Here is a 70,998-nt window from a genome sequence, read left to right on the forward strand (position 1 = left end):
GGCAGAATGTGCACACCGTTCAGCTGACCGTTTCTCTCAAACTGAGTCAGTGCCACCTGGGGAAGTAGGATCTCAGGTGCTGCTCCCGGATCCGGTCAGCGTTTCGGCGCCGCCGAGCTCCTTTATCTCTCATCAGATGGCCGCTGGCCAGCTCTAGTTTCAATAGGGACCAGGATCCCCGAGTCGGCTGGAGGGAGCAAGGGTGGAGAGAAGGAAGAGGTGGAGGGCACTTCGGCACGTGAAGCCTGGGGACCTCACTTCCCTGGTCTGTCGCCTTTCTTTTTCCTCTCCAGGTCGCGTCTCTGTGGAAGATAAAAGTGGGGCCCGGATCTTCCATTCGGCTCTGGAAAGGCGGCCCAGGCCCCTACTCCACAAGCCATCACGAAGGGAGGGGAACCGAAGATTCCTCATCAGCTTGGGAAAACGTGCGGCTGCAGCGCTGGCCGGGGGCCCCAGAGCACAACCTGGTGTTCGTGGGAGGCGCGCAGCGTGGCTGCTGGAGACCCCGCCATCTGCTCATGCAGTCGCCGGGCCCGTCTTCCCCTTCTTTCTTAGGAATAGTTCTAAGCTGCGAGGCACTCCCATCACCTGCGTGTGTCTGCGGAGAAAGGGCCCCAAGCAAGTACCCTGGAAAGCCAGAGGCTGCTGCCTTGCAAAGTCAGTATCGCCGCGGCTTGAGCTCCGCTGCGACCCACATTTCAGATCACAGAGAGAGCAGCAGAATAAGGTCACAAACGCTCTCCCGTCACCACCGCAGACCCGTTCCACCGACAGGAGGGCATGACGCAGAAATTTTGAGGCCAAGAGCTAGAGGAGCCTCAGGTCTGCACAGACCTGAGACAGTAGCACAGAGGCTCCGCCGCGAAAGCAGGGCACGGGTTCGGATCCTGTTGGTCAACAGAGCCCAGCGGCCGCAAGCGCCAGAGATGCAGCAGAAGTTGCTCACAAGTCCACTCCAAAGGATCAAGTCAGGAAAAGTCCGTCGGGCTGGGGAGCGGGCATGGCCCTCACCTCTCTCCTGGAGTCCTTAAGTAGGAAAATGTAATGCTGGTGGGGCTGGGTCGAGGAAATTTAGTGGCTGAAGACGCAGGGCAAGTTGAGAAATGCAGGTCCGTGCCTCAGTTGGGCCTGGGGGTTGGGGAGCAGCCCCTGGCCGAGTAGCCCCATTCCAGCAAGGCCGGCCTGTTGGAAGTGGCCAGTGGACGGCCCCGCGGCCCCCTCCCTCGGGATTCCACAGGGCTCTGACCCGGCCTTTATCTTGGCGCGGTCAGCAGTCATGGGGGCTTCAGGAAAGAAGACAAAGGCCCGGTGTCACTGCGGGCGGGGGCTCGGTTTCCTGACTCTCTGCTCACACTCAGACTTTTAGGGCTTGTTGCGGGGAGACTTTTAAAAATATGTGTCGAATTTCCTTCTTTCTCCCTAGAAACAAACAAAAAAGCAAGAAGCACATTCCCCTTTCCTGTTCGTCCATTAATATTCCCGGGATCCTGTCCTTTTTTGTCTGCCTAAAGAAAACTTTCCGTGGAGAATTTGGGAAAGGTTTTATTTTATTCGGTTTGATAGGGCCATTATTAAGGACGAGGGGTCAGGTTGTGCTTCTAACGTGAAGAAGCGGAGTCGGTCTCCCGACGTGGTGGGGACTCTGGCGGCCAATGACGGGTGCGCTTCGCCACCTCCGGGGACCATCAGGGCCTTTTGGGCTTCCCCTGCCGGCTCTGCCGTCGGTAGCACCCTGAGATCGGACAGGCCTAGCCCTTCTCCCCGAATTTGGTTTAGAACTGCTAGGTGGAGCCGGATTCGCTCCTGACTATCCGCGCTTGCAGCGCCGCCACCAGGCCCGCAAACAGGAGGCTCCGGCGCCCGGGCGGGTGTGCGGAGCCGCGGCACCATGCGGTCCTCGCTGCCACCTGCGGGCAGCGTGTCTGCCTGCTGAAGCTCGACCAACCCGCTTCCTGCGTTTACCCTCAGGTTTCCCGTTTGTCCGCAAAGACCGAGGGCAGCCTCTCCCGCAAGCTGATCTTCGCCAGCTCCCGCCAGGTGGCTACCTATTGTTTTTCTGAAAAAAAGGAGAAAATTTCTAACAGCCTCGCGTTCTAGAGGGAGGTGCCTGAGGGCGGGAAGGGTCTGCCCCAGAGCTTGAGAGTCGCGGCTGTGTCCGGCCCCAAGCGCCTGAGTCAGTGTCATTTCGCAGGTTAGCGGGCCTTTCTCAGAGAAAACCTTATCGAAGAGAGCCTTAGGAGAAACGAGAGGGAGGTTGGGGAAGCCCTGAACTGGGCTCTCGGTCTGTGCCCTCAAGACTTGGGTATTTCTGTAACAGCACGCGGCTCAGCCCCAGGGCTGGGTCAGGGTGGAAGCAGTCGGCGGCGCACCGCCGCGGGAAGGTGATCGGTGGCCCGGGCTCTTGGGGCTCGTTTGGGTGGCCATAGCCGCTGCGTTTGAAGGTCAGACCCCACAGAGTTACTACCTAAGGTTTTTTCTTTCTTCCTCCCTTCCCCCTCCTCCCCTCCCCTTTTCTTCCTTTTCTCCATCCATTCTCTTTCTTTGTTACATTCCTCTTTGAGTAGGGGAAGGAAAACCATATTGACCATCTACTGTAAACTGGGCGTTTTGACAGTAGAACATTTAATTATTTTAATAACCCTGCAAGGTATATATATATTCTATTTTACAGATGAGAAAACTGAAATTCAGAATTATTATTATTTTTTTTTACCAACATCCCACAGTTATTAAAGGTCAGTGGCCTCCACACTAGTCCTTCCAGGCTGAACAGCCTCTGTCATTGCCCCATCCTGCACCTCCCTGGAGTGACCTGGTCCCAGGACAGGTTTGTGAGAGCTTACCACTGAGCTGGAGCCTGGGCAGCAAACAGCTGGCACAACAGAAGTTTCCAGAGTACAGTCAGTCCACGGCTCAGATCCAACCCTGTGCTTCCTTCTCCTCTGGCTGCCTTCCCCTTTACCCACTTAGCTCTCCAACACAGTCAGCAGGGCTGAACTGGGCTCGAAACTCTCAGGTCTCTCCTTAAAATTTCTGAGGCTGTTTGTCCCACAGACAGCTAGCTGGGTGACCTCTGGCTGGCCCCTTCTCTTCTCAGGACCCCAGATTCCTTAAATGTAAACAAGATTTGGGGGTTCTGGGGCCCAGACACTCTTGTGACACAGTGGAGCCCACTCTCCAGAAAGCAGAAAGCCAATCAGACCACTTGGTTTTAAGAATCCTTCACTTCTGGTACTCCCTAACACAGACTTGGGGCATGAAGACCATTTCCAACCACTCCAGGCCTCTGGTCCCCACCACAGAGGAGAGGTGAGGGCTCCTGGGCCCATCTCTTCCTACAGGTTCCACAGGCTACTCCCAGAAGTAGGGGCTGACCTGTGGAGGCAGCAAGACATAGTCACCATTGGCTTACAGAGTGGGAGCACTGCAGGACTCCTGAGCCTGACCAAGCCACTTCCTGGCCCCTGACCTGCTCCTGGAGACCACGAGCCTGGCTCAGCAGTTCCAGTGCTCCAAAGCTCCATTAAGGGAAGAGCTTATTCACAGGCAGATGGTGTTGGGTCTGACCCAATTTCCTGGCCCATCCTCTACTGCCCCTGTGGCTGCAAGAAGCCCTGGTCTGCCCCTGGTTTCCACCCACCACCAGGGGGCTCTTCCCAATCTGTAGCTCCAGCCTCGGAAGGTGAGAGGCCCAGACAAGGACCAGAGGGCACCTAACCCTAAGGTGAAAGGTGTTGGGCCTCCTGCCCACCTAAACCCAGGATGCACAGCAGTGAATGCTTTATTTAGGAAAGGAGGAAACAGGTCCAGAACAGCCTCTAGAGTAGGATGCAGGGCCATCTCAGGGAACCCCCTAGGTCCTCACCTTACAGTCCCTTGGTACATATACTGCACTGGGAAAGATTTCTCCCAGATCCCTCTGAGAACAGGACGCTCCCCACCAGAACCCAAGTACTCTGGCTGAGCAGTTCTAGGGTGTGGGGTTGACCAAGAATTTGTGTGTAAATGTGAGGGGGCGGGGCTCATCTTGTCAGTGCTGAGTGTGAGGATATTTACATGCATATAAGTACACACGTACTCCTCATTCAATGCCATGTGTAGCAACTCATTATCTAGGACATGCTGAAATTGGCAGTGTATTTGTATCAAACTATTTACGTAGTATTTACAATATACTCTGGCAGACATATACATATACCCACGTGGTCTGGCCATCTAGACCAGACTGTAAATGCTAAGGCATAATTGCTACGTACCAAGAACTCTCTTAAATACTTTTGTCCTTGCTTAGGGAATTCCTTAGATCATCTTCTGTAACAGAAACTCAAAAGTGCAAAGAGGGAGAGGAAAGAAAGGAAATGAGAGATGAAGAAAGTCAACCATTGCCCCGAACTTGTAACACTAGGGGGAAATGACCAAACTATAGAGTTTTGCAGAAACTCCTGGGGCTGGAATTAGAGACAGATGTCTTCCTGTGGGCATCCATGGGGAAGCGGGGTATGATTTGGCTTCCTTCTCTCAACTCCTCCAATCTCTGTGTAGACCAGGAATCCCTCCCAGATTCCTTCATCTCATCCTCCAAACTGGGAGAGGCTACTGCTCTTTCCCCAGTTGTGGGTGCCTCTCACCTTTCAGTTCTTGGGGAACAGAGAGAGGGTCTGTCCTCCAGTGCTGGCCTAGGACAACTTTCCCACCTCACCAGGGGCTCTACCCAGATTTCCCTCCTCTGTTTTCTCTGCTTGGAGTAGCAGTTGTGGGGTGCTGGGAGTCAGCCTTGGAACAGAGAGCCTCAACCAGCTGAAGCAAAGGCGCTGTGTGTACTCTGTTTTCATTCAGCAAACCAAGATTACATACCCAGAACATAACTGCACATGTCTGGTCCCAGGAAGCATTCCCTGAATTAGTGATACGATTAGTACAATGCCTAAAATACATGCCTTCTCCCAAGGTGAGTGACAGACATGGACACCGCCCTCCCTGTAACCAGGACACAACTTACACCGTACACACATTCATTTACAGGAGGTATAGACTATACAACTGCCCATGAGATAGTTGTTCACACCACAGAAAGCAAAGACAAGTATGCAGCAGTCCACTTTCTTTTCCGCTACTCACCTTAGTCAGCCAGACAAAATTGCAACAGGTTGCCAGAAACCCTCAGACGCCAAGCCTGATCAGCCTCTTGGGCTTCTTGCCTGCCCCAGCTGGCTGAGTCGTATTTGCAGTGTGCTCTGGTTCTCCTGGCCCTGGCAGGCTCCAGTCCTGGTTTCAGCGTGATGCCTTTCAGAAGCCCCACAGCTTCATCCTCCACCTTCCGGCCTCCCCAGGATGCCCAAGGAAGATGCCGGCAGCCCCTCCCAGGTTACTGGTTGGCCTAGATCTGTGGCCACTGCTATACAGGCTAAGTGAGGGGCAGAGAGCAACACGTGGCTGGGCACCCGGTCCTGCTCAAGCTGAACTGCAGAGGGGGCGAGAGCTGGATAATACTTGTCATCCCACCAGAGGACTCAACACTGACCACCTCTAATCCCCCTGCTGCTGCTAAGTCACTTCAGTCGTGTCCGACTCTGTGCGACCCCATAAATGGCAGCCCACCAGGCTCCCCTGTCCCTGGGATTCTCCAGGCAAGAACACTGGAGTGGGTTGCCATTTCCTTCTCCAATGCATAATACCCCTAGCAGCCTGCAATCCAGTCAAACGCCTGCCTGTGTGCCTGCACAAAAGCGCCAGTCTTAATTCGATGAAGAGTCTCAGTAAAGAAAAAGAGAGAGAAAAGATTAAATTTCTATAGCCACCTCTCTCTGATCCCCAAATCTCTCACACATATGTCAAGGTAAATGAATTCTGACTATTAAAAATAAGGCAACCAGTCACTCGTTACATTTGTACAGAGGTTTGCAGCTTATAGAGCATGACCACAACGAAGATTTTATCTATTTGGAATAAATTCTTCTGTTAGATATAGCTGGAAAAACTGAATAGCATAAAGACAATATAATACAAATATGACCCATACGCCTAGCATGGCTGTGTAAGAGGTAAAGTTCAAACTTGCATGGATGTAAAAATAGAACAAATCCTACCTACAGTGGGCCTTGTGAAAGAATCACGGCAGATAAAGTCTCTCCCATGACGTGAAACAGCCGCAACAAGCCAGCGATGACACACGAAACAAACTATTCCGGGAAAACAAAGCAGCAGCACAACCACAAAGGCCCCCCACTCTGGCCGTCCTCAACCCTCGTTTATCTGAGAAAGGATACATTTTTGCTGAAAATCTCCCTGTTTTAACGGAGCTTCGGAACAAACTTAGGCGCCATGTAAATAATGTAAGTCCGTGTTAAAAGAAAGAAACACAAAATTTATTCGAGAATTGACAAGACAAAACAACAACAAACAAACAACAAAACAACAAAAGTGCTCTAGTTCTTTCTAGGAAAATTTGGTCCTCCGAACGACACACTACAAAACAACCAGGTCTAGAGCTGTGGGCCGGCAGGCTCGGAGCCACAAGCCCGCCTGGTCCGACTGCTGCCGGGTTTCACATTTCTCTTGCCCAAAGTGGGAGAAGCAAGACGTTTGAAAAACAAAAATCAGGGAGGCGATGAGTCGACCCTGCAGCTTCCGCCAGGCGGACAGTGATCTCCCCGCGCTCAGGGCTGGCATCGGAAGATAGGGGGAAATTTGTTTTCGACTTTTTTAGAAAAGATAGGTTGAGGGGTGAAATACTCTAATTTGTAAAGGAAACCATCCGATACTGGGCATATACTCCTACCTCTCTGGACATAGCTTTTTGAAGGCCCGACAGGAATTCTTCAAATCTCCTGCAAAAGATTTTCATGTTTTGCTTTAGCAAACTCCAAGGCCACAATACTTCGCCGGTTTTCCGGTGAATTTTTTTCCTTTAAAAAATACTTTTTGATATTATCCAAAATAGCCCTCGTGATCTTTTTAGCAAAACATGAGCCAGCCGCCCGAGCCTGAAGGGGCCCCAAACGCCGGGATGGAGAGCGGAGGAAACGCAGTCTCTCTCCGAACCGGGATGCTGTGTAAACCCGGGCACAGGCCGCCAAGCGAGGCAGACCCGGCTCCCTGATCCAGCCCAACCCCCGCCCTGCCCAGTGGGCCCCAGGAAGGGGCTTCTGAATAGCTCCAAAAGCGTACGCGGAGCAAACACCCGTTTGTCCCTTTCTCGGGCGGCGCGGGTCTTGTTGCTGGCCTATGCCGGCGCTTCTAGCCAAGGATGGCGCGGCAGCCCGGCGGAGAGCCGAGTGCGAGTGCACCGACCTGTGAAAAAAGGCCAGGAGGCCTGCGTTGCCGAGGCCCGGTTGCACCTCGGCCCCGGGCACTTCCTCTCCGCCTTGAATTTTGGCGACGGGTGTCCAGCCCCGACGCTGGGGTACCCGGAGAAGGCTAGGCCTGCGGAAAACGCGTGGAGAGGCGGCCTGCAGGCCAGAGGAGCGAAAGGGCAAAGAGGGCAGGGAGGCGAACACAGAGGGAGAAGCGGAGACAAAGAGGAGCAAGAGGAGCCCAGGAGAGCGAGGAGGCGCAGAGGGGCGGTGGGCGCTGGCTCAGGGGGCCCCAGCCGGCGCGCGGTCTGGCCGGCTGCTGCGGCCAAGGCGGGCGTCGCGCGTCCCTGCATCCTCGCAGCCTTCGTGCGCTGGACTCTCAGAGATCGAGGCGCGAGTGCAGCGCGCCGGTCTTGCTGTCGTGGTCCCAGTAAGAGCAATGCATCATGGCGAGCTCGGGCTGCCGGGCGCAGGCGAACTGCAGGCCGGGTGCGTTGGTGGGCGCGGGCGCCGGGGGCGCGGCAGTGGCCGGACTGGCTGGGCTGAGCTGGCCCGGGGGTGGCGCGGCGGCCCCGTGGTGCGGCGGGGCCGGCGGGGGTGCGGCGGCCGCGTGCAGATGGTGTGCGTGCGGGTGTGAGTGGGGGTGCGGCGGCGGCGGAGGCGCGGCGGGAGGGCCTCCCAGACCGTTGTACGAGTTCACTACGCCGGGAGGCAGCGCCATGCTTTGCACGCGCGAGTACGGCCCGTACGAGGCGGCCGGGCCCGCCAGCCCCTTGACCACCGCGGCCGCGCCGGGGCTGCCCGGGCCCGCGGCCGCCGCGGCCGCTGCAGCCGCCGCGGCGGCCGCCGCCATCTGGCAGGAGGCGTAGGGCATGGGCGAAGGCGGCTGCGGTAGCGGCCACGAGTTGTTGAGGAAGCCGGACTGCAGGTACTTGGGGGGCGCCAGGTAGCCGTAGCCGTCTGCCCCTGCTCCCGCCACGCCGCAGCCACCCGCAGCGCCTCCGGCCCCAAAGAGCCCTTTGCCGGGCTGGAAGTGCGCGGGCGGCGGCCGGAAGGGCCGCTTCATGCGGCGGCGGCGCCGGTAGTTGCCCTTCTCGAACATGTCCTCGCAGGCCGGGTCCAGCGTCCAGTAGTTGCCCTTGCGCTCGCCGCCGCCCTCGCGCGGCACCTTGATGAAGCACTCGTTGAGGCTGAGGTTGTGGCGGATGCTATTCTGCCAGCCCTTCTTGTTCTTCTCGTAGAACGGGAACTTGGCTATAATGTACTGGTAGATGCCGGACAGCGTGAGCCTCTTCTCTGCGCTCTCGCGGATCGCCATGGCGATGAGCGCTACATAAGAGTATGGGGGCTTCTGCGCCGGGTCCGGCTTCTCCGGGGCTGTCCCCGTACCGCCGCCGCCGCCCTTGCTCGGGCTGGGCGGCGGCGGCGCCTCGGGCTCCTTGGCTGCGCGGCCGGTCTCCGGGGCCAGCAGGGCCCCCGAGGCGTTCTCGGGCTCGGGGTAGCTGGCCATCATGACAAAGCCGGCGCGCCGCGGCCGGGCAGACCCTGCTCTTTTCCGCTGGCGCTGGCGCGGCAAAGAATCCGGGCGCACAAGTCCGTTCACGGCCGAGTCTCAAACTTCTGCAGACTCGCGGATGCCGCCCGCGTTCTTGCTGGCGGCCTCTCGCTCCTCTCTCCTCGTCTTTCCCTTCCCCAAGGGAGCGGCCGGCGGGAGTGGAGCTTAGCCTCTGGCCATGGGGAGTCCGCCCAACAGAGAGGGGCTCCGGCTCCGCCGCCCCTCCCCGCCCAGGCCAGTCCCCGCCTCGGTGGGTTTTCTTTTCTGCGCTCTTCCCCTCCCCCCACCCTCCGGTTTCCCGAGACACGACCCGCGTCTCTGGCGGAGCTGCCTCCTGGAGTTTCCAGAGCGCCAGGAGCCTCGCTCTGTTCTGATTCGTATGGGCTCCGCGGAGTTCCGCTTGCGTCAGGCGCCTTCGCCCCTATAGCGGGGCGGCCAGTCGCGCACGGGAGAGTTCATCTCCAAGTCACTTTTTTGTAAACGCCCCGCACAGCCCGGACCGGTTTGCCCCCTCCCAGCGAGCTTAGGGAGCCCGGCGGACAGCCGCGCTCACGCTTTCACAAGCCCTTGAATCTGCCGGCGCTCGCTCTGCGGACTGGGCCGGGAGATGCCGAGGGCCCCGGCGAGGTCCGTCCGCCCTCGGCCCGCGCGCGCAAGGAACTTGGGCCCTAGCGCGGAGAGGCGCGCCAAGCCTCCTCGCAGCGTCCAGGTGAAAGAAAACGGCTCCTGGGCTCTGCCCTTAGCTGCTGGCTCGGGGCTAAACTAGCTCGGGCCCGGGGGAGGGGCGGGACGGCGAGGGGGCCGGACAGGGGTGGAGTGGAGAGGGCTGAGCGGTGGCTTTGGGAAAATCAGCCCAGAAACGCGTGTCACTGAACGAAGAAACCTTGGCCTGGCCTGTCTGGGCCGGGACGGAGCCGGAGAAGAGGATCGCTGGGAGGAGGCGCCCAGGGGCTCCGCCTGAAGCTCCCGCTCTTCCTCGCGCTGCTCCTGGACCTATGATACCTACTCAGTATCCGCGTCTTAATCCTGCGGGTTGGACGTACGCTTTAAAACACCAAGTAGACCCCACTCTGCTTCTGCTCCGACACAGGCGCGAACGTTGTCGTGGGGCTTTGGGGGATAGTTTACGTCTGTGCTTCGTATTACAAATAGAAATCATGGGCAGGGTCTGTCCTTGTGACACGTGAGATAGCTGTTCGGATGTGCGTGTGCAGAAACACAGGTATGCACAGATACAAGATGTGAGATTTATATTTATGGGGTAAAACACGTTTATACTTTATAGATGCATAATGACATTTGTATGTCATGTATCAGGGTAAATGTGACGCATGAATATTGCATCTTCTTTTTCATCTTCTCTTTTCTCCTCCCCTCCTTTATTTCTTCACTCCTTCTCTCTTCTCCTCCTTTTCTTTTCTTTCTCAATTCATCCTGCCCGCCTGCCTGCCAGTGTACATATTCTGTCACAGCCTAGGAAGAAAAACAACAGGCGGTGAGGGAGGCATTTGTTTAAATCTCTCTCCGGACAAGACCTTTGTTCTGATCTTTCTCCAGTGCTGAGGGGTGAGTTCTCACCTACGTTCAGCAGAAACTGATTGGGACCCAGTTGCATGCATGGAGGTCGTCTTGGGGGAAATCAGTGCTGGAAAAATACTCAAGTGTGCCTTTTAATGGTTAACTCGGCCTTAACAAAAAGTCTGCAGTCACATAAAGTGTGAGATAGATGGCCGGTGTTTTGAGTCCTCATGCCCCAAACTCCTGTCACTGTCGGAGCCAGGGTCCTTTGTGCAGGAAGGTGAACTGAATGGATGGCATGCAATTTCGTGTGTACTAGTTGGCATGTCTGGATTGACTGGCCCAATGCCTGTTGCTACCTCTTCCTCCCAAGCTGCCCAGTCTCTGGGGAAGAGCCACTGGTGGCCTCTGGGCCTTTTCCCCAGCATCCACAGGCCACCCTCAGGAGCTGCTTCTTCCCACTTAGGATCCTGATCTTCATTCTGCAATTAAAAGAACAGAGGACAGGGTGATCGGGCTCTCTGGAATTCAGCACCTTGAAGACGACTCCAGAGAGGTCAGCAGGGCAGTGTGGCCTGAGCACCACAGTAAGAGGAAGCAGGGCTCTCCTAAACTCACCTCACTAAATACTGAAAAGATCCCAAGGTGTCTTGTTTTTTTCACTGCTTCCAGCATACACGGGAGGCAAGTGGCTCTTCTTCAGAACTTTTGTTGTTGTTTCCTGAGCTGGAGTGAAGCTGTTTTTTCCTTCCTTACTCCCATTTGTGGCCAGGCTCTGGGTAGGAATGGTGTGAGTTGGGCTTAGAGCTGCTACAGATGGACCCCACTGCCCATCCTCCCCCAGGGCTTTGACAGAGGCAAAAACAGCTGGGTCTGTCCCTACCTGGGGGTGGGTGCTCTGTCCTCTATTTCTTTCTGACCACCCAGGCTGGTGTCCTCTTTCTCTGTCTCTCTCCCCCTTGCAGGCATTTCCGCTGCTGGCCTGCAGCAGCCAGGTGTGACAGCATTGTTGTGTGTGTCATCACTTCCCCGAATTCCAAACTCAGCTCCCTTTCAGCCTTTGAGGAGAGAGAGAGAGAGAGAGAGAGAGAGAGAGAGAGTGTGTGTGTGTGTGTGTGTAGGGGCTGGGGTTAAAGGAAGGGGTTCCTCTAAAGGATTTTCTGAGTGGCAGGAAGAGGAGTCCTGCCTGCAGGTATTGATCTCTCCAGGAAGCCGTGGGGCGCGCCTCGGTTCCCTTCTGACCCTCTTGGCCAGGCTGGGGAGGGCCCCGCTTCCGAGCGAGGTCGGGATCCCGCCGGCAGGGCGGACCGCGCCGAGGCTTGTGTGGGGCCCCAGGGCGTCGCAGCGACTCAGGGCTACGGCTCGGTGACCCTGGGGCGGTGCCCACGTCCAGGGGCTGGGCGGAGCTCCCAACCTCTCCTGTCCCGTTTTCCCAGGGGCCCGCCGCTGCGCCTCCGGTCTTCCCGCCCGAGCAGTGCTGTCGGAGCGGTGAAGAGACCGCTGACCGAACACGGCTGCGGGCCCAGCGCCCGTGCCGCGCGGTGGAGGCCCAGACAGCCGGCGCGAGCGGCGCCCTCGGCTTTCAAGGGGCGAGGCGCTCCTCTCCCCACGGCAGGGAATCCTGCCACAGTCGCGCGAGCGGCGCGGCGGCCCGAGGCGGCAGAGCTAACCCCGCGCGGCTCAGCGGGTCCCGCGCCACAACCAGCGGGGTTCTCCAACACCTTCCGCTCCCTACTACTGCGGGGCAAGAGGGAGCTCTGCTGTGCCTCGCCGGCGGGAAAAGAGAAGCCTGAATATCCGTATTGGTTAACACATCCCCACGCGACTCTACGCCTCAGCAGCTGTTAGAGCTACCCAGGTCCCTCCCGCCCCGGACTCCAGGGCCCTCAACCCAGCTCACATGCCCCTATCCATCTCTTTGTCAGCTTCTGTATCCTCCCTGCGCCCGCTCAGTTCCCCCTTTCCCCACTACTCTCTCACACTCACCTGTCACATATACTAGTTCGGATCTTGCACATTTTGGTGGAAAACCTGCTAATCTGAGGCAGGCACTCTAAGCCTCTTCACACACTCCCACACCCAGCTATCCCGTGGCTGATCTCTTGGCTCCGTGTCTGCAAGTCTGACATTCCCAGAAGCCTGCTGATTCTCTGATGTCCTTGGCCTATGTTTAACGTGACTGGGTTGCCACCTGGATGTTCCCATGGTGAGATCACTGTTTAGAGTTCTTTAGAGAAGCTCAGGTACAGAACAGACCCCTGACACACTTTAATACATGCAGACTCCTCACATAGGCTTCATCTCTGTTCTGTAGCTGAACTTACTGCGACAGGCTGCAGAGAAGGTTGCGTGGTTCTCTCTTGTGCATACATTCACCCAGCACCAGGCTCCAGGCCAGCTGGTATTATTCTGCCTGGTTAGGATTAGCAGAGTCACTTATCCAAATAAGTGCTTGGGAGAGTGAGCGAGAAAGAGTAAGGAGGGAGGGGGAGAGAGAGAGAGAGAAAGGGAGAGAGAAGAAGCCATTACCCATTCTGGGGAAGAACTTACAAACAGAGCTGAGAGTTGTTCCCAGTTGGTAAGTGTCTTGCTGAATCTCCCCCACCTCCACCCCCCTGCCCGCCCTACCCTACCCTGTGGATAGCTGAGCTGGGTGGCAGCAGGCCAGAGTTCTGGGTCCCTCCTTACCTTACTGATGTTGAGCCTCAAGTCCACCAGCCCCTCTTTGCCCCAAGGAGTGTATAGCCTCCCCTGTACCAGGCAGACTGCAGAGCAATTGTAGACCTTTTCCCTGGTTGAGCCTAGTTCAGGGTTGAAAAGGCAGAGGGGGTCTGGTTCCTGGGCCATGTCAGGACCTTTCTCTTCCAAAAACCTCTGGAATGCTCCCCAGAGAGAGAAGTCTAGGGAGGAGGGAGCTGATGTGTTGTTTAAAGTTGCTTTTGGTGGTGGTGGTGGTTTAGTCACTAAGTTATGTTCAACTCTTGAGACCCCATGGACTGTAGCCCACCAGGCTCCTCTGTTCATGGAATTCTCCAGGCAGGAATACTGGAGTGGGTTGCCATTTCCTTCTCCAGGGCATCTTCCTGACCCCAGGCATTGATCCTCATCTCCTGCATTGCAGGCAGATTCTTTACTGACTGAGCTTACCAGGGAAACCCAAAGTTGCTTTTGTCCATGTCCAAACTGTAAACCTCGATGGACAGAAACTCTGTCCTCTACTTCTCACTCAGTGTTTCCCACCAGCATGGGTTTAATGCATTAGAGTGGAATTGGAACATGGCTGTGCTCCACAGAGAATTGAGAAATGCCATTTCCCTAGTTATGAGGGAATAACTGGAATTTCTAAGAAAGGGACTACAGGTGAAGAAGAGTGGCTGGACCACACAGGGCCAGCTCAAGATCTGAGCCACTCTTCTTCACGTGTAGTCCCTTTCTTAGAAATTCCAGCCTCATCAATACGTACTCCCAAAGGTAACATGTATTCTGATTTCTACCATCATAAATTAACTTTCTGCTTCATAAGTGGGGTATATAATATGTACTCTTTGGGTCTGGTTTCTTTTGCATAAAATATTTTTGTGATTCACCCATCTTGTTGCATGTATCAGACATTCATTCTCTTTATTGCTGTGTAATATTCCATAATTTGCTTATCCATTCACCTATCGATGGTGTTGTTTCCAGTCTTGGGATGTCATAAATAAAGCGGCTGTCAATGTTTTTTTACATGTCTTTTTGTGAAGGACATTTCATAGTCACTCGAATGGCTATGTAGGACAGTGGGCATCTGTTTAGTTTTAGTAGAAATTGCCAGTTTTCCAAAGTGGAAGAACAAATTACAGTGTTACACAGACAGAGAGACATGCTGTAACAGGGCCTTCTAGAAAACATTTCCTTCTAGAAAGCATTCTCTGAAGACCTCTTTGTACCTCCAGCTATTGTTGTCCTCATAATAAAGAGTTAAAGTAGCTGTCTTTTATTAAACACTTATTTTGAACCAGGGACTTGACATGCATTTTCTCATTTAATTTTTTTTTCCCCCAGAGAAGGAAGGATTTATTACTTGCAGCAAGTAGGAGAACACCAGGGATCTTTCCCAAACCGTCTCTCTCTCTCATTTCATTTTTGTGACAAACTGAAATGTTGGTACTATTCGCATTTGATAGATGAAGAAACTGAGGCTCAGAGAAGTTAAGTAAGTTGCTGGAGGCCCCCAGTCACTAAGTGGCAGTTTGACGTGGGAGCTCTGTCCCTGCCAGGTCAGACAGTCCTTCCTTCCATCTGACCAAATCTAGCTATTATTTATGAGACCTATTTCCTGTAACCTCTGGTCCTCCCTAAATACAAAGTCACACTTAAGCTTGAGATCTACGTTTACACACATATGCACACATTCTCACAGCCATGCACAGCCACTGTGAAGAAGACAGGCATGGGGGCTAATTCATGAAAACCTCAAAGTTTGCCAAGCCCAGGGCTCTGCAACCTGATGGTGTTCCTCTCAGGGAACTGGCAGGAAAAAATTAGACCAGGGACAAGTTTGTTTCTGGATGCTTCCGAGAAGAATTCAGAGGCCATCCTTTCCTGGGAAGAGGTGGGCATTTGGTCCTCCTCCCAACACATTGAGCCAAATCCCTAACCATGGTGATTTAGAGGCATCAGCCCTGGGCATCCCTCTGTCTGCAGATTCATCCAGGGATGTTCATCTGGGGTTGATGAGGATGATAACCCGGAAATGTCACACGCTGCCTGGGATAGTGGGGAGTGGGAAGGATGTGAGCAGTCTGTGCAGGGAGGGGCTGCACTTTAGGACAGAGTGCTTGACTGAGCCCTGCAGGGAATGGTCACTCGGAGAAGAGCCAAATGCCTTCTCAGGATTATATCCTGAGGACTTGCTTACCAAGTAACCAAGGCCTTGGGCTTCACAGAGAGGAATGTGCTGCCCTGTGGGTGGAGGTGATACGTGGGCACTACACTGTGTGGCTGGCCCCTCCTCAGGCCCCTTTTTAGACTAATTGAGGCCTTGCTGGGCTCTGGGTTTGTAATTGGGGGTAATTGCTGGCAGGCTGCTGTGGTGGTGGTACAAGAGGCTTTTGTTGGGGGAAACCGTGGTCAGGATTTTGGGGCTTTGGGTGGGAACAGTCCAGGATTCTTGTGTGCTCTATCCAGGTACCTCTTGGCCTTAACCTTTCGCTAGGAAGCAGTACTTCTAAGGAATGGGAACTGGTAGCATGTCTGAACAAGAAAGGCCCCCCTCAAAAGGGTGATGGGAACAAAGATCTAGAAGTACACAATGTAGGCCCCAAAAGTAGTGTAGATGGAAGGAAGGTCCTGGTGCATGGTATTGTCGCCTATGCACACCCACTGCAGGCTGGGAGGTGCTGTAGTGGAGTGGTTAACACAGACCTCTGTACTAATTCTTTTTTTTAATTGTTATTTATTTATTTATTTGGCTGTACTGCGATATGTGGGATCTAGTTCCCTGACCAGGGATCGAACTGGGGTCCTGCATCGGGAGCGAGGAGTCTTAGCTACTGGACCACTAGGGAATTCCCCTCTGTCCTAATTCTTATTGACATCAGCCTCAGAGATTATGAAACCTTGCTTAGGTTCAGACTTTTCACATTTTTATCATTCTTTGAACAGGCAATATCTTTACATATACCAAAATTAAAAAAAAAATAGAAGGCTTACAATGAAAAGTCTCTCAATTCTGTCCCTGTCACCCATCTCACAGGCAGCAAGTGACCCTAGTTTAGGGTGTAGCCTTCTGGGACATATGCAACATACTACATACATTCTCTGGTCCTCCCTCACTGTTTTGCACATGGAAGCATTGAGTGCACAGTGTTCTGCACTTTAGAAATCTTTCCATATCAATGCATTCCCTAGTAATGCTCAAAATTCTCCAAGCCAGGCTTCAGCACTACACGAACTGTGAACTTCCTGATGTTCAAGCTGGTTTTAGAAAAGGCAGAGGAACCAGAGATCAAATTGCCAACATCTGCTGGATCATGGAAAAGAGAGTTCCAGAAAAACATCTATTTCTGCTTTGTTGACTATGCCAAAGACTTTGACTGTGTGGATCACAATAAACTGTGGAAAATTCTGAAAGAGATGGGAATACCAGACCACCTGACCTGCCTCTTGAGAAATCTGTATACAGGTCAGGAAGCAACAGTTAGAACTGGACATGGAACAACAGACTGGTTCCAAATAGGAAAAGGAGTACGTCAAGGCTGTAGATTGTCACCCTGCTTATTTAACTTATATGCAGAGTACATCCTGAGAAACGCTGGACTGGAAGAAACACAAGCTGGAATCAAGAATGCTGGTAGAAATGTCAATAACCTCAGATATGCAGATGACACCACCCTTATGGCAGAAAGTGAAGAGGAACTAAAAAGCCTCTTGATGAAAGTGAAAGTGGAGAGTGAAAAAGTTGGCTTAAAGCTCAACATTCAGAAAATGAAGATCATGGCATCTGGTCCCATCACTTCATGGGAAATAGATGGGGAAACAGTGGAAACAGTGTCAGACTTTATTTTTTTGGGTTCCAAAATCACTGCAGATGGTGACTGCAGCCATGAAATTAAAAGACGCTTACTCCTTGGAAGGAAAGTTATGACCAACCTAGATAGCATATTCAAAAGCAGAGACATTACTTTGCCAACAAAGGTCCGTCTAGTCAAGGCTATGGTTTTTCCAGTGGTCATGTATGGATGTGAGAGTTGGACTGTGAAGAAGGCTGAGCGCCGAAGAATTGATGCTTTTGAACTGTGGTGTTGGAGAAGACTCTTGAGAGTCCCTTGGACTGCAAGGAGATCCAACCAGTCCATTCTGAAGGAGATCAGTCCTGGGTGTTCTTTGGAAGGAATGATGCTAAAGCTGAAACTCCAATACTTTGGCCACCTGATGTGAAGAGTTGACTCATTGGAAAAGACTCTGATGCTGGGAGGGATTGGGAGCAGGAGGAGAAGGGGACGACAGAGGATGAGATGGCTGGATGGCATCACCGACTCGATGGACGTGAGTCTGAGTGAACTCCGGGAGTTGGTGATGGACAGGGAGGCCTGGCGTGCTGTGATTCATTGGGTTGCAAAGAGTCGGACATGACTGAGCGACTGAACTGAACTGAACTGAATATTAGCTTGTTTCAAATACTTTGCTTTTGTAAACCATACTGTTAAAGTCTGAAAAAATTGGTATAGACGATCTTATTTACAAAGCAGAAATAGAGACATAGATGTAGAGAACAAACATATAGATACCAAGGGGGAAAAGGGAGATGGGATGAATTGGGAGATTGGGATTGAATATATATATACACTACTGATACTGTGTATAAAATAGGTAGGGCTTCCCTGGTAGCTCAGCTGGTAAAGAATCTGCCTGCCATGTGGGAGACCTGGGTTTGATCCCTGGGTTGGAACGATCCCCTAGAGGAGGGCATGGCAACCCACTCCAGTATTCTTGCCTGGAGAATCCCCATGGACAGAGGAACCTGGCAGCCTGCATGGGGTCACAAAGAGCTGGACATGGCTGTGTGACTAAGCACAGCACAGCATAAAGTAGGTAACTAATAAGAACATACTGTATAGCTCAGGGAACTCTACTTAGTGCTCTGTGGTGATGTAAATGGGAAGGAAATCCAAAAAAAGAGGAGATATATGTAAATATGGGCTTCCTCTATGGCTCAGCAGGTAAAGAATTTGCCTGCCAATGCAGGAGACATGGTCTGATTGCTCAGTCGGGAAGATCCCCTACAGTAGAAAATGGCACCCCACTCCAGTATTCTTGCTTGGGAAATCCCACGGAGAGATTAGCCTGGTGGGCTACAGTCCATGGGATCACAGAGAGCCGGACAGAACTGAGCATGCACACACACATACAAACGCATATATAAAAGTATGATTGACTCAGTTGGCTGTACAATAGATACTAACACAACATTGTAAAGCAACTATATTCCCATAAAAATTAAAAACAAAATACCAAAAGCCTATGATGGTTCATTAAAGGAAAAAAATACTTTAATGTGCAATCTTATATATATCTAATTTGTAGGTGTGTGCATGTATCTGTACAAAAATTTCTAAATATGCAGAGTTGTATCTAAGAATATGTGCATTTGTAACCTTGATAGATGTTGCCAAATTACCCTCCTTATAGAATGAAGCAGTGTGCACTCCCAAATGGGATTCCTGCTTCTCCACAACCTTTTTCAAGAAATCTTGATGATATAGTCAAAGACTCCCCTGAATCCTCTCTGATCCTTCTCTGTCCCTCTCTCCTGAAGTGATTACAATAAATTTGGTGCTAAATATTCCCACAGCTATTTTAATACTTGTTTGACATGTATGCATTTCTAAGTGATACTTAGTATTGCTGTGTTTCCTAACTTTATTTAAATGGTATCCTGCTATTGCAGAAAGATGCCTGTTTGCTTTTTCATTCAACTTTATGTTTGAGAAAAGTTCCCGATTGAAACAAGACAAACTCCATTCATTTTCACTGGGTTGTACCATTCCATTGTACGGACACAGCACAGTTTATTTATCAATGTTCTTGTTGGGGGACATTGGGTTATTTCCTGTTCTTTAAGGTTACCAACTAGCCTGCTATGGATGTCCATGTATATGTCTGCCAGTGCTCATGTGCTACAGTTTACCAAGAAGTGAGACTGCTGGATCAAAGGATTCAAGTGTCTTCAACTTTGCTAGTTATTACTGAACAGAGCCTCAGCTTCTTCATCTGTCAAACAGAGAGAGTGATGCCTGGTCCCTGGGAAGCCAGTGTTGGTAAGTGAGATGGTGGAATGGGAGAGAGTGGGCTTGGATTTCAGTAGATTTATACTTAAATCCTGGCTCCACGATCTACTTGCTGTGTGACTTTGGGCTATTATCCAATCTCTCTGTGCTTCAGTTCCCTTATCTGCAAACAGAAATAATAGTATTCAGGTATAGTCTTCTTGAGAAGATTAAATAATATACTGTATGAAAAGTATTTAGCACAGGATCTGTTAAAGAAGAAACACTAAAAAACCCAGTAATAATAATAGTAGTAGTAGTCAGTCAGCCAGTTCAGTTGCTCAGTCGTGTCCGACTCTTAACAACCCCATGAATCCAATCACGCCAGGCCTCCCTGTCCATCACCAACTCCCAGAGTTCACTCAGACTCACGTCCATCGAGTCGGTGATGCCATCCAGCCATCTCATCCTCTGTTGTCCCCTTCTCCTCCTGCCCCCAATCCCTCCCAGCATCAGAGTCTTTTCCAATGAGTCAACTCTTTGCATGAGGTGGCCAAGGTACTGGAGTTTCAACTTTAGCATCATTCCTTCCAAAGAACACCCAGGACTGACCTCCTTTAGAATGGGCTGGTTGGATCTCCTTGCACTCCAAGGGACTTCTCCAACACCACAGTTCAAAAGTATCAATTCTTTGGTGCTCAGCTTTCTTCACAGCCCAACTCTCACATCCATACATGACCACTGGAAAAACCATAGCCTTGACTAGACGGACCTTTGTTGGCAAAGTAATGTCTCTGCTTTTGAATATGCTATCTAGGTTGGTCATAACTTTCCTTCCAAGGAGTAAGTGTCTTAATTTCGTGGCTGCAATCACCATCTGCAGTGATTTTGGAACCCAAAAAAATAAAGTCTAACATTGTTTCCGCTGTTTCCCCATCTATTTGCCATGAAGTGATGGGACCAGATGCCATGATCTTAGTTTTCTGAATGTTGAGCTTTAAGCCAACTTTTTCACTCTCCACTTTCACTTTCATCAAGAGGCTTTTTAGTTCCTCTTCACTTTCTGCCATAAGGGTGGTGTCATCTGCATATCTGAGGTTATTGATGTTTCTTCCGGCAATCTTGATTCCAGCTTGTGTTTCTTCCAGTCCAGCATTTCTCATGATGTACTCTGCATATAAGTTAAATAAGCAGAGTGACAATATACAGTAGTAATAGTAATAATACCGGTAATAACAATGTGTCTGATCTCTTTGTTTTTAGCCTGTTATTGTGGCACATTTCAAGTCTATAAAATAGAAGAGAGAATAGTACAGTGAACCTCCATCTGCTTTTCTCTATATCCCCACCCATTTCTTTACCCTTTCCCCACCATTCTTTTGAAACCAAATAGAGACATCGTATCTATTACTTTACTTGTATATATGAGAGTCAATATCCCTAAAATATTAGCACTTAAAAAAATAGCCATACTACCATCATCATATCTAAAAATTGAGGGTGATTTTTTTTTTAGTATATCAAATACACAGTTAATGTTCAGATTTTCTTAAATATCTCAAAAGGATTTTAAAGTTGATGTGAGCCAAGACCCAAATAAGATCCATATATCCATATTTTTTTGTGTGTGCTTAATCACTCAGTTGTATTCGACTCTGTGACATTTTGGACTGTAGGCCACCAGGCTCCTCTGTTCATGTGATATTTCAGGCAGGAATATTGGAGGAGGTCACCATTTTCCTCCTCCAGGGAATCTTCACGTCCCAGGGATCAAACCTGGGTCTCCTGTATTTCCTGCATTGGCAGGCAAATTTTTTACTTGCTGAGCCATCAGGGAAGCCCTATCCATATACTCAGTTCAGTTCAGTTGTGTCCGACTCTTTGCAACCCCATGGACTGCAGCATGCCAAACTTCCCTGTCTATTACCAACTCCCAAAGCTTACTCAAACTCATGTCCATCGAGTCAGTGATGCCATAAACCATCTCATCCTCTGTCATCCCCTTCTCCTCCCGCCTTCAATCTTTCCCAGCATCAGGGTCTTTTCCAGTTAGTTAGTTCTTCAAGTCAGCTGGCCAAAGTATTGGAGTTTCAGCTTCAGCCTCAGTCCTTCCAATGAATATTCAGGACTGATTTCCTTTAGGATGGAGTGGTTGGATCTCCTTGCAGTCCAAGGGACTCTCAAAAGTCTTTGTCAACACCACAGTTCAAACGCACCAATTCTTCAGCTCTCAGCTTTCTTTACAGTCCAACTCTCACATCCATACATGACTACTGAAAAAAACCATAGCTTTGACTAGACGAACTATTGCATTTGGTTAATATGTCTCTTAAGTCTTTTTGCCCAACATCTCTTTTCTTTCTCCATGCTTTATTTCTCTACAATAGTGGACCACTCGTCCTGTAGGACAGGGCTTCTCCCAGCCTGGATTTTGCTGATTGCATCCCTGTGGCATCCTTTAACATGCTCCTCTGTCCTCTGTATTTCCTGTGTGCAGGTAGATCTAGAGGCTTGGTTAGATCAGGTTTGATATTTTGGCAAGAACACTTCACCAATAGTGTTGCATAGTTCATAACCCTCCAGACTCCCCTCTCCATGAGATTTTCCAGACAAGAATACTGGAATGGGTTGCCATTTCCTCCTCCAGGGGATCTTTCTAACCCAGAAATCGAACCCAGGTTTCCCACATTACAGGCAGATTCTTTACTGTCTGAACTGCCAGGGAAGTCCATAGTTCAATCAGGACACACTAATGTTTAATTTTTCCTCTTTTGGATTTTAACAGCCATTGATGATCACTGTCTAGAGGCTTTATTCATTAGGATTCATTAGCAAAATGGTGATATTCTAATCTTGTCGTTCCTTCTTCATTAATTAACTGGACTCTTCCATAAAGAGAAACTCCTTATCAACCATTTGGTTGCCCTGAGGTAGTGTCTGTGAAGGACAGGCAGGATGAATAATGGATTTTTCTTATATTTAATGACAATGACAAGGGACGCTAAGTGATCATTTAGGAAACAGCTGCTTTTGTGCATCTTGAATGGTATCAGGAGTGTCTTCCATCCAAAAGAAGAAAGGAAGAAAAGAAAGAATGAACAAATTCACAAACTCCCCAATCACTTAATTTGCTTCTTCACACACGTGTTGGACCCTTTTCTGTGCAGTGGCTGTTCTAGGTGTGGGGATGCAAAGAGGAGCCACGTGTGATCTCTGCCCACAGGGAGTTCCAGGTGACAGGTACACAGCCTGTACACATCCCCCCAGTCCAAGATGCAAATGCCATAGGTGACAAGAGGAAGAAAGGGGAGATTTCTGGCTGGGTAATCTGAGCAGGCCTGGCAGGTAAAGGTCATGCCCCCAGGAGAGGCTGTGTTGCCCTCCCCACCCCCTGCCACTGCCGGTGCTGGGGGCCAGAAAACAGCATGTTACTGCCTTAATCAAGGGGTGCTTTTCAGCTTTGTGCCTGTCAGGTGCCAAAGTATGTGCCAAGTGGTATGGTGGACATGGAAAAGATCTAGTTTCTACGCATGAAGAGTTTTCTTCAGTCTGATTGGGAAGAAAGACAATGCACACTCACTCCACAGTAGATCAGCTTGTTGGTTGTGATTCAACAAACGTTTTTTAAGTGTTTATGTTATGCCAGAAAGAGGGCTCTGAAGGTGAGTTGGACATCCCCCCTGCCTTCAACCGGCTGTGGGGGCTTCTCAGCATGTCCACGTTTTGGGTGCTCTGTGTTCCTGTCCACCCCTCCTCTCACTCCAAATGAGGTGTGCATCCTTGGTCATGTGGGTCTTGGTAAAAGTGACTTGCTCATCCTCTCAGCTGCTTGCTCTTCATCCTTTAAGTGTGCTCAAGCATAGGCTTCTCTTGGGAGGTATTCCCTGGCTTAGTAATCCAGGGGTACCCAACCTCCAGGCCGCAAACTGGTACCTTCTGTCAGATCAGTGGAGGCATTAGATTAGAAGTGCAGTGCACAATAAATGTAACCTGCTTGAATTGTCCCGAAACCATCCCCACCACTTCCGGGCCATGCAAAAGCTGTCTTCCACAAAACTGGTCTCTGGTTCCAGAAAGGCTGGGAACCATTGCAATAATCTACATCTGCAGGCTGGGCTGGGTGTTTGGGCTCCTATGGCACTTTGTTGGTGCTTCCTTCTATCTCAGCAATTATTACCCTCTGCTGTCAATTATTTCTTAATTTGTTTATCTCCTCCTAGAGTGTGAACTCCCTGAGGGTGGTGACTGCGTTCTTATCTTTGTATTCTTAGTTACTGATGTCCCTGCAGTGCAGAAAATGTTTGTTGAATGAATGTCTGAGATTCCAAGTTTAGCGCTTCTTTCTCCTAGGTGCAGATTTAGTCTGGGGAAAGATGAGGCCTTCAAATGTTTTTAGTCATTGATACTTTAGTATGATTCAATCCAGGATTTCATGATAGTTCTGAGAGAGGTAGAAACTGGGAATGGGAGGGACGCTAGGCCAACAGCTGGGGTCCGAACGTGTATGTTCAAAGATGGTGAGATGCCAGGATGAAGAGGAGGGAATTCTGGATGGGAGAGGTTCCCGGAGGACTAGAAGGCAAAGGCTGTGTGGGCCGTCTTGCCAGGCCCTCGGGTGGAGGAAGGAAGGGGCAGCTTCCGGGTGTGCCAGGCACGCCGCGTGCCGAGGGTGCAGGACGCTGACCCCGCGTTGCACGTCCCACGGGCCGGAAGCCGGCTGGCCCGACGCCGCCGGGGGGCTTCCTCGCTTTGCAGCGCCGGAAGCGGCGGCCGGCGGCGGTCTGGGCCAGGGCCGTTCCGACCGTGTCATCCTTGCCCGCGGCGGCGCAGGAAGCCGGTGTGGAGCGCACCGAAGCCTGGGGCGCGGGGCCTCCGCCGGGCGTGGTGCGTGGCCCTCGGCTCTCAGCGCAGACGCGCGCGCCTAGAGCGGCCGGGCCGGCTGGGGCCTGCCCTGCGGTCGCCCGGCCATCTCCCTGTCTCCTCGAGTCCTTGGAGACTCTGGCCCCTCACTGTCTGCCTCTGCTAAGCCCTTCCTCGAAGGCCTGTCCTGGAAGGGAAGAGAGGATCCGCCCCGAGACGGCGGGACCCGCTGCAGCTTCCTGTGGCCGCAAGAAGGCGTAGCTAAGACGGTCTCTAGGCAGGGGCGACATTGGAGACGAGGTAAAGTCCAGACGAGGGAACCCCTGTGCGGGGAAGCTGGAGCTTCCTGCGGGCCGGGCGGAGCTGCCTTGGCTCTAATTTTCCCTGAGAAATGGGTGCTCGCAAGTTCCGGGGCATTATTTCTATGTCACGGGGTGGTCCTTCTTTCATCTGTAGAGTGATGAATGGAGAACAAATCACAGATGGTGAGTGTGTGCCCACCATTCCACATATATTCTGCACAGGTGTGCCCACACATTCACATTCGGTTGTTCACGTGTGTCCTCACTGGTGTGTGCAAACACGCACACTCCCCCACACCCACCCCTTTTCTCTCCGGTTTGAGTCTTTAAAAAAGTGCCATTACAGAATGTCTATCATTTCCGTGACTTCTGGGGCTGTGGCTCAAAATTGTTTTCAAGCTTTAAACTACATGAGCTGGGACTTCCCTGGTGGTCCAGTGGTTAAGACTCCATGCTTCCGTTCCACTGGTCTGAAAACTAAGATGCCCTGCTGCGTGGCCAAAAATTAAATAAAAATAAACTACATGACTCATCTGGGAGGAGGAAGCTTCTATCATATATGTGGGTTTGCTTGAGACTGGCTGTCCCACAAAGATTGCCTTTAGGTACCATTCCTTGTTGGGCAGAATTTGTCATTCATTCATTCATTCATTCAAATGAACATATCCAGACACTACCTTCATACTGGTCCTGTGCTGGACCTGGGGATCTAGAGAGGAAGGCCTTGTTCTTGCCCTTAGAAAGTACAGTTTTGTGAGCTGTGTAGGTCAACAGGCATATACAGTATAGTGTGATAAGTTCTGAGAGGGGAAGGAGGAGGAAGTCTTCTTGGAGGAGGTGATACTGGGGTTAAGTCTTAAGAGGAAGGGAATGATGTTCTTAGGGAACCACCTGCGGCTGGGTTTGGCAGTGCCCAGTATTGGGGAGAGGTGGCAGGCAGTGAACCATGAGGCTCTACCCGTTGACCCATCACTGAGGGCCAAGGGTGCCTTCCTGAGGGACTTGGACTTTATCCTGAGGCCATTTGGATGTCAAATAGGAGTGAAAGGGAGGGTTTGTCTGTTAGAAAGCCTATTCTGACTGTGGCTTAGAGGATGGAAGGACGTGAGGGGCACACGGGGGGAGAGGTGATAGGCCTGCTAAGGAAGGAGCAGGAAGATGGTGAGAAGGGCCCACTGGTTTCTTGCGTGAGATGATTATCTGTGAGGAACAAGTTGCATTTGAGCTGCCCAAGGGGCATCCAGCTAGAGATGTTTGGGAGGCAGTTGGACGTGCAGGTATGGACTCATGAGAGAGGTTTGGGAGTCACCAACCTATAGATGGGACAGGATGAATACACCCAAGGAGGGTGGAGAGAGAAAAAAAAAAAAAGAGATGGGTAGAGTTGAGGAGTTAGTAAAAAGCAGGAGTTGACAGAGAAGAGGGGGTGACCAGGAGAGTGTGGTGTAAGGGGAGCCTTGGGAAGGCAGTGATGAGGGGCTGCTTGGGACCCTCCCTCAAGCCCACTTTCTCTGGCTTCCCAGACTTGGGGTGCCTTGCCTCTTAGGAGGTGATTTTAGTGGTGACACAGTCTCTCTGATGGTGAAAGTTTAGATGCTACAGTAAACTGGTTGTTGGGCAGAGGTTGGAGGAGCTTCTATGTGCTTTAAATACTCATAGGTACTGTTTATGTAACTCTCACTATGTGTTGGTAACTTTACACCAATTATCTCATTTAACCTTCAAACGACTCTTCAGAGTTGACAAGTGAGGAAACTGGCTCAGAGAGGTTAAGTGTCTTGCCCAAGGTCACACAGCTGTAAGAACTGTAGCTGCGATGTGGAGTCAGGTCTTTTTACTTTACATATTCCAATTTTTTTTTCCTTTAATTGCCCTATGCTCTTTCCCTTAGCACACGTTTCACAGGTGGCTGCCTCCTAGACTGGCATCTGAGCCTGGCCTGGCTTGCCCACACCCTCCAAGCCTCCAGCCCACGGGGACTTCAGAGGAGGCCTGTATCCCAGATTAGCCCTAAAGACAACATGCTCCTGAAGAAGAAAGAGGAGGTCTAGGCACAGCCGAGGCCTGGGATGGGAAGGGCTTCCCGAGAATCAGTAGGGAACTTCCTCCTGGGAAAGCCATGAGAGGGGCAGTTCCTCTCCTGGGCCAGGCGTCAGGGAGTCAGGGCCCCAGCTGTTCCTGCCCTGCCGCCCGCAGCCCTGAGCGCCCACCGGAGACAGGAGGCCCTGCCTGCTCACTGCCCATTGTCCCTGCACCACAGTGCCGCTTCCCATGCGCCTCCTGTTTATACAGGAAGCCCCTGCTCTGGGGTGCCACCTCCCTCTCCTGATGGCTGGCTCCAAGCTCAGATTCCTCATAGGCAGCCAGGACTGGAGTATGCTATCCCTGCTCAGTTACTTTAAGAATTAGCATAGCAGGGTGGGTAAAAGGATGGCCTTGCCCTGTGGCTGTCCTGGATTTGAATCTGGCTACTCTTTAGTTCTAGGACCTTGGGCATTCGCATTGACCCTATGAGTGCACATCCTCCTCTGTAAGATGGGGTGTATTAGTCCTACCTATATCACAGGTTCAGCATAAAGGTAAGTGAAATATGAAAGTGTCTGGAACATGGGATGTGCTCAGTAACTTACAGATCTCATTGTTGTTACTGGTTATTTACCTTTCACTTTTGTGTGAGTGCACGCTAAGTCGCTTCATTCGTGTCCAACTCTGCGACCCTATGGATTGTAGCCTTCCGGGCTCTTCTGTCCATGGGATTCTCCAGGCAAGAATACTGGAAGGGGTTGTCAAGCCCTCCTCCAGGAGATCTTTGCAACCCAGGGATTGAACCCATGCCTCTTACGTCTGCTGTGTTGGCAGGTGGGTTCTTTACCACTAGAGCCACCTGTAAAGCCTGCCTCCTACTTTTAATTGCACCGAATTTCAGCTGTGTTCTCATTGCAGGTGATAGTTTTAAAATAAGAGCTCCAAATTCGGTGGCATTCCTCGCTTTAAGGGGTAGGGTCTGTGTCCCCTCCCTTTGAATCTGGATGTTTGTGTGATTACCTTGACCAGTACGGTACAGTGGAAGTGACATTGTGTGACTTTGTTTTGGTTGCTGGAACACTTATACGCACGGTCCCTGAATTCTGATTTTTAGCCTTTACAGTGGTGTGGAAGTGATACAAATTCAGTAAAAACTGAACTTCACAGTTTGATCTTTTCCTGGTGATAATGTGGTATAACACTCTTGTGATACTGGGCAGTGGTAGCAAGCTGCAGCTCTCAGCTATGAGACCATGAGATTAACTAACTGATATACTAACAACCATTCTGTACCCATACAGCCACTCCGTTTTTCAGTTTCTATATAGTGTTCAATAAACTGCATGGGATATTCAACCCTTTATTATAAAACAGGCTTTACCCAACTATAGTCTTCTGAGTGTGTTTAAGGCAGGCTAGGCTAAGCTATGATATTTAGTAGATTAGGTATATGAGATGCATTTTCGACTGACGATATTTTCAACTTATGAAGGGTTTATTGAGAGGTAACTCCATTGTAAGTAAAGACAGACCTGTACTTGGAGCCCCAAGTCGCCATGTAAGAATCTAACTCTTCTGAAGTTTGGCAGGCAGTGGGGATTGTTCTTGTCGGGTGCAGTATCAGAGGGGTGGGAATAATTTTTTCAGTTCATTAAAAATTTAACGAGTGGTGTTTCAAAATACTAGACTGAACTCAAACTGGAATTCCCTCCCTCATCAACAGAAGATGGAAAAAAAAAAAATAAATGCAGATCAGAAGTGATAAAATACTCCTGGAATGAAGAAGTGAATAGGGTATGACAACCATAAGCTGAAGTGCTTTTGAGTTTGTGCCCAAAACACACGTAGCATTATGTCTCAGGAGAGGTATATGCAGTCAAGAATCACCACCAACCAATAAACAGCAGTCAAGCACTTGTTATGTGCTAAGACTTTGTCACAATTATCTGTGTGTTTTTACAGTTAATGCTTATTTTAGAGTCACTTACATGTTTGCATTTTCTTTGTTCACCCATTTCTTCCTTTTGAGTTTAATTTCCTTCTTCCCGATGTATATAGTTTCATGGTGCTTTCACCAAAAGTTTGTGAGTAGAAAATCCTGGTGAAATTAAGAAATTTCATTCTCTGTCTTAAATGTTAATATCACTGGATATAGAACACTGCAGGTGACAGTTACTTTTCCTCAGCACATGGAAGGAAGATACTTGGAATGTTCTGTTACTTTCTGGCATCTGTGGTGTCTGCTGAGAAGTTGAGTTAAGCCTAATTGTTCCTTTGTGGTAATGTGTCTGTTCTCTCTAGCTGTTTTAAGATTTTATCTTGATGTTTTGCAGTTTTAATATGGTATGTTTAGGCATGGAATTATTTTTGTATATTTTGTTTGAGGACTGGAGTGCTGCTTCTTCATGAAGATTCATAGTATTCATCATTTTTGAGAATTTCTGGCTGTTATATCTTTTAATATTATCTTTTCTCCCATTATTTGTTCTTTTTTATTATAAAATTTTCTTTTTCACATAATTATCTTTTATACTTTCCATTGCTTTATCTCTTTGTACAATATTATGGGTGACCACCTCATAGCTATTTTCTAAGTCAGTAATTTTCTTTTCAGCTCCATCTAAAATATGATTTTACTCATCCAGTAAATTTTAATTTTGATGACTATTTTTTCATTTATACAAATTTTGTTTGGTTCTTTAAACAACTGCCTGGTATTTCATTATGGTTTCTGGTTTCTTCTCTTTTTCTCTTTTATTATTTTAAACATACTTATTTTACAGTCTTTCAGAATGTTCATCTATGAGAAGCTCTTGGGATGCTATTTATCTTGTTTTTTTTGTGTCTGAAAAGTTGCTCATGGTAAGCTTTTCTTTGTGTTGTCTGCCATTTTCATTAGTGATTTCTTTACTGGTGAGAATCCTATACTGACTGCCTGAGTTGTAGGAATGACCTCAAAAAGAGGTTTCATTTTGGTTTTGCCAGGTACCCTGGAGGCATCAGCAGCTTGGAAACTATTTTTAATTTATTTGTTAATTTTTTGACTTGGGATTGCTATACAATGTGGGTGGTAGAAGTCCACCTCTAAACCAACACGTGGTGAAAGGATGGTGTTTTGATTTCTTATGGGCGATCAGGAAGAGACAAGTTTTATTGCTATGTCTCTGGGCTGGTGGGGAAGTTTTTCTAAGCTGCTTTATACTAAGGGTGCAGCTCTTCACAAGTCCTGACTTTCTGTAGGACTCTCATTCCTAATTTAACTTGAGTGATCCCAAAGCTCTGTCTCTTGTGTCCATAAGAAAGTTCAAATTGCAGCACCCTGCCTTTAAGGAGATTTTGCAGTCTGCAAGCCCTCTGCCCCTTGCCTGGGGCTTCCGCAGTGTCTTCTCTCGTGCGGCTCTTCTGGCTTTCAGTTCCCTCTATTTCTGGTTCTAGGGATTTTTCTTTCTTGAGAGCAAGAAGTTGAAAAAAATGATCTTTTTTATTAGTTATTTTAAAATCTAGAGTTTCTGTAAGTTTGTAGTAGAAGACTCTCCTTTTTCTCTTTTCCCTCCCCTCCCTCCCCTCCCCCCACTCCCTCCTTCTCCTCCTTCTTCCTCTTATAGCTTCAGGTCACGATGAACCTCTCCAGGATCTTCATATATGTTCTCTCACGTCATCCTCACGAGTACTATGTGGCACAGACCTTATTTATCAGCTTCTTTTTATGCAGTACTGTGTTGAGACTTGGCAAATTTAAGTCCTGTCCTAGATCAGACAGGTAGGAAATGGCTTTGTCAAGATTTTGAACCCAGTTTTTCTGATTTCATTTAATGTAGCCTTTAGGAAGTTATTGGTAATGATCTCCTTCCTCCATTATAAAAATCTTCAACTTCATTATAAAAATCTTCAAGCATAATACATATACATACTATCTACCCAGAGTTTACAATTGTTGTTTTGCTGTATTTGCTTTATTATGTGTCTATCCATTTATCCATCCTTCTAGTCATCCATCTATTCCTTTTGTATTTTGATAAGTTTCAAAATAAGTTGCAGACATCAGTATACTTCATCTCTAAACAGTTCAGCATGCATGTGCTGTGCTTAGTCGCTCAGTCATGTCTGACTCTTTGCGACCCCATGGACTGTAACACACCAGGCTCCTCTGTCCATGGGGTTTCTACAGGCCAGAATACTGCAGTGGGTTGCCATCCTCCTCCAGGGGATCTTCCCAACCCAGGAATCAAACCCAGGTCTTCCCCATTGCAGGTGGATTCTTTACAGTCTGAACCACCAAGGAAGCCTGTTCAGCATACACACACACACACACACACATATATATTTTTGGCTGTGCCTTGTTGCTTCTGGGATCTTATTTCTTCAACCAGGGGTGGAACGTGGGCCCCTGGCAGTGAGAATGCTGAGTCCTAGCCACTGGACCACCAGGGAATTACTTGGCATACATATTATTGAAAGTAAAAATGTTAGTTGCTCAGTCGTGTCCAACTCTTTGCAACCCCATGACTATACCCTGCCAGGCTCCTCTGTCCATGGAATTCTCCAGGCAGGAATACTGGAGTGGATAGCCATTCCCTTTTCCAGGGAATCTTCCCAACCCAGGGATTGAATCCCAGTCTCCTGCATTGCAGGTGGATTCTTTACCGTCTGAGCTAGCAGGAAAGCCCATACATATGATTAACCAGAGTTAAATATTTATTTATGGTTCTTCCCCCTATGTACAAATGAGCTAGTATTAACTCTACCACACATGAGTCTTGACTGATGTATCCACCTGTATAATATGAAGATATAGAGTATCATCATCTCTGCAGGAAAGTTCCCTCCTGCCCACTCCCAGTCAGTCCCTGCCCCCACACAGAGGCAACGCTTTTGTTGTTTCCTTCATGGACTGGTTTTGCCTGGTTTAGAAATTCTTACCAGGTTTATTTTTTCGGGTAATTATTCTTTCATTCAGGAAAAGAATCTTGAGATTCACTCATATTTTGTGGGTATGTGTACCGTATTTTGTTCATTTTTATTACTGGGTAATATTTCATTGTTTGACTATAACACAGTTACTTTATCCATTCTCCTATTGTTAGACACCTGAGCTGCATACAGTTTTTAGATACCATAATAAAGTTGATGAGTTTGTTGTTGTTTACCCGCTCATTTGTGTCTGACTCTTGTGACCCCATGGACTGTAGCCCTCCAGGCTCCTCTGTCTGGGATTTTCCAAACAAGAATACTGAAGTGGGTTGCCATTTCCTTCTCCAGGAGATCTTCCTTATCCAGGGATCGAACTTGCGTTTCCTGCTTGGCAGATGGATTCTTTACCACTAAGCCACCTGGTAAGCCCTAATAAAACTAATATGAACATTTAAAAATGATTATATGTATTTATTTACTTATTATTTTTGAAGTATAGCTGATATACACTATTATATAAGTTACAGGTGTGCAATAGAGTGATCCACAATTTTTAAAGTTTGTACTCCACTTACATGCTATGCTTACTCACTCAGTCATGTCTGACTTTTTGTAACCCTTGGGACTGTAGCCCACCAGGCTCCTCAGTCCATGGGATTTCCCAGGCAAGAATATTGGAGTGGGTTTCTATTTCCTTCTCCAGGGGATCTTCCTGACCCAGGGATTGAACTTGGCGTCTTCTGCATCAGCTGCTGCTAAGTCACTTCTGTTGTGTCCAACTCTGTGTGACTCCATGGATGGCAGCCTACCAGGCTCCTCCGTCCATGGGATTTTCCAGGCAAGAGTACTGGAGTGGGTTGCCATTGCCTTCTCTGTCTGTATCAGCAGGTGGATTCTTTACCAACTGAGCCACCTGGGAAGCCCATGTACTCCACTTACAGTTATATAAAACACTGGTTATATGCTGTGTGTTATATAATATATCCTTGTAGCTTATTTTATATAGAATAGTTTTTACCTCTGAATCCCCTACTGTTATATTACTCCTGCTAGGAACATTTTACAAATATTATTTTATGACATGAGAGTGAGGCAAATAGTATAGCAGCCAGATTGAAGTTATTTGAGGGAGATGAAGAAGTGCAGAGAATGAGCACAGAAAATTTTCTTTGTCTTGGTCACACTGTGTGGCTTGCAGGATCTTAGTTAGTAACTAGGGATTGAACCCGGGCCATGGCAGTGAAAGCACCAAGTCCTGGATCACCAGAGCATTCCCCAGATAATTTTCTTAAGATTAATAGATAAAAAGTGGGGAGAGAAAGAGCAGTAACTAGGGGGATGTTCATGGGTGAGGGATGGTGTGTGTGTATATGTATATGTATACACACACCATACACACACACACACACACACAATAGCTTTTAGTGAGAACTGGGGTTAAATTCTATATCTGTATCTTGGCAAGTTACCTAACCTCTCCAAACTGAAGTTCTCCCTTCTGAAAAATGGGTGTAATAATACCGCCTCTTGGGGCTGTTGAAAGGATATGGAAAGTGCTGGGTAAATAGCTGGTGCTTGAGGCCTGGCAGGGCTTCCCAGGTGGCGTTAGTGGTAAAGAACCTGCCTGCTAATTCAGGAGACGTAAGAGATGCAGGTTCGATCCCTGGGTCAGGAAGATTCCCTGGAGGAGGAGGGCATGGCAACCCACTCCAGTATTCTTGCTTGGAGAGTCCTGCGGACAGAGGAGCCTGGCAGGTTACAGTCCATAGGGTCGCAAAGAGTTGGACATGACTGAAGCAACTTAGCATGCATACATGAGCCCTGGAAACTATTAGGTTGGTGTAAAAGTAATCACAGTTTTTGCATTGTTGAAATTTGCCATTCAGTATTGGAATACATTCTAAATAAATGTGGTTATGTTATACATCATTTTAATGTTTATTTCTTGCTTTATGTTTTTTTTGGCTAATTTATTACTTGCTGTTTATTTTATATTTATTTTAGATTATGGAATTTGTGTTAGACAGAAAGCAAATTTGAGCGATTTTCTTATTTGAGTTCAAAATGGGTTGTAAATCAGTAGAGAAAACTAGCAACTTCAACAACGCATTTGGCCCAGGAATTGCTAACAAAGAATAGTACAGTGGTGGTTCAAGACATTTGCAAAGGAGATGAGAGCATTGAAGATGAGGAGTGGAGTGGCCAGCTGTCGCAAGTTGACAGTGACAATTGAGAGCCATCATCAAAGCTGATCCTCTTACAACTACATAAGTTGCTGAAGAACTCAGCATTGACCATTCTATGGTCATTTGGCATTTGAAGCAAATGGAAAGGTGAAAAAGCTTGGTAAGTGAGTGCCTCATGAGCTGACTGGAAAAAAAATTGTTGTTTTGAAGTGTTGTCTTCTCTTATTCTATGCAACAACAGTGAACCATTTCTCAATCGGATTGTGACGTGCAATGAAAAGTGATCTTATATGACCACTGGCAAAGACCAACTCAGTGATTGGACTGAGAAGCTCCAAAGCATTTCCTAAAGCCAAACTTGTACCATAAAAATGTCATAACCACTGTTTGGTGGTCTGCTGCCCATCTGATCCATTACAGCTTTCTGAATCCTGGAGAAAGCATTACATCTGAGAAGTATGCTCAGCAAATCAATGAGCTGCTCCGAAAACTGCAATTCCTGCAGCCAGTATTGATCAACAGAAAGGGCCCAGTTCTTCTCTACAACAATGCCCGACCATATCGCACAACCAACATTTCAGAAGTTGAATGAATTGGGTTGGATGTTTTGCCTCATTTGCCTGACCTCTTGCCAACCGACACCACTTTTTCAAACATCTTGACAACTTTTTGCAGGGAAAACACTTCCACAGCCAGCAGGAGGCAGAAAATGCTTTCCAAGAGTTTTTCAAATTCTGAAGCACAGATTTTTATGCTACAAGAATAAACAAACATTTCTTATTCATAAAAAGTGTGTTAGTTGTAATGGCTCCTATTTTAATAAATAAAGATGTGTTTCTGCCTACTTATAATGATTTAAAATTCACAGTTCAAAACCATAATTAAGGTTGCACCAACCTAATATCATAGTACATCTCTGATGCAAAGCCAGGAACGCACTTGTTCATGGGCAGCTTGTGCTCCTTGTGGCCAGTGACAGCTGGCCTCAGTGTCTGGGGTCAAGCTGGGCTAAAGATTGGGGCTCAGTGTCCCCCTGCCTCAGGAAGTGAGCGACGTTGGAACTGGGGTTGAGGAGGTCACTGTGCCATTTGGCAGCTGCCACCAAGACCTTGGAGTGAAGACAGCCCTGGAGCAGCTCCAGTCACTGGCCTCAGCCAAGGCAGTGGAGAGGAGCTGCAGGGAGCCATGGGAACAGAGGCAAGCAGGAAGCCAGGTGGTCCCAGGAAGCTGCAGCCGTGGCTGGTGGGTGGGAAGGGAGCTGATGAGAATGTCAGGGTTCTGGAGGGGATAGGGTTTCTGCCGCCTCCAGCTGCCTTAAGCCACTTCTGCTGTTTTCCAGAGGGACCCAATTACCACCCTCTTGTGGAGCCAGGGCCACCAGAGATCTTGGGGAGATAGGAGGCGGCTCCCAGCTGGGCAGCAGGGGCCTTTTAAGCTCCCCTAACAGTACACCCATTCCTGATCATCTGAGATATGGGGCCTGGTTTGGGGAAAATGTTAAGACTTCGGCACATGGTCCCTCAGGTCCCACAGGGCCTCAGGCTTTCAAAGTGTTCTTGGAAACACCAACTCATTTGATCTTTTTCATGGCTTAGGAACTGCCTGAAAGGGTTTATTGGCTTCTCTGGACAGATAGTGTCCCTGTGGTCCAGAGAGAGGGAAGCCTCTTGGCTTATAGTCACCTGTCCACCAAGGGATCCAGGACTTCTGTCTCTAAAGAGCCTCTTCCCTGTGCAACTTGGTCAACCAGTCAACACACAGCAAGGCTGGCCAGGTTGCCACAGGCCCCACCATGCCCTAAGTACGTCACCAGGCTTGCATCCCTCATTTGTGTGACCTGCCTGGTCTTTGAAGATATTTGAGCTGCAGTCCCTGCCCAGCGCACAGCACGTACCTAGCTTTATCCTGGTTACTGTGGAGGGAAGGTGGACTGTTCTCTGCCTCCAAGGAGTGGACAACTAGGTCTGACCTCTGAGGGAACAGTGAATAATGTGGTGTACATAATTAGGACCATGTGATGTCAGGCCTGAGGATGCTGAGCTGGGCCTCTGTGGGGTGCTGTGTTAGGCTGAGTAGGGAAGGCGTTCCAGTGGGGAGCCTATGCCAACAAGTGTGAGGAGAAAAGGAAAGATTAGAGAGGGCTTCACAGGGTGGAAAGGTTGGAGGTTACATGGCTTGAAATCCATTCAGACCCCAAGTGTTTACTGAGAACCTCCTTACTATGTGTCAGACACTTATGAGGCACTTTACGTATGTTATCTAATTTCATCTCAGTATAGCCACAGAAGTAGGTACTTTTCCCATTTCACAGCTAAGCAAGTGTGAGTATAAAGAGGAGGTCTGTTGAAGTTGAGTGACTTGCTCAAGCCCAGTCTGACTCCCAAACCCTTACAGAAGGCTTCTTGGGGAGGGCTAGTTTTGAGTGTGTATGAGGGCAGATGGGAGGATAAGTCCAGGAGGTGAGAGAGGTGAGGGAAGTGCATGAGTAGAGGCGAGGGGGCAGACCTGGCTGGCTGTACAGGGCAGTTAGTAAGGTGCAGCTTCCTGTTTTACCTGCAGCACTTCCTGTTTGGGCTCCATCCCTGCATTAAGGGTCTTGTTTGGCCACTTGAGGTCCAGCGTCTCCTCTGAAATGTTAACCTCTTCTCCCGCTGGCCCCCTGCAGACATTCTGCTCCTGCTGGACTCCTTTCTGGTTTCCCACCTTTGTGTTTGCCTTTTCTGCACTTGAATGTCATCCTCTCTCGTCTCCATGGGCCCAAATCCTGCCTGTCCCTTCATGGCCCCTCTGGGAATTTCAGCTCCTTCAGGAAGCCCTTTCTGGGTCTTTCTGTAATCTTGCTCTATGCTCTGAACTCCAGTTCTCCTAGTTCTTAGCTGAAGGTCCGAGGCCCTTTTCTAATGTCTGTCTTGTTTACCCTATTTATAAACTCCCCATGTTCTGGCAGGAGCCACAGTTCCAACCCACTGTTTGCCGGCCCTGTAAGACTCATGGACAGGGCTAGACCACTGATGAAGCATTTGCTGCAGGCTGGGCAAGGGGCCAAGCCCTTGGCACAAGTTTCCAGATTTATTCCTCAAAACAAGCCCTGGATCTTGACTGACCCCCAGGTGACTTGGAAAGAGGTCTTGAACAGGGTCCCTGCTCACAGGCACTCACAGAAGAGATGTGGATGCAAGATAGTGTGGGCCTGGCCAGGGGGCCAGCCCCTCTGCAGATGTTTATAACACAGCGCCTCTTGTCTTCCTCCTTTTTCTTTTGTATGCTGGGGTGTGTGTGTGTGTGTGGAGGTGGGGGGTTCCCCATAAACCCACCTCTCCCTTTAATTTCCCCTTGGAAAGTAAGCCTGGATAATCACAGCTTGAATGGTACCCAACTCTTGGGGTTAAAGTAAGCCTATGTGAGGTAACAGTGAGGGGCTTGTGGGGCACCTTCACTGGGCCCAGTCGCCCACAGCTCAGGTGTGCAGCCCCAGGGAAGCCCTCAGCCTGGGTCCTGGCCCCACTGCAGCCCGGAGGCCCCCATCCTCCTGCCCTGGCAGAATGAACTAGCCTGGAGGGATGAGCAAGCCTCGAGGCAGGCTGCAGAACAAGAATGCAGCCTTCTGGCCCACTCGTCACAGGGCATCTCTGGGAGGCCCCCCAGCTCTTCCAGGCCATGGCTCTGCTGGGGAAGCTGGGGATTAGGAGCCTAAGTCCACCAAGAATCCTGTTTTTCTTAGCTTCACACAGATTGCTCTTTAGGAAAGGCCCCTCATCGAATTAGCCTGAGTCAACAGCTCCATTTATTTGGACACGTGATGTTATGAAATGGGCTGCTGCGGGGGTGTTTTTGTACCGCATATCTGGGCTGCCCCTCCAGGATGGTATTGTGAGGGGGGCCGCCTGGGTCTGGCAAGAGCACAGCCTGAGAGGGGCTCCAGCCGAGGCCGGAAGGGAGGTCACACGTTTTCTAGCCAGGCGGGAACTGCTCCCGCTCGGATTTCATAACAAGAAAGTAACCCACGGGGTGTCCACACATCCAGCTTCCTCTCCTGTTGGTGGTTTTGAACCAAAATAAAGGATCAGGGGCCCTTTGACCACCACTCCTTCCTCTGCCCCAGGTCAGAATCCAAAGGGACTACTACAAGGGACTTTTCATGGTGACAGGTCCTTTACCACATAAGTATCTAAGACTTCAGAGAAAAAGGTGAGTACCAAGAGTTACTGTTTACTAAGGATTTACTGTGTGCAATGCGCGAAGCATAGTATTAAACGAATCACAGTTTTTCTTCTCTCTCTGTCCCCCAACACTGTCTTTATCTGCCTGGCGAAAGAAAGCCGAAGCCCCTCCTTCTCTCCCACCTTCAGTTCCCTCCCCACTCTCTTGCCTGTCTCCTAACTTTGGGATTTATCCTTTCAGTTTTCTTTCTATGCATTTGTATACATACATACATCATATATTATTTTCTAACCATAAAAACAGCTCTTTGGGACCTCCCTGGTGGTCCAGTGGCTAAAACTTTGTGCTCCCAATGCAGGGGGCCTGGGATCAATTCCTGGTCAGGGAGCCAGATCCCACATGCCACAGCTGAGTTCACATGCTGCAACTACAAATCCCACATGTCACAGTGAAGACTGATGATCCCACATACTGCAACTGAGACCCGGGGCAGCTAAATTAAAAAAATGAACAAAAACAGCTCTTCAAGGAAAGTACTGTCATCCCCATTGCACAGAGGAGAAAAGACGAGAGGCTAAGCAACTTGCTCAAGGGCACACAGCAGAGTGGGTTTTAAATCCACTGTTGGCAGTTTGTGTGACTCCAGGGAGCAGCAGGAAACTCTTATCCTGGGCACCGCCCTGACCCCTAGCAGGTCGCAGACTTTGCTGTTAGTCAACTGTAGTGTGCTTCTTACCAGCTCTCTTTCTTGCCACCCCTATTCCATGCTGTTACAGTTTTTGGCAAATGTTTCACTCAGCGTGGGCATTTGTTCCATTGGGCCGTGTGGAGGTCACCCTGAAAAAATGGAGCAGGATCATGGCTCTGCTGCCTCCTTCCTGTCCCCTGACCTCAGATTACTGCAGACCTGTCTTCCCTGGACCATTTTTTGCTTTGTGCACCCCCGAGTCAAACGGGAATAAGAAGTACCCCTTCTCCAGGAGGTTCATCTATATGCGTGTATCTCAGGCCACAGGGCACATGGGCTGAGTGCTCATCCCTTTTTGGACAAATAGTTCAGCACAGAGTTTCAGGTCACTTACCACACGTGGGGTGTCTACCAGGACACAGGTAGGAAACAACCAGAAAAGCAGCTGGTTGTTGCCTACTCCTGCCTGGGAGATAAACCCAGTTGGAGGAGCAGGCCTGTAAATGTTTTCCTCTTTCTAGTGGGGATTCTTGGCCAGAAACTGTTATGTGTGTAAGCTACTGAAACAAATTCTCACAGTTGATGTAGGCTGGGAAAGCAGGGAACAGGGAGAGCCGGGAGGCAAAGAGACATTATTTGATGGATTAAAAAAAAACAAATTCCAGCGCTGAGCCTGGAAGCTTCTTAGAAAAGGTAATGGGACCTTTTTTTCCTGTTGAACTTTCAAACCTTTCTGACCCTGCACTTTGAGCTCTGGAGTTTATCAGGGACACCAGGGGCCAGGAGTGTAGCAGGACTAAAGTTACGGGGACAAAGCTGGAGGCAGGTCAGCCCTCCACAGGGGAGTCCCCAGGGCCTGCAGGCAGCCACTGCCACCAAGAACTTCTAAGGCCAAGAAAGGGAAGCCTAGAAACCAAACATCCCTGCCGATCCCAGGCAAATGTGTTCCTCATCAAGGCAGACCACAAACAAAGTTTATTAAAAAGCCTTCTGAAGGACATTCCAAATCACCAGCAGGCCTCTGTGAGGTGACCGTCCATTCTCCTGTGGACTCTCATTCCAGTCTCATTGGAGATTTTCAAACACCGCGTCACCGGTGTGTCCAGGAAGGAAAATAAACAGGGGCTCCGGCCGGCGGCCCCACAGCTCAGGGTGACCTGGCTCTCAGTGCAGGTCTGTGCTTTCTGACACCACGGGCTTGACAGGGATGACCCGAGGAGCGACTACAAACGGCGCAGTGAGGCCTCATGGCCTGTGGGGTGGGCTTGCTCCCCGGGTCCTAATGGCAGCCCACCAGGCAGAGGAAGGGCCCTGCGGTTGCAAAAATGGTGGCTTAGGAAGATGGAGTGTGCCCTGAACTGGAAAAGTAATGTGCCTTCTAGGAAGAGAGGAGGTTTCAGCCCCCAAGGAACTGGAAGTTTTCTCATCTGTAAAATTGGTGATTTTCCCAATAGATGAGAGTGGGACTGCACTGGTTAAAAGTGGGGACTACAGGTCTCAGATCCCCAGAGCATATCAGGGTATCCCATAGAAACCTAAGGCCCTATGGCCCACAGTTTAACAGTTAAGATTCCTTGGGAATTCCCTGACAGTCCAGTGGTTAGGAGTTGGTGCTTTCACTGCCAGGGTCTGGGTTCCATCCCTGGTCAGGAAACTAAGATCCCACAAGAAAAAAAGAAACAACCCAAACAAAAAAACTAAGATTCCATGACTTTAAAGATTGCAGGTCTTTAAGATTCTATGATTTTAAAATAATCTGAATAAACAACGGACCGACAAGGAAGATGTAAACCACAGAATATTGCAGTTCTAGGTCAGGGACGGGAGAACTGCCTTTACAGTCAGCACTCTTAGTCTCAGCTTCTCTGTGTCTGTCCATCCTGTCCATCTCCGTTCCCACCCCTTCAGCCAAGCTACTACCATCTCTGATACTTTATTCTTTTTATTTTTAATTTAGTGGTACTTTATATTTGCTTACAGAATTATTTGTTTTATGTCTGCCTTCCTTACTAGCTTATCCAGGGGCAGGAACTAGCTTTTTTGATGACTTTTGTATCCCCTGAAACTTGGCCTCAGTGAATATTGGTTGAACACTTAAATGAATAACTTTATTCTAAGCTTTTAATTCATTCTAGAGACTGTTGATATAATGGCTGTTCCATTAGAGCTTGCTACTTTTCAGACTGAAATCAGGGATGGTTCCAGGCAGCCTGGTTGACTGCACTCCATGAGGTCTGGGGGCAAAGAGGTCTTGTCTACGGAGGATGAACAAAGTCTGAGCAGACTACATGTTCTGAGATGAGACATAGCCGCACGTTAGGACAGGCAGATACACACACACACACACACACACACACACACGTATCCTTCCTTGGTCAGCTCTTGCCTGTTTACTCTACAGACATTATCTTTATTTGGAGAATCAATTATGAAATCAATCCCTCACCATTTCTCCAATAATGTAGCTAATAAAAAGAAAAGCTATTTTGACGGTGTCTGGTTTTCAGCTAAAAGGAGGGTCAAAACAGCAATTTTATCAGCTGCCCTTTGAAAGTGCTTCTATGTGACAGCAGTTCACAGGGATAAACACGATGATTCCAGCCCCATTCTTGGTATTGGCTCCTGCCTAAATGACAGATTGTGTTTCCTCCAGACCAGGACATCTGTGGGTAGACAGCAAGGTCAAGTCAAGGTTACATCATGACAGCTTGGTCATCAGAGCATGGCCCAGCCCTCCCCCATTGCCTATTCCAGTTAAGCACAAGCCAAAATGAAGGGTTTCTGGGATTCTGGAGGAAGTGGGCCATGTTCATGAAGAAGCCCTAGGCCCTGGGGTTTTGGTGAAAGCTTTTGTTTCAGAACTTCTGCTAAGATTCTTCTCCAAGAAAACTATCCCAGCCACATGGTGGCAATTCTGACTGTTGTTCTTGCCTTCAGTAGATTGAAGGCCCTTGAGGGCAGAGAGGGGCTTCCTTGGTGGCTCAGATGGTAAAGAATCCACCTGCAATGTGGGAGACCTGGGTTTGATCACTGGGTCAGGAAAATCCTCTGGAGAAGGGCGTAGAAGCCCACTGCAGGATTCTTGCTTGGAGAATCCCGTGGACACAGGAGCCTGGTGGGCTCCAGTCCATAGGGTCACAAAAAGTCCCACACGACTGAAGTGACTTAGCATGCAAGGTCTGAGACCATGCATTTTTCCACTTCCTACCTTCATTGTCTAGGGCTTTATGCATGCTTAAGATATGCAGATGACACCATCCTTATGGCAGAAAATGAAGAACTAAAGAGCCTCTTGATGAAAGTGAAAGAGGAGAGGGAAAAAGTTGGTTTAAAACTCAACATTCAGAAAACTAAGATCATGGCATCTGGTCCCATCACTTCATGGCAAATAGATGGGGAAACAGTGACAGACTTTATTTTGGGGGGCTCCAAAATCACTGCAGATGGTGACTGCAGCCATGAAATTCAAAGATGCTTGCTCCTTGGAAGAAAAGTTATGACCAATCTAGACAGCATATTAAAAATCAGAGACATTACTTTGCCAACAAAGGTCTGTCTAGTCAAAGCTATGGTTTTTCCAGTGGTCATGTATGGATGTGAGAGTTGGACTATAAAGAAAGCTGAGCACAGAAGAATTGATGCTTTTGAGCCGTGGTGTTGGAGAAGACTCTTGAGAGTCCCTTGGACAGCAAGGAGATCCAACCAGTCCATGCTAAAGGAAATCAGTCCTGAATATTCATTGGAAGGACTGATGCTGAAGCTGAAACTCCAATACTTTGGCCACCTGATGTGAAGAACTGACTCATTTGAAAAGACCCTGATGCTGGGAAAGATTGCAAGTGGGAGGAGAAGGGGATGACAGAGGATGAGATGGTTGGATGGCATCACTGACTCAATGGACATGAGTTTGAGTAAGCTCCGCGAGTTGGTGATGGACAGGGAAGCCTGGAGTGCTGCAGTCCATGGAGTCACAAAGAGTTGTACATGACTGAGTGACTGAACTGACTGAGGAATTCTTTGAGCAGCAGGAGATGTCTGATCTTGAAGGTGTTAGAAATCAAGTACTGGAGTAGGAGGAACTAAGCCTGCCTTCTGGACCTACCACTTGTGACTGAGAACTTTGTGTGCAAGTTACTTAATATCACTGAGCCTATTTTCTCACCTCTAACATGGGGACTATAATAATGTTATCTTACTTGTATAAGGTTTTGTGAGGAGGAGTCAATGAGATAATGCATATAAAATACAATAAATGTTAGGTTGTGCAATGAATGAGGCTGAGGGTGCTCCTCCTCCTTGAATCGGGATCAGAGGAGATGTGGCACGTACTGGGACCCATTGTGTGTGTGTGTGTGTGGGGGGGTGCATCTCAGGCCTTCTAAGTTTACTACTTCTTTGGGTCTGATTTCCAAAAACAAAATGGAAACTACTGCCTTTTAGTAACACTTTTTACTTAGGTATATTATTGGGGACCTTAATTCAAAAAATGCATTTTATTGTTTATTTATTTCTTAAAATTTTTTAAATTGGAGTGTAATTGATTTACAGTGTTGTGTTAGTTTCAGGTGTACAGAAAAGTGAATCAGTTATACATATACATATGTCTCTTCTTTTTTAGATTCTTTTTTCCATATAGGCCGTTACAGATTGAGTAGATTCCCTTTGCTGTACAGTAGTTCCTGATTAATTATCTATTTTATACATAGTAGTGTGTATATGTCAATCCCAATCTCCCAGTTTACCCCTCACCCCATCCTGCTTTCTCCCATGGTAACTATACATTTATTGGAAGAGTCATCTAAAAGAAACACATCACTTTTATTTACTCTTAGTAAATAGAAGCTCCACGCTTCACTCTCTTAGGTTAAAACTCCAAACTCCCTTCTTTGATGCCCTAATAGTCCCTAGTGAGGTCAGAAAAGCAGCGACCACCTCAGGAAGTGCCCTAAAGAGGTCCTTGCTCACCGTAGTCAGTGTGAACAGAGCTGGGGGAGACCCCATCTGACAGGGTGTGGCCTGACTTGGAAGATCTCTGCTGATTTATGGCCACTTCTTAGGCTGCCATCTTGTGGCAGTTGTTCTGAGGTGAGTCTGTCTGTGGGTAATGCGCTTCCTAACTTCTCCACAGACTCACTCCCTTGTGATTTACATGATACTTGAAAACATTTGCAAGTGGGGCTGCTAACTCCAGCTGTAGGAACAAGATGATCTTAAGATGAGACCTCCTCCAAGAAAGACATCCCAGCCAGCACTGGGTGCCAGGTGTTCAGGTGACATGCCCAAGGCAGTGGTGAGGGCAACAGTAAGGGCTGCCATTTAATGAGCACTTACTATATTCTATGGCTTAGTGCTTCCTATATGTTATTTCTTTTAATACTATAGCAGCAACCTTCTGAGCTAAGGCTTGCTCTCTCTCCATTTGACAGATGCAAAGACTGAGAGGTCAAGGCACTTGCCAAAGTTATAGAGCCAGCGTGTGGTAGAGTTGGGACGCAAAATAAGGTCTTTTGGACCCAAAGCATGTGCTCTAAGCCCCGCTGTGTGGTCATAGGTGGGGTGTAGAGCCACCAATACCTGGGAGCCTGCCCTGGTTTGGGTTATGTGAGCTTGGCTCAGTCACTTAACACCCCCCGCTTCCCCAACTCTGTTTCCTCCTCTGGCTGGAGCTTCCTCATGTGGTGATTGAAAGGATTAAAGGGCATGATTGATGTAGTTCGCACAGTGCTTCACACAGGTGAGGGCTCAGTAATGTGGGTTTCTTCCTTCCCTCCCTGGGAGGGCAGAAGTGGGAGGGACTGCCTCCCTAGTTAGGCTCCCTGGTGGCTCAGCAGTAAAGAATCCACCTGCCAAACAGGGGGCACGGATTGAATTCCTGGGTCAGGAAGATCCCCTGGAGAAGGAAATGGCAACCCACTCTGGTATTCTTGCTTGGAGAATCCCATGGAAAGAGGAGCCTGGCGGGCTACAGTCCATGGGGTCATACAGAGTCGGACACGACTGAGAGACTAAAGAGCTGCAGCAGCAGCAGGCTCCCTGCTGGTCCTGTTGGGACCTCCCACCATTTCAGCCTCTCCTCCGTCTTCTGGCCTCCACAGGACCCTTGGCACCACTACCAGAAAGTCTTTGATTCCTGACGCTTTGATCCATTTCTCAGTTTAATTATCTTGGCTGCATGGGAAAGACAGCACTGGATAGTATAAAGAGCCCGTGACTATAATTTTAGAGGCCTTGGTTCAAGTCCAGTCCCAGGTCTGAGACCTGGATAACTTATTTCTCTCTGGACCTCGGTTTCCTCATCTATAAAATAGAGGGTTTGGACTTCCCTGGTGGTACAGTGGATGAGAGTCCACCTGCCAATGCAGAGGACATGGGTTGGATCCCTGGCCTGGGATGATTCCACATGCCTCAGAGCAACTAAGCCCAGGAGCCGCAGCTACTGAGACTGCGTGCTGCAACTGCTGAAGCATGAGTGCCTAGAGCCTGCGCTGCACAAGAGAAGCCACTGTAATGATAAGCCCGCACACTGCAACTAGAGAGTAGCCCGCCTCACCACAACTTGAGAAAGCCTGTGCACAGCAACAAAGACCCAGCACAACCAAATATACATACATACATACATACATACATAAGAAGGGAGGGTTTGTGCATATACAGGACCAGTGTTCATATGCAGTCCGTGCAGCCACTCCCTGGTTCTATACCCCCTGTAGACATCATTAACCAATTGCAGCAACTTTTTCATTGATCCTGGTTGTATTGGTAGTTCAGTTATTATTGTTCAGTCGCTCAGTCATCTCTGACTCTGTGACCCCATGGACTGCAGCACACCAGGCTTCCCTGTCCATCACCAACTCCTGGAGCTTACGCAAACTCATGTCCATCAAGTCAGTGATGCTGTCCAACCATCTTGTCCTCTGTTGTCTCCTTCTTCTCCTGCCTTCAATCTTTCCCAGCATCAGGGTCTTTTCTAATGAGTTGGCTCTTCCATGACTGGATGCCACGATCTTAGGTTAGTTGCAGAGCCTTCCCTCACATGTAGGGGCAACTGGTTAGAGTTGAAATGACAATTAAAACCTCTTGGACATTCCAGTTGGTTGTCTGCTAAGGGTCTTTGCAGGTCTCACTCCACCAGCTGAGCCTTTAATGCTCTGAGGGGCAGTGCAAAGAATGTGGGTCTGAAATGAGGGGAGTAGATTCTAGCTCTAGAAACATCACTTAGCAGTCTGTGTAAGTTGCTTACACGCTAAGTGCTGTTTTCTACTTGTTAAAAAAAAAAAAAGAGTCCTAGCATGCTGTGGCTGTTGGCATTGTCATGAAACTGAAATCACTGCAGCCTCCATGAAGGCAGGACCTGGGTCCCTGCCAGTGCTGCCCCCTCTGTGCCTGGAACAGCGTCTGGTCCGGAGCAGGCTCTCCATGAATTTTTGTTGAACTGAAGCAGAGTGAAACATGAAACCTGTAGAAATGGACGAAACTACAACTTGGTGAAATACATCTCTGAAGAAGTGGTTCCCAGGAACTTCCCTGGTGGTCTGGTGGTTAAGAATCTGCCTTCCAATGCAGGGGGTACAGGTTCCATCCCAGGTCGGGGAACTCTATGTTCTCATATGTCGTGGAGCAGCTAAGTTTGAGCACTGCAACTGAAGAGCCTGCACACTGCAGCTACTGAGACAGTGTGCTCTAGAGCCTGTACTCCACAACTGGAGAAGCCTCCATGTGCTGCAACTAGAGAAAACCTGTGCGCTGCAACAAAGAAACCTGGGTGCAGAACGAAGACACAGGGCAGCCAAAAAAAAAAAAAAGCGGTTCTCAGTCTTAATGGAGCATAAGGCTGATCATGGAGCCCTTTCAACATGCAGATTCCTGGACCCTAGTGCAGGGAGCTGACCTAGGGTGTCTGAGATGGGGCTTAGGAATCCATAGGTTCAAAAAGCTTTCCTGGTAATTCTGCTGGGTGGTCCAGCGCCCACTCTGGGAAATATATCTCCAGAATTGAGAAGTTCAAAGTAAATAGAGAGGCCTTACCTTGTTGCCAGTTGTTTTCTAGGAGTTGAGTTCCCACTTTGGAGTTCCCAGAGCCGGGGCATCTGTGTAGGGGTCATCTGGAAGGACAGGTCCCTCCTCTCCTTATTGACTGCCACTATGAGAGGCCCAATCCACATTTGGTTGATGCTCTTAAGTCTCTATGCTCGCTAGCAGAATAATGCTCAAAATTCTCCAAGCTAGGCTTCAACAGTACGTGAACCGAGAACTTCCATATGTTCGAGCTGGATTTAGAAAAGGCAGGGAAACCAGAGATCAAATTGCCAGTATCTGATGGATCATAGAAAAAGCAAGAGAATTCCGGAAAGACATCTACTTCTGCTTCATTAACTACACTAAAGCCTTTGTGTGGATCACAACAAACTGTGGAAAATTCTTAAAAAGAATACCAGACCACTTTACCTACCTCTTAAGAAACCTGTGTGCAGGTCAAAAAGCAACAGTTTGAACCAGACATGGAACAATGGACTGGTTCAAAATTGGGAAAGGAGTTTGTTAAAGCTATATCTTGTCACTCTGCTTATTTAACTTAAATGCAGTGTATATCATGAGAAATGCCAGGCTGCATGGAGCACAAGCTGAAATCAAGATTGCTAAGAGAAATATCAATAACCTCAGATATGCAGATAATACCACCCTATGGCAGAAAGTGAAGAGGAACTAAGAGCTTCTTGATGAAGGTGAAAGAGGAGAGAAAAAGCTGGCTTAAAACTCAACATTCAAAAAATGAAGGTCATGGCATCTGGTCCCATCACTTCATGATAAATAGATGGGGAAACAATGGAAACAGTGACAGACTTTATTTTCTTGGTCTGCAAAATCACTGCAGATGGTGATTGCAGCCATGAAATTGAAAGACATTTACTTCTTGGAAGGAAAGCTATGACAAACTTAGACAGTGTATTAAAAAGCAGACATTATTTTGCTGACAAAGGTCCATATAGTCAAAGCTATGGGTTTTCCAGGAGTTATGTATGGATGTGAGAGTTGGACTATAAAGAAAGCTGAGTGCTGAAAAATTGATGCTTTTGAACTGGTGTTGGAGAAGACTCTTGAGAGTCCCTTGGAGTGTAAGGAGATCCAATCAGTCCATCCTAAAGGAAATCAGTCTTGAATATTCATTGGTAGGACAGGTGCTGAAGCTGAAGCTCCAATACTTTGGCCACCTGATGCAAAGAGCCAGCACATTAGGAAGGACCTTGATGCTAGGAAAGATTGAGGGCAGGAGAAGAAGGAGACAACAGAGGATGAGATGGTTGGATGGCATCACTGACTCGATGGGTTTGAGTTTGAGCAAGCTCTGGGAGTTGGTGAAGGACAGGGAAGCCTGGCGTGCTGCAGTCCATGGGGTTGCAAAGAGTCGGACACGACTGAGTGACTGAACAACAACAACAAATGAGAGGCCCAGTCCTCATCTGGTTGATGCTCTTCGGTGTCAACGCTCTGACCTGTGAGGCCCATGTAGAAAGCAGCCAGGTCAGGAGCATTTCCCCTTTCATCTCAAGTATAATGGGAATGTTGGGGGAGTCTAGGTTGCCAAGGCTGCTCATCACCAATTATCCTGGTGCAGATTCTAAGTCACTTTGCCCAACTCCTTCCATAAACCTCAGGCCAGGATCCTTGAGGAAGGGCAACCAGGAGTCAGGTTGGCTGGGGCTCAGGCAGGATACTCTGGTTGAGATAGTGGTGGGATGTGTGGGTGTGTGTGTGAGAGAGAGAGAAAGAGAAAGAGAGAGAGACACTACGTGGTTCCCCAAACAACTGAGTGGAAAGTGAAGAACAGTCAAATGTTTGGAATTTTTCTCTGCATGTTGCTAAACATAGAGGTCTTTGCAAACGTTCATGTATTAGATGGAAATTAAAATATTTCATCCTGATGTTTTGGGATGTGGTAATGAAGCTTGCAAGTAGATGATTGGTTACAACTTATCTTTGGATCATCCTACTTTACTTCACAGTCACAGTTCATCCCTGTCATCATCATCATTCAGGCCAAATTCATGAATTAGATAAGATTTCGAGCTCTCCTTTTTAAAAACCCTTACTGAGTTGATTGTGTTGGGTCTTAGTCGTGGCACACAGGATCTTCATTGTGTCATGTGGGACCTTTGTGTGCATGGACTCTCTAGTTGCGGCACGCAGGCTTAGCTACTCTGTGGCATGTGGCATATTAGCTTCCCAACCAGGGATCAAACACATGTCCCCTGCACTGCAAGGTGGATTCTTAAGCACTGGACCAACAGGGACGTCCTTGAGCTCTTCTTAAAGATTCAAAGAAAATCCAGTTAAAAAATTATGGTCCTTTCCTCTTCCTCCCAGGGCCTTCTTCCCACAGTCCATAAGATCTACTAACTTCACATGCTTCTTATAAGGATTAGAAAAGTTAACACATGAAATGTACTTAAAACTGTGCCTGATAAATTCTCACAAAATGATGTTCATCTTTCTTTACTACACACCACCACTGCTATGGCTATTACTACTACTACTGCTACTACAGGGCTTCCCTGGTGGTTCAGTGGTAAAGAATCAGCCTGTCAATATAGGAGATGTGAGTTTGATCCCTGGGTCAGGAAGATTCCCTGAAGAAGGAATGCCAGCCCATTCCAGTATTCTTGACTGGGAAATCCCATGAATAGAGGAGCCTGACAGGCTACAGTTCATGGGTCACAAAGAGTTGGACACGACTTAGCGACTAAACAAAAACAACTACAACAACTACTACTACCACTCTAGATGTATCCTGTTAGCATAAATCCATCCAGAGCAACCTTTAGTTATTTCAAGCCAATGGGGAATTGTTTGTCCACAGTCATTAAATTCTCAGCCAACTGAATTCTCATGCTTTAAAAGAGGAGATCTTGGTAACTTTAGCCATTGGAACATGGAGGTCATGCTGGATTCCCTTGTCTTTATAAATAAAATTTGGTGGATATGTCCTTGTTTTTCCTGTGGTCTCCTGGACTCAGAGTTCTGAACAACAGCTAGTGATTGTTAGGACACAGCATGGCACAGGGCAAGTGCTTATTCAGTTCAGTTCAGTTCAGTCGCTCAGTCATATCCAACTCTTTGTGACCCCATGGGCTGCATTACACCAGGCTTCCATGCCTATCACTAACTCCCAGAACTTATTCAAACTCATGTCCATTGAGTTAGTGATGCTATCCGACCATCTCATCCTCTGTCATCCCCTTCTCCTCCTGCCCTCAATCTTTCCCAGCATCAGGGTTTTTGCAAATGAGTCAGCTCTCCGCATCAGGTGGCCAAAGTATTGGAGTTTCAACTCCAACATTAGTCCCTCCAATGAACACCCAGGACTGATCTCCTTTAGGTTGGACTGGTTGGATCTCCTTGCTGTCCAAGGGACTCTCAAGAGTCTTCTCCAACACCACGGTTCAAAAGCATCAATTCTTCTGCGCTCAGCTTTCTTTATAGTCCAACTCTCACATCCATACATGACTACTGGAAAAACCATAGCTTTGACTATATGGACCTTTTGGCAAAGTAATGTCTCTGCTTTTTAATATGCTGTCTAGGTTGGTCATAACTTTTCTTCCAAGGAGCAACTGTCTTTTAATTTCATGGCTGCAGTCACCATCTGCAGTGATTTTGGAGCTCAAAAAAATAAAGTCTGTAACTCTTTCCACTGTTTCCCCATCTATTTATCATGAAGTGATGGGACTAGTTTTAGAAAAGGCAGAGGAACCAGAGATCAAATTGCCAACATCTGCTGGATCATGGAAAAAGGAAGAAAGTTCCAGAAAAACATCTATTTCTGCTTTATTGACTATGCCAAAGCCTTTGACTATGTGCATCACAATAAACTGTGGAAAATTCTTCAAGAGATGGGAATACCAGACCACCTGACCTGCCTCTTGAGAAACCTATATGCAGGTCAGGAAGCAACAGTTAGAACTGGACATGGAAAAACAGACTGGTTCCAAATAGGAAAAGGAGTATGTCAAGGCTGTAGATTGTCACCCTGCTTATTTAACTTATATGCAGAGTACATCATGAGAAACACTGGGCTGGAAGAAGCACAAGCTGGAATCAAGATTGCCGGGAGAAATATCAGTAACCTCAGATATGCAGATGACACCACCCTTATGGCAGAAAGTGAAGAGGAACTAAAAAGCCTCTTGATGAAAGTGAAAGAGGAGAGAGAAAAAGTTGGCTTAAAGCTCAACATTCAGAAAACGAAGATCATGGCATCCGGTCCCATCACTTCATGGGAAATAGATGGGGAAACAGTGGAAAAAGTGTCAGACTTTATTTTTGGGGGCTCCAAAATCACTGCAGATGGTGATTGCAGCCATGAAATTAAAAGACATTTACTCCTTGCAAGGAAAGTTATGACCAACCTAGATAGCATATTCAAAAGCATAAACATTACTTTGCCAACAAAGGTCTGTCTAGTCAAGGCTATGGTTTTTCCAGTGGTCATGTATGGATGTGAGAGTTGGACTATAAAGAAAGCTGAGTGCCAAAGAATTGATGCTTTTGAAGTGTGGTGTTGGAGAAGACTCTTGAGAGTCCCTTGGACTGCAAGGAGATCCAACCAGTCCAACCTAAAGGAGATCAGTCCTGGGTGTTCTTTGGAAGGACTGATGCTAGAGCTGAAACTTCAGTACTTTGGCCACCTGATGCGAAGAGTTGACTCATTGGAAAAGACTCTGATGCTGGGAGGAATTGGGGGCAGGAGGAGAAGGGGATGACAGAGGATGAGATGGCTGGATGTCATCACCGACTCAATGGATGTGAGTTTGAGTGAACTCTGGGAGTTGGTGGTGGACAGGAGGCCTGGCATGCTGCAATTCATGGGGTCACAAAGAGTCGGACATGACTGAGTGACTGAACTGAACTGAACTGAACTGATGGGAATAGATGACATGATCTTAGTTTTCTGAATGTTAAGTTTTAAGCCAGCTTTTTCACTCTCCTCTTTCACTTTCATCAAGAGGCTCTTTAGTTCTTCTTCACTTTCTGCCATAAGGGTGGTGTCATCTGCATATCTGAGGTTATTGATATTTCTTCCAGCAGTCTTGATTCCAGCTTGTGCTTACTCCAGCCCAGCATTTCTCATGATGTATACTGCATATAAGTTAAATAAGCAGGATGACAGTATACAGCCTTGACATACTCCTCTCCCTATTTGAGACCAGTCTGTTGTTCTGTGATCAGTTCTAACTGTTGCTTCTTGACCTACATACAGATTTCTCAGGGGGCAGGTCAGGTGGTCTGGTATTCCCATCTCCTTAAGAATTTTCCACAGTTTGTTGTGATCCACACAGTCAAAAGCTTTGGCATAGTCAATAAAGCAGAAATAGATGTTTTTCTCGAACTCTCTTGCTTTTTCCACAATCCAATGGATGTTGGCAATTTGATCTCTGGTTCCTCTGCCTTTTCTAAATCCAGCTTGAACATCTGGAAGTTTGTGGTTCATGTACTATCGAAGCCTGGCTTGAAGAATTTTGAACATTACTTTGCTCATGTGTGAGATGAGTGCAATTATTGAGTGCAGCACTTTCACAGTATGATCTTTTAGGATTTGAAATGGCTCAACTTGAATTCCATCAACTCCACTAGCTTTGTTTGTAGTGATGCTTCCTAAGGCTCACTTGACTTTGCATTCCAGGATGTCTGGCTCTAGGTGAGTGATCATGCCATCATGATTATCTGGGTCATGAAGATCTTTTTTGTATAGTTCTTCTGTGTATTCTTGCCACCTCTTCTTAATATCTTCTGCTTCTGTTAGGTCCATACCATTTCTGTGCTTTATTGTGCCTATCTTTGCATGAAATGTTTCCTTGGTATCTCTAATTTTCTTGAAGAGATATCTTTCCCACTTCATTGTTTTCCTCTATTTCTTTGCACCAATTACTGAGGAAGCCTTTCTTATCTCTCCTTGCTATTCTTTGGAAGTCTGCATTCAAATGGGAATATCTTTCCTTTTCTCCTTTGCTTTTCACTTCTCTTCTTTTCACAGCTATTTGTAAGGCCTCCTCAGACAACCATTTGGCCTTTTTGCATTTCTTTTTCTTAAAGATGGCCTTGATCACTGCCTTCTGTACAATGTCACAAACCTCTGTTCATAGTTCTTCAGGCATTCTGTCTATCAGACCTAATCCCTTGAATCTATTTTTCGTTTCTACTGTATAATTGTAAGGGATTTGATTTAGGCCATACCTGAATGGTCTAGTGGTTTTCCCTACTTTCTTCAGTTTAAGTCTGAATTTGGCAATAAGGAGTTCATGATCTGAGCCACAGTCAGCTCCTGGTCTTGTTTTTGCTGACTATTTGGAGCTTCTCTGCCTTTGGCTGCAAAGAATATAATCAATCTGATTTCAGTATTGACCATCTGGTGATGTCCATGTGTAGAGTTGTCTCTTTTGTTGTTGGAAGAAGGTGTTTGCTATGACCAGTGTGTTCTCCTGGCAAAATTCTGTTAGCGTTTGCCCTGCTTCATTTTGTACTCCAAGGCCAAATTTGCCTGTTACTCCAGGTATTTCCTGACTTCCTACTTTTGCATTCCAGTCCCCTACAAGTTGCCCTTTTTCTCTCCCTTCATTTTTTGTGGTGCCCCTTCCCCATTCAGATATTCATTTGTCTCTGCTTCCAGGAATCTTATTTTACGTTCCCTGCTAACTTGCTGTGCCAAATCTGTCAGGTCGTAAAGACGAACAAGCAAGACAGATAAGCATAAGTATATCCAATGCCTGAGGAATATCATAGATTGTTAGTGATGTTCTGGAGAGTTATGCTTGTCATGCAAAATGCCTTCCAGAGAAGCCAAGTGTTGCCTGGACATGATGCTCCAGTGTGACCGGAGAGACCCTCCCAATCCAGCATAAGGTCCAGTTGTGTTCCTCCATTCCTCATGCAACACCCAGCCCAGTCAGAGGCTCTACTCAGCCTCCTCGTTGGGCTCACTGCTGCCCTAGCTTGCTCAGCTTGTCTCAGAAGTGAAACCAGATGGCCAGGGTGGGTAGTGAGGGAGACCCACAAAAGAAAAACCCCAGGGAAAACTGAGCTCTAGGTTCCACCCACTGCCCCAAACTGCTTCTGAATTGGTTCATCCATGAACAAACCCAAAAATTCCTTTTATCTCCCAATCACTAAGAATCTGATCCTTTATTTAGTCCCGAAACTTGGAAACTAATCTTTTATTTATCTCTACTGTAATCCCACTGCAGGCTGTGTATGGAATACACCGCTTGGGAACAAACTTCTAGGATTTCAGAAGGATCCTGAGTCAGGGAAGCACAAGGGCTTACAAGGGAAAGAAAAACCAGGGCCAGGATGTTTTGGTTCCATGTGTGAACTGGAGTAAGAACGTGCCTCATTTGGGCTTGTATGGTGGAGAGTGAGCCACAGGCAAACTCCTTAATCACCAGACCACAGCAGAGGGCAGCATGATGTCAGATCCCAGCAAGGCAAGCTGGTTGAAACAGTTTCCCAAGCTTCCTTCAATGTGGCCCTCAAGCCAGGGCACAGAATCAGTGACACATGGAGTGGTTCCAGATAGCTGTCTGTCAGCCTGGTTTCACCCTTTCTCAAAGGATCTGGGGCTAAACTACACACACAGTGTGGCAGAGAGTGCCAGCCTGTATACTACTGCTCACCCATCTGTCCTGAGCAGGCTGACTCCCACTGGGACCCTGGGAGGACTGCCTAGTCTCTGGAGGTCTTGCAGACCTGCACCCCTCCTCCATCTCTCACACTCATTCTTTTCTCTTTGCCTTTTTTGGTTATTCTTGTTTTTGTTTTGGCTGTGTGGCTTGTGGGATCTTAGTACCCTGATCAGGTATCAAACCCAGGCCCTCGGCAGTGAGAAGGCAGAGCCCTTAACACAGGGAGCTCCTGTCTCTTTCATTCATTCTTATTTTCAACAAATATTTCCTGTGTACCTCTCTGGTGCCAGGTCCAGGGCTGGCGCTGTCCATTCAGTGATGAACAGGGCATCATCCCTGCCCTTAAAGAACTAGTAGACCCTGTGGAGAGATCAGTCAGATGCTGAATAGTCATTTAACTAAAGTTATGATGGAAGGAGGGCAAGGGGCCACACTGGGGGTTTGGGAGTTTGTAAGGGGAGAATGCAGTTAGTGCTGGCAGTCAGAGGCTGGTAAGCTGACCATTGAAGGATGAGCAGGAGTTAGCAAGGTGCCGAGCTGGGGAGTCCAGGAGCGTCTTCATAAATTCCTCCACTCTCTTTGACTTTTCACCGTCTTCCTGACTCCCTCCAAACCTCAGCTCCTGACTCAGGCATCAGGGGCATTTAGTGTGTGTTCAAAACTCCATTTCTGCAAACTGCTTGTGGACCTCAGCCCCTGGTGTTACCCCCAGAACTAACCAGCTGGTCTGTGCCTTCCCAAGCCCCCTTCTGGGGATGCAGCTGCCTAGTCCTGGTCCTTCTTTCACCAAGTCACTGGCTTATGTACTCACACGTCTTTGATTCACACACCATGTCAGCTTGATTCCACGGAGCTTTCCCAGCACCTGCTGGCACTACAGGGGAGGCAGCTCACTTTGTTCACAGATTCTCTCAGAAGTTTGCTTCTTCAGCTCACCACACACACTCAGCCAGGACCAGGCCTTGCTCTGGGCCCGGGCTGAGGGCTAAAGGGCAGTCTGAAAGAAAGCCATGCAGGTAGGGTTCAGGGAGAGCTTCCTGGGAGAGTCAGGCTGGGAAGGAATTTGTCAGGGGGTGTTGCTCTTCTTTCCCCTTCTCTTACCCCGTTTGCTCACTCTTTCCCAAGTGTTCTTCAGCCTCTACTCTGGCCTTTCATGGATATTTCCCAGCTTTAGCCTTAAGGAATAGAACTAAGAGGACCCTTAGAAATCTAGTCTGATACCTGCCCATTTGACAAATGGGGATAGTGAGGTCTGTATGGGGGAGGGATTAGCACAGAGTCATGCAGCTCAAGGAAACATGATGGCTAGATACTTGTATTGTTCCAGAGTCAAAGTGAGCTCTTTGACAAGGCCTCTGAAAAAGGGAGTCTTCTCTCTCCTACCTGATTTTGATGGACAGGTTGGTGGAAAGATGGGAGTGGAATTAGTGGACCACAGGTTGATAAGCAATAATGTCCTGGATTCTTTGCCAATTTGATGGGAAAAGGGAGAAAACTCCAAGAAGTGTCCAAAGGCCCTTCCTTTCTAATGAGCATGACAGGAGCTGGTGGTTCAGTCATTGGTCCTGGCTGTGTTTTCAGTGGTCTCCATATAGGCTTAGATTGCAGGGCTTTAAGCCCGTGACAGCTTCAGCTTAATGAGTGGATTTAGAAAGACTCCAGCTCCGAATAAAGTTCATGTTAGAACCAGGTCTCAGGGAAACAGGGTGACAAATGATTCCCTGGCTGTATTCTTTGAGCACATCCACCCCCCAGCAGATGAGCCTACTGGAGAAGCACATACTCATAAAGTGTCGCATGGTAGCAGGGGAATCTGAGCACAGAGACCCTGAGTGACCCTTGATCTGTTAGTTGAGCAGCTTGGACTAGAATCTGAGTTTATGGATTCATCTTTTCTCCCCGCCTCCTTTTTTTTCTTGGTAAGGAATTTGATTTTTAACTTAAAAGCTGAGAAACGATTATTTATAAGCTGGAGAGTAAGATGATATAATTTACATTAAAATAGCTTTATTAAAATATAATTCACATAACATAAAATACCCTTTATTTTTTCTTTGACTGAATTAGAATTCTCTAAAGCCGTCTTTTTCTTTTTTTCATTTTTCTTACAAAATGGAGTTTGTGTCTCCTGTTGTTTGTTGTGTAGTTGCCTAGTCCTGTCTGACTCTTTAGCGGCTCCATGGAGTGTAGCCCGCCAGGCTTCTCTGTCCATGGGATTTCCCAGGTAAGAATACTGGAGTGGGTTGCCATTTCCTTGGCCATTCCTTCTCATACCCCTCAATGAAACAATGAACTTTTTGTGACGCTTACCACATTTTTCTAAGACTATTTGCTTGATAAGGAAATCATTTAAAATACTTTTTCAATTAAAAATGTTTAGATAGAGGGGCTTCCTTGGCAGTCCAGTGGTTAAGACTCCACACTTCCATTGCAGGGGGCGAGGGTGGGGCCAATTTTTTTTTTTTAAGATAGAAACCTTGCTTTGCATTTCTATTCCCATCATCTTGCATTTCCCCAGGTCAGAAAAACCTATATTTCTTCCTCTCTGAAGCAAATTATTCTTAAAGAAAAACAAAAGTAGGTAAGATAAAGGGCACAACTATTTAAAAGAGTTAAATCCTTTTTAACTGTTATATGCTCTTAGATTTTAAAAACTAATTTGAAGAAGGCCATAAAATGGATTGTTGAGTCCTTTTAAAAAACACTATTTTAACAGTGTTGTGTGTGTGTAATTGTCATGCTCAGAAAGCATTCTTTGTGGAAGTGAAGTACTATAGGTTCTTGGTACATAAGAGTTTTGGAGACAAGGTACTTATGACTGACGTCAGAACTAAAAGTCCCAACAGGATTGTCCATCCAGCACAATAGTCTTTCTTTATTGCTAACATTGACTGTGTGCTACTGTAGTCCTGATTGTCAGCTTCTCCACTGCATGGTTATCCTGGCCTACAGTATCTCCACTCCCGGCCCCTGCCCAGTCGCATCGGTCTTACTGCTCCCTCACTCTGGCCAAAGGAAAACAAGTCAGAAAATAATCCTTTTTAAAAAGAACAAATTTGAAGAATCTGTTTTCTTTCTCAACAACTAGCACAAATAGATGTGGTAACCTCAAACTACAACATTATATATAGAATTATGTACTTATATATATAACATGACATTATTATATAGAGTAAGGAAAGTAAATCATGATCTAGTGTTTCAAAAGAACTATCTTTAGATTATAATTTAACATGGAGAGAAACAAATCCCACCCAAAAGGGTTAAAAATGTTGGATTAAAATTAAAAACTCTAAGAGGAAACAAAAAACTACCTGGAGACAAAGGAAAAAATGAAATGCAAGTGCAAAAATCCAGAATCTATGGGACATAGCAAAAACAAAAACTTATAATAAGGAAGTTTATAGTGATATACCTATCTCAGGGAACAAGAAAAACCTAAAATAACCCACAACAGAAGCAGCAGTTAGAACTGAACATGGAACAGTGGACTGGTTCCAAATTAGGAAAAGAGTTTGTCAAAGCTGTATATTGTCACCCTGCTTATTTAACTTATATGCAGAGTACATCATACGAAATGCCAGGCTTGATGAAGCACAGCCAGAATCAAGATTGCAGAGAGAAATATTAACAACCTCAGGTATACAGATGACACCACCCTTATGGCAGAAGGCAAAGAGGAACTAAAGAGCCTTTGGATGAAGGTGAAAGAGAAGAGTGAAAAAGCTGGTTTAAAACTCAACCTTCAAAAAACAAAGATCATGGCATTTGGTTCCATCACTTCATGGCAAACAGATGGGGAAACAATGGAAACAGTGACATACTTTATTTTTTGGGCTCCAAAATCACTGCAGATGGTGATTGCAGCTGTGAAATTAAAAGACACTCCTTGGAAGAAAACCTATGACAAACCTAGACAGTGTATTAAAAAGCAGAGACATTACTTTGCCAACAAAAGTCTGTCTAGTCAAAGCTATGGTTTATCCAGTAGTCATGTGTGGATGTGAGAGTTGGACCATAAAGAAGGCTGAGGGCCAAAGAATTGATGCTTTTGAACAGGTGTTGGAGAAAACTCTTGAGAGTCCCTTGTACTGCAAAGAGATCAAACCAGTCCATCCTAAAGGAAATCAGTCCTGAATATTCATTGGAAGGACTGATGCTGAAGCTGAAGCTCCAGTACTTTGGCCACCTGATGCAAAGAGCCAACTTCTTAGAAAAGACCCTGATGCTGAAAAGATTGAAGGCAGGAGAAAGGGACAACAGAGGATGAGATGGTTGAATGGCATCACTGACTCAATGGACATGAGTTTGAGCAAGCTCTGGGAGATGGTGAAGGACAGGGAAGCCTGGTGTGCTATATCACATGGGGTCACAGAGTCAGATGTAACTGAGCAACTGAACAATGACACCATCACCTAAAGAATATACATATATATGAATATATAAAAATATGAATATATATATGATTGTATGTGTGTGCTAAGTTGCTTCAGTCATGTCCGACTCTTTGTGACCCTGTGGACTATAGCCTGCCAAGCTACTCTGTCCATGGGATTCTCCAGGCAAGAATACTAAACTGGGTTCCCATGCCCCACTCCAGGGAATCTTCCCCACCCAGGGATCAAATCCATATCTCCTGAAGCTACTGCATTGCAGGGGATTCTTTACTGCTGAGTCACCATGAAAGCCCATATATATGATTACTTGTATATAGATGTGAATATATATTTATATGTGATATAAACATAATAATGATATATTTATATATGTATAAATAATGATTCAATTACATATATACACACACACATATATAAAGCACATATGTATATAATCACGGCACAGTGATTCAGTTATGTATGTATTTATATATCTATATATATAGATATATATAGATAGATACACACACTTATGGATATATATATATATATATATACTGCTAAGTCACTTCAGTCATGTCCGACTCTGTGCGACCCCATACATGGCAGCCCACCAAGCTCCCCTATCCCTGGGATTCTCCAGGCAAGAACACTGGAGTGGGTTGCCATTTCCTTCTCCGATGCGTGAAAGTGAAAAGTGAAAGTGAAGTCGCTCAGTCCTATCTGACTCTTAGCGACCCCATGGACTGCAGCCTACCAGGCTCCTCCATCCATGGGATTTTCCAGGCAAGAGTACTGGAATGGGGTGCCATTGCCTTCTCCAATCTATATCTATATCTATATCTATATCTGTATCTATATCTATATATTTACTTTGGGAAAAAAAGCCAAAAGTCAAAATGCCAGATTGTATGATAATTTCATTTTTAATTTTTTTGGGAACTACCATACTGTTTTCCAGTTATATATGTATAAAACTGAATTTGCTGAACTGTGTTACATGCATAAATTAACATAACATTGTGAATAAGCTATACTTCAATAAAATAAATTTTAAAAGATGTCTGTTGCATTTCTATACATTAACAGTGAATTATCAGAAAGAGAAATTAAGAAAAATATCCCATTTACAGTTGCATCAAAAGCTGTTTAAACATAAATCTAATCAAGGAGGTGAAAGACCTGTACTTGGAAGACTATAAGACACTGAAAGAAAAGACAGTCAAAGAAAGAAAGTGAAGATGACAGAAATGGAAAGATATAATGTCATGGATTAGAAGAATTAACGTTGTTAAAATGTCCATATAGCCAAGGCAATCTACAGATTTAATGCAATCCTTATTATCCTACCCATAGCAATTTTCACAGAACCAGAACAAATAATTCTAAAATTTGTATGGAAACACAAAAGACCCTGAAAAGCCAACACAGTCTTGAAAAAGAAGAGCAAAGTAAGTATCACACGCCCTGATTCAAACTATACTACAAGGCAACAGTAGTTGAAACAATGTGGTACTGGCATAAAAACAACATGTAGATCAATGGTAAGAATGTGGAGAGAAGGGAATCTTCACGCACTGTCGCTGGGAATAAACATCGGTGCAGCTACTATGGAAAACAGTATGGTAGTTCCTGAAAAAACTAAAAATGAAACTATCATATAATCCAGCAATTTCACTTCTGTTTTTTCCCCCAAAGTAAATAAAGACACTAGTTTGAAAAGATACATACACCCGTATGTTCACTGAAGCATTGTTCACAATAGCCAAGATATGGAAACATCTTAAGTGTCCATCAGTAGATGAATAGATAAAGAAGATTTGTGTGTATGTGTGTGTGCATGCATGTGTGTATGTATGTGTATACATGTATGCGTGTATATATATATATATATATATATATATATATATATAAAACGGAATATTCAGTTCAGCTCAGTCCCTCAGTCGTGTCTGACTCTTTGTGACCCCATGGACTGCAGCACACCAGGTCTCCCTGTCCATCACCAACTCCTGGTGTTTACTCAAACTCATGTCCATCGAGTCGGTGATGCCATCCAACCATCTCATCCACTGTCATCTCCTTCTCCTGCCTTCAATACTTCCCAGCATCAGAGTCTTTTCAAATGAGTCAGTTCTTCACATCAGGTGGCCAAAGTATTAGAATTTCAGGTTCAGCATCAGTCCTTCCAATGAATATTCAGGACTGATTTCCTTTAGCATGGACTGGTTGAATCTCCTTGCTGTCCAAGGGACTCTTAAGAGTCTTCTCCAACACCACGGTTCAAAAGCATCAATTCTTCTGTGCTCAGCTTTCTTTATAGTCCAACTCTAACATCCATACAATGACTACTGGAAAAACCATAGCTTTGACTAGACAGACCTTTGTTGGCAAAGTAATGTCTCTGCTTTTGAATATGCTGTCTAGGTTGGTCATAACTTTTCTTCCAAGGAGCAAGCATCTTTTAATTTCATGGCTTCAGTCACCATCTGCAGTGATTTTGGAGCCCCCCAAAATAAAGTCTGTCACTGTTTCCATCGTTTCCCCATCTATTTGCCATGAAATGATGGGACTACATGCCATGATCTTCATTTTCTGAATGTTGAGTTTTAAGCCAGCTTTTTCACTCTCCTCTTTCACTTTCATCAAGAGGCTCTTTAGTTCCTCTTCACTTTCTGCCATAAGGGTGGTGTCATCTGCATATCTGAGGTTATTGATATTTCTCCCAGCAATCTTGATTCCAGCTTGTGCTTCCTCCAGCCCAGAATTTCTCATGATGTATTCTGCATATAAGTTAAATAAGCAGTGTGACAGTATCCAGCCTTGATGTACTCCTTTTCCTATTTGGAACCAGTCTGTTGTTCCATGTCCAATTCTAACTGTTGCTTCTTGACCTGCATACAGATTTCTCAGGAGGCAGGTCAGGTGATCTGGTGTTCCTATGTCTTTAAGAATTTTCCACAGTTTATTGTGTTCCACACAGTCAAAGGCTTTGGCATAGTCAATAAACCAGAAGTAGATATTTTTCTGGAACTCTCTTGCTTTTTCCACAATTCAGTGGATATTAGCAATTTGATCTCTGGTTCCTTTTCTAAAACCAGCTTGAATATCTGGAAGTTTGTGGTTCATGTACTGTTGACATCTGGCTTGAAGAATTTTGAGCATTACTTTGCTAGTATGTGAGATGAGTGCAATTGTGCAGCAGTTTGAGCATTCTTTGGCATTGCCTTTCTTTGGAATTGGAATGAAAACTGACCTGTTCCAGTCCTGTAGCCACTGCTGAGTTTTTCAAATTTGCTGGCGTATTGAGTGCAGCACTTTGACAGCATCATCTTTTAGGATTTGAAATAGTTCACCTCGAATTCCATCAACTCCACTAGCTTTGTTTGTAGTGAAGCTTCCTAAGGTCCACTTGACTTTGCATTCCAGGATGAGTGATCCTGGAATGATCACTCAGGATCATTCCAGGTGAGTGATCACACCATTGTGATTATCTGGGTCATGAAGATCTTTTTTGTATAGTTTTTCTGTGTATTCTTGCCACCTCTTCTTAATATCTTCTGCTTCTGTTAGGTCCATACCATTTCTGTTCTTCATTGAAATATTACTCAGCCATAAAAAGAAGTAAATCTTGTCATTGCTACAACATGGATAGACCTAGAGGATATTTTACTAAGTGAAATAAGACAAAGAAAGAGAAAAATATTGTATGACTTCATTTATATGTAGAATCTGAAAAATCAAACACAATAACAAAACAGAATCATACAGAGACCAGAGAAGTGGTTTTAGAGGGGAGGAACTTGGAGAGATGTGTAAAACAGGTAAGGGAAATTAAGAGGTACAAACTTCCAGTTAAATAAATGTAACACGGATGAAGTGTACGGTGTGGGGAATATAGTCATTAATAATGTAATATCTGTATGGTGATAGATGGTAACTAGACTTACCATGGTCATCAGTTTTGAAATGTATATAAATATCCAGTCACTATGATGTGCATCAGGAACTAACATAGTGTTATAGGTCAGTAACACTTCCAAAGCAAACAAACTCATAGAAAAAGAGATCGGATTTGTGGTTATCAGAAGTACACTCAGATAATAAAGAATCTGCCCGAAGTGTGGGAGACCCAGGTTTGATCACTGGGTGGGGAAGATCTCCTAGAGAAGGGAATGGCTACTCACTCCAGTATTCTTGCCTGGGAAGTCCCTTGGACAGAGTAGCCTGGTGGGTGACAGTCCATGGAGTCGCAGAGTTGTATACTGCTGAGCAGCTAACACTTTCACTTTTCATTTCAGAAGTAGGGGGTGCAGGCAAGGGTATTTGGATGAAGGTGGTCAAAAGGACAAACTTTCAGTTATAAGACAAATCAGTACTAGAAATATAATGTACAGCATGATTAATGCAATTATGTTGTTATATACGAAAGTTGTTAAAAGAGGAAATTTTAAGAATTCTTACCACAACAAAAACTGTTTTGTCTTTTTCTATAATTTTGTGTGTAAGATGATAGATATTCACCAGACTTATTGTGGCAGTCGTTTCATGATGTATGTAAGTCAAACCATTACGCTGTATGCCTTAAATTTGTACAGTGCTGTGTCATTATATATCAATAAAACTGGAAGAAAAAACTAAAAATAAAACGAATACTTTATTTGTTCATTTTTGTATCTTTTTCTGTGTATGTGTGCAACATTATTATTCAATATATGTATATATTGCAAAATGATTATTACAATAAGTCTAATTAACATCTGTCACTACCCAGAGTTACACTTTTTTTTTCTTGTGCTGGAGAACTTTTGAGTTACTTCTTAGCAACTTTCAAATATATACTACAGTATTTTTAACTATAGACATCATGCTTTACACCACATCCCCAGGACTTACTTATTGTATAACTAGAAATTTGTTCACTTCGGAAGGCTTTCTTATTTTTCCTTGCTATTCTTTGGAAGTCTGCATTCAGATGGGTATATTTTTCCTTTTCTTCTTCGCCTTTTGCTTCTCTTCTTTTCCCAGCTGTTTGTAAGGCCTCCTCAGACAACCATTTTGCCTTTCTGCATTTCTTTTTCTTAGGGATGGTTTTGATCACTGCCTCCTGTACAGTGTCATGAACCTCCGTCCATAGTTCTTCTGGCACTCTGTCTATCAGATCTAATGCCTTGAATCTATTTATCACTTCCTCTGTATAATCGTAAGGGATTTGATTTAGGTCATACCTGAATGGCCTGGTGGTTTTCCCTACTTTCTTTAAGTCTGAATTTGGCAATAAGGAGTTCATGATCTGAGCCACAGTCAGCTCCCGGTCTTGTTTTTGCTGACTGTATAGAGCTTCTCCATCTTTGGCTGCAAAGAATATAATCAATCTGATTTCAGTATTGTCCATGTTTAGAGTTCATGGTGATGTCCCTGTGTAGAGTCATCTCTTGTGTTGTTGAAAGAGGGTGCTTGCTATGACCAGTGCATTCTCTTGGCAGAACTCTGTTAAGCCTTCGTCCTGCTTCATTTTGTACTCCAAGGCCAAACTTGCCTGTTACTCCAGGTATCTCTTGACTTCCTACTTTTGCATTCCAGTCACCTATGATGAAAAGGACAGCTTTTTTGGTGTTAGTTCTAGAAGGTCTTGTAGGTCTTCATAGAACCATTCAGTTTCAGTTTCTTCAGCATTAGTGGTTGGGCATAGACTTGGATTACTGTGATATTGAATGGTTTGCCTTGGAAATGAACCTAGATCATTCTGTCATTTTTGAGATTGCATCCAAGTGCAGTTCTGTCTCTTTTATTGGCTATGAGGGCTATTCCATTTCTTCTAAGGGATTCTTGCCCACAGTAGCAGATATAATGGTCATCTGAATTAAATTCTCCCGTTCCCATTAGTTTTAGTTCCCTGATTCCTAAAATGTTGATGTTCTCTCTTGCCATCTCCTGTTTGACCACTTCCAATTTACCTTGGTTCATGGACCTAACATTCCAGGTTCCTGTGCAATATCATTATTTACAGCATCGGACTTTACTTTCACCACCAGACACATCCACAACTGGGCATTGCTTCTGCTTTGGCTTAGCCTCTTCATTTCTCCTGGAGCTATTTCTTCACTCTTCTCCAGTAGCATATTGGGCACCTACTGATCTGGGGAGTTCATCTTTCAGTGTCACATCTTTTTGCCTTTTCATACTGTTCATGCAGTTTTCAAGGTAAGAATGCTGAAGTGGTTTGCCATTCCCTTCTCCAGTGGACCATGTTTTGTCAGAATTCTCCACCATGACACATCCATTTGGGGTGGCCCTACATAGCATGGCTCATAGTTTCATTGAGTTAGATAAGGCTGTGATCCATGTGATCAGTTTGGTTAGTTTTCTCTGATTGTGGTTTTCATTCTGTCTGCCCTGTGATTGATGAAGATAAGAAGCTTGTGGAAGCTTCCTGATGCTTAAAACTCAATATTAAAAAAACTAAGATCATGGGATCTGGTCCCATCACTTCATAGCAAATAGATGGGGAAACAATGGAAACAGTGACAGACTTTCTTTTCTTGGTCTGTAAAATCACTGCAGATGGTGACTGAAGCCATGAAATTAAAAGACGGTTGCTCCTTAGAAGAAAAGCTATGACAAACCTAAGCAGCATATTAAAGCAGATGTTACTTTGCCAACAAAGGTCCATATAGTCAAAGTTATGGTTTTTCCAGTAGTCATGTACGGATGTGAGAGTTGGACCAGAAAGAAGACTGAGTGCTAAAGAACTGATGCTTTTGAACTGTGGTGTTGGAGAAGACTCTTGAGAGTCTCTTGGACAGCAAGAAGATCAAACCAGTCAATCCTAAAGGAAATGAATCTTGAATATTCATTGGAGGGACTGGTGCTGAGGCTGAAGGTGCAATACTTTGGCCACCTGATGCGAAGAGCCAACTCACTGGAAAAGACCCTGATGCTGGGAAAGATTGAAGGCAGGAGGAGAAGGGGATAATAGAGGATGAGATGGTTGAATGGCATCACCTAGTCAATGGACATGAGTTTGAGCAAACTCTGGGAAGTGGTGAAGGATCAGGAAGACTCGTGTGCCATACAGTCCATGGGGTCAGAAAGAGTCAGAAATGACTGAGTGACTGAACAACAACCACAACAGAAATTTGTACCTTTGGATGTCTCTTTCCAAAAACCCTTCCCTGCTTGCCTACCCCTGGCAATCACCAACCTTCTCTGTGTATCTGGGTTACTATTTTTTTTCCTTATATTAAGCATACAAGTACAATCATATAATATTTGTCTTTACCTAACTTATTTCAATTATCATAATGTCCTTGAAATCCATTCATGTCACAAATGGAAGAATTTCTTTCTTTTCTTAAATGACTGAATGATATTCCATATATATGTGTACGTGTGTATATTTCATGTTTTTTTAAATTGAAGTATAGTTGATTTACAATATTGTTTCATTTGTATAGCATAATGACTCAGTTATATGTGTGTTTGTGTGTATTCCTTTTCAGATTCTTACCCTTTGTGTTATTGTTCAGTTGCTATGTTGTGTTTGACTCTTTGTGACCCCGTGGACTGCAGAACATCCATCCTCCCTGTCACTCACTGTCTCCCACAGTTGCTCAAACTCATGTCCATTGAGTCAGTGATGCAATCCAACCATTTCATCCTCTGCCACCCTCTTCTCCTTTTGCCTTCAATATTTCCCACCATCTGGGTCTTTTCTAATGAGTCAACTCTTCACATCAGGGGAACAAAGTATTGGAGCTTCAGCTTCAGCATCAGTCCTTCCATTGAATATTCAGGGTTGATTTCCTTTAGGATGGACTGGTTTGATCTCCTTGCAGTCCAAGAAACTCTCAAGAATCTTCTCTAGCACAACAATTTTGAAGCATCAGTTTTTCAGCGCTCAGTCTTCCATATAGTTCAACTCTCACATCTGTCCATGACTACTGAAAATACCATAGCTTTGACTATACGGACCTTTGCTGGCAAAGTGATGTCTTTGCTTTTTAATACGCTATGTAGGTTTGTCATAGATTTCCTTCCAAAAAGCAAGCTAATTTTATGGCTTCAGTCACCGTCTGCAGTGATTTTAGAGCCCAAGAAGAGAAAATCTGTCACTGCTTCCATTTTTCCCCCTTCTGTGCCTGCAATGCAGGAGACCTGGGTTTGATCCCTGGGTTGGGAAGACTCCCTGGAGAGAGCAATGGCTACCCACTCTAGTATTCTTGCCTGGAGAATTCCATGGACAGAAGAGCCTGGTGGGCTACAGTCAGTGGGGTTGCAAAGAACTGGACAGGACTGAGTGGCTCTCACTTTCACTTTCTCTGATTACTTATAAGGTTGATCATGTTTTCATATATGTATTGGTCTCTCATGTAACATCTATGTGCTGTGTGTTTATGTCTTGCCCGTTTTTTGGATGTTACTGAGTTTTGGGACTTTTTTTGAGGGGGGCTTTTTTTTTTAATTTATGTGTTTTGATATAATCTTTTCCCATTTTGTGGCTTGTTTGTATTCACATTCTTTATAGTGCCTTTTGATAAACAGATTTTCTTAACTTTAATGTAGTTTCAGATATATTAGTTTTGTTCTTTATGCTTTGTAAATTTTGTGTATTGTTTAGGAAATACTCCCTATTCCAAGATAATTTTTGTATCTTCAAAGTATTTAAGTCTTTACTTTTCAAAATTTAAACTCTTTATCCTAATCCAGATTTGTAAAAGACTGTTCTCTATGGATAGGACAGTGATTCAATTTCAGTTTTTTCCTCATTGTGTAAAACACGTCAGCCTGGTGCTTTTATTGGAAGGTTCCTTTCTGAGATTTGCCTGGTGGTCCAGCAGTAAGACTCTGTTTCCCATATACATTACCAAACGTAAAATAGATAGCCAGTGGTAGTTTGATATATGATACAGGGAGCTCAAGTCTGGTGCTCTGTGACAACCTAGAGGGATGAAGTGGGGAAGGAGGTGGGAGGGTTAGTCAAGAAGGAGGGGACACGCATATCTATGGCCAATTTATGTTGATGGATGGCAAAAGCCATCACAATATTGTAAAGTAATTATCCTCCAATTAAAAAAAAAGACTCCATGTTTCCATTGCAGGGGACATGGGTCTGATCCCTGGTCAGGAAACTAAGAGCTTACAAACTGTGCAGTTTGGACCCCAGAAAAAGTTCTTTCCTTTGAAGTGAATCATTTCCTGGGTATACTTCTTTGTTTATGTGTGGATATGTTTTTGATTTATTTTGTTGCATTGATTTAATTGTCTCACCAGAAGGAATTTCACATAGTACTTTTAATACATTGTTTGATGCAAGACATTTAATACATATAATACAATACTAATTAAATTAGTATATTTTCATAATAAGTTTTTGGTAGACAAAATATTTGTTTATGATCATTTTTGAAAAAATGGGTTTATTAAGCAAAGAATTCCAGGTCAAAACACTTGTTTTCTAGCAATACTGCTATTTTATTCCACTGTTTACTGCCTCCCATTGCTGTTTCTGAGACGTTGGTTGTCTGATTGTTTTTTTATTGTAGTCATCTTTTCTTTCTGCCTATAAAAAATACTGTCTTTGGATTGGTATTTTGTGGGTTTACAATACTCTGTCTAAATGTGTATTTTTAAAAAATTTATCAATCTTGAAAGTTGTTGTGCTTCCAGAACGAGGACGCTGGACTGTGTTCCAGAACTATGTATATTCTCACAAACAGGCTTCTTTTCCCTTTCTTCCATGCTAAAGTCATGAAGAATCTTCTCAGCATGCCTTTTACTCCTGTTAATTGTAGGAAGCTGTTCATCCCTAATATCTCAGATTAAAAATCTTCAGATACCCAGGACATGGCCTTTTCTCACTACCTTATATCCTTCTCCTTCTGGAACTCATGTTGTGCTCAGCTATGTCTGACTCTTTGTGGCCTCATGGACCGTAGCCCACCAGGTCCCTCTGTCCATGGAATTTTCCAGGCAAGAATACTGGAGTGGGTTGCCATTTCCTACTCCAAGGGATCTTCCCAACCCAGGGATTGAACTCATGTCTCTTGCGTCTCCTGCATTGGCAGCACAATCTTCACTGCTTACGCCACCTGGGAAGCCCCTCTGGAAGTCAAACTCAATCACAAAACTAAAAAGATCTTCAACTTCCCTGATATTCCCTTTAACTTTCTATTATAACTGAAACCTGTTTCTTCTGAGTACCTCATTTTTCCCTGGAGTCTTTACAAGTGGAGGCTTTTCCTCCTCACCCATGCCTAGTATCCGTAGCTGGAGATATAGTGTGTGTTCTTGCTCTTCATTGATGTTTTCCAATCATTTCTCCATTCTTCCTGAATTGCACATCATCAGAGTATAACCACTCTCTAATCTGGCTTAGTTTCAAACTCTGAGATTCCTCTCCCTCACTCCTTAAATTTTTAAGGAGTCACAATTTTTGGTGATTTCAAAATGCACATAGGCAGTTCTTCCAAAACATGGATGTATCTCTATCCTGCACCACTCCTCTACCAACTAGACACCCATAGTTCACTTCCTAGTAAATATCTCCATGGAATATGTAACAGGCAGTTCAAAGGACATATGTCCAAAATTGAACATATTTTTTCTATAGTTACTATCCTCAGGGTCTTTCCAATTTCAGAAAGTAACAATTCCATTCCCCCCCCCGCCCCACGTCCCAAACCCTCAGGTTATGATAGAATCTTCTTACCTGTTACATGAAGAAATCCTGTTTTCTGTCTTCAGAATGTATCCAACTATGTGCCACTTCATATCTTGCTTTACTTTAATGTAAGGTACCGTTATTTCTTGTATAAATTACTGTACCCCATGAATGCAGTGATTTTTAACTATTTGTTCTTGACTGAATTCCTGGAGTTTGGAAGGTGCCTGATACATAGTCAGCACTTAATACATGTTTGTTGAATGAACGACGAGTAACTAAATTTTTTCTGTCATTTCTGGAGAACTTCTCATTCATTATCTCTGTGAATAATGGGGCTTTCTGTTCTTTCAGTGTTCCCCCTATCTCCAACAGTCATATAGTAGAACTGCTCCCTCTCTGATAATGTCTCTTAGTCTTTCTTTCATATTTTATGTTTTTGACTTTCTTACCTTTATGGATGATTTCTCTATCTCAATGTTTCCATTTTCTTTTAAAATTTTTAAAAATTTTATATTGGGGTATAGGTGATTTACAATGTTGTATTATTTTGCAGTGTACAGGAAAATGTTTCAATCATACATATGCCTATATCCATCCTTTTTCAGATTCTTTTCCCATATAGATTATTGGAGAATATTGAGTAGAGCTCCCTGTGTTATACAGTAGGTCCTTGCTGAATATCTATTTTATACATAGTAATGTGTATATGGCAACCCACTCCAGTACTCTTGCCTGGAAAATCCCACGGGCAGAGGAGCCTGGTAGGCTGCAGTCCATGGGGTCGTGAAGAGTTGGACACGACTGAGCGACTTCACTTTGACTTTTCACTTTCGTGCACTGGGGAAGGAAATGGCAACCCACTCCAGTGTTCTTGCCTGGAGAATCCCAGGGACAGGGGAGCCTGGTGGGCTGCCGTCTATGGGATTGCACAGAGTCAGACATGACTGAAGTGACTTGACAGCAGCAGCAGCAGCAGCAATGTGTATATGTTAATCCTAATTTCTTTCTTCCTCCTTTCTGTTTGGTAACCATAAATTTGTTTTCTAAACATAAGTTTGTGTGTCTGTTTCTGCTTTGCACGTAAGTTCATTTGTATCTTCTTTTTAGATTCCATATTTAAGTGACATCATATGATATTTGTCTTTATCTGATTTACTTAGTATGGTAATCTCTAGGTCATCCATGTTGCTGCAAATGACATTATTTCATTTTTAAATGGCTGAGTAATATTCCATTGTTACTTTACTGACTTCCTTTGTGGCTCAGACTGTAAAGAATCTGCCTACAATGTGGGAGACCTGGATTCAATCCCTGTGTCGGGAAGATTCCCTGGAGAAGGGAATGGCTACCCACCCCAGTATTCTTGTCTGGGAAATCCCATGGACAGAGGGACCTGGAGGGCTACATGTGATTAACAAGGGATTAATTTCCAAAATACAAATAGCACATGCAGCTCAATACCAAAAAACAAACAACCCAATCAAAAAATGGGCATAACACCTAAACAGATATTTCTCCAAAGAAAAAATAAACATGGCCAAAAAGTAAATGAAAAGATGCTCAAATCACACTATAATTATTAAAGAAATGCAAATCAAAACTACAATGAGGTATCATCTCACACAGGTCAGAATGACCATCATTTAAAAGTCTACAGAGAGTTGGACACGACTGGGTGACTAACACTTTTCACTTTCATCCCATTTTGTATGTGTACCACATCTTTGTTCCTCAGTTAATAAACATTTAGTTTGCTTCCAATGTCTTGGCTTTTGTAAATAGTGCCGCAATGAACATTGGGGGGCATGTATCTTTTTGAATTAGTTTTCTCCAGATATATGCCTAGGAGTGGGATTGCTGGATCATTTGGTAGTTCTATTTTTATTTTTTTAAAGGAACCTCCATACTGCTCTCCATAGTGGCAGTACTAATTTACATTCTCACCAACCAGAAGAGAGTTCCCCTTTCTCCACACCCTCTCCAGCTTTTATTATTTGTAGACTTTTGAATGCTGATCATTCTGACCCATATGAA

General features: G+C 46.0%; 1 protein-coding gene and 4 long non-coding RNA genes across 7 annotated transcripts in view; 2 read left to right on the plus strand and 3 right to left on the minus strand.

Moving 5' to 3' along the window:
- LOC147379176 (uncharacterized) overlaps window positions 1-363 on the plus strand; it is a 4,338-nt gene extending 3,975 nt beyond the window's left edge. Inside the window, exon 2 of the long non-coding RNA XR_015151501.1 lies at window positions 294-363. This is a non-coding gene — a long non-coding RNA (uncharacterized LOC147379176). The remainder of the gene's footprint in view (window positions 1-293) is intronic.
- A 927-nt stretch (window positions 364-1,290) lies between these two features.
- Window positions 1,291-3,000, minus strand: LOC147379177 (uncharacterized). 2 transcript variants are annotated; one of them, XR_015151484.1, is made up of 3 exons: window positions 2,844-2,973; window positions 1,963-2,056; window positions 1,291-1,419 (listed from the first exon to the last, which is right to left on the minus strand). It is a non-coding gene; the product is annotated as an uncharacterized LOC147379177 (long non-coding RNA). The 2 variants fall into 2 exon arrangements; XR_015151475.1 differs by lacking the exon at window positions 1,291-1,419 and having other exon boundaries at window positions 1,527-2,056; window positions 2,844-3,000.
- Window positions 3,001-6,343: 3,343 nt separating this feature from the next.
- On the minus strand, window positions 6,344-9,576 carry FOXL2 (forkhead box L2). The gene has a single exon (XM_086366930.1). The coding sequence runs from the start codon at window positions 8,803-8,805 to the stop codon at window positions 7,672-7,674; it is 1,134 nt and encodes a 377-aa protein (XP_086223056.1). The 5' UTR covers window positions 8,806-9,576; the 3' UTR covers window positions 6,344-7,671.
- A 504-nt stretch (window positions 9,577-10,080) lies between these two features.
- On the minus strand, window positions 10,081-12,747 carry LOC147379179 (uncharacterized). Of its 2 annotated transcripts, none has more exons than XR_015151464.1 (4): window positions 12,352-12,747; window positions 10,984-11,140; window positions 10,725-10,847; window positions 10,081-10,320 (listed from the first exon to the last, which is right to left on the minus strand). It is a non-coding gene; the product is annotated as an uncharacterized LOC147379179 (long non-coding RNA). The 2 variants fall into 2 exon arrangements; XR_015151453.1 differs by lacking the exon at window positions 12,352-12,747 and adding an exon at window positions 11,249-11,690.
- Window positions 12,748-23,628: 10,881 nt separating this feature from the next.
- LOC147379180 (uncharacterized) lies at window positions 23,629-34,243 on the plus strand. Its single transcript, XR_015151419.1, has 3 exons — window positions 23,629-24,275; window positions 31,562-31,635; window positions 33,218-34,243. It is a non-coding gene; the product is annotated as an uncharacterized LOC147379180 (long non-coding RNA).
- The last annotated feature ends 36,755 nt before the right edge of the window (window positions 34,244-70,998 follow it).

Source organism: Bos grunniens, chromosome 1 (genome assembly GCF_055505025.1).
Source record: "Bos grunniens cultivar Pamir isolate PY7600 chromosome 1, Bosgru_T2T1.0, whole genome shotgun sequence".
Classification (NCBI taxonomy): Eukaryota; Metazoa; Chordata; class Mammalia; order Artiodactyla; family Bovidae; genus Bos; species Bos grunniens.

Coding starts and splice junctions, on each gene's coding strand:
- FOXL2 (XM_086366930.1), bottom strand. CDS start 8,805: ATGATGGCCAGCTACCCCGAGCCCGAGAACGCCTCGGGGGCCCTGCTG.